This window comes from Giraffa tippelskirchi, chromosome 3 (assembly GCF_054371585.1).
Source record: "Giraffa tippelskirchi isolate mGirTip1 chromosome 3, T2T-mGirTip1v1.2.pri, whole genome shotgun sequence".
NCBI lineage: Eukaryota > Metazoa > Chordata > Mammalia > Artiodactyla > Giraffidae > Giraffa > Giraffa tippelskirchi.
Genome location: NC_137277.1, coordinates 189,397,859 through 189,468,411, shown reverse-complemented (window position 1 = coordinate 189,468,411; position 70,553 = coordinate 189,397,859). Strand labels below are relative to the sequence as shown.

Below are 70,553 nucleotides of genomic sequence, written 5' to 3'. Positions count from 1 at the left end.
ATATCAGCCTATTGAACATAAGTCTATGCTGCCTTCCTCTAGAAGATCCTCTCTAAGCTGGGCTCAGAAGCTCTCCAGTCCCATCCCCACCCCTGAGAACTATCTTCTCCTCTTGACAGGCAATGCCCATTCACAGTTCTGTGCTTTTTACATGCTTGCCCCTTTCCACCTGACAAACTCCTATTTGTTCTCTGGAGCCTGAGTCAAATGTTCACTTCTGACGAATACTGTATATCACTTAAATATGGAATCTAAAATATACAACAGACTAGTGAATATAACAAAGAGGCAGACATAGATACAGAGGACAAACTAGTGGTTACCAGTGGGAGGAGGGGAGGTGGGAGGTCAGTAAGGAGTACAGATGATTAGGTATAAAATAGACCATAAGGATCTATTATGCAACACAGGGGATATAGTCCATATTTTATAATAACTATAAATGGAGGATAAGCTTTAAAAATTGAGAATCACTATATTCTGCACTTGTAACATATATATATAATATTCTACATTGATTATACTTCAATTAAAAATATGTCCGCTTCCTCCATGAAGCCTCCTTAGATTCCCCGATGGTAGATGCCTACTCTACTTGAGCCCTCCAGGGGACATCTGCTCATTTTACCTGATCAGCTCCAATGTCTTAGTTGTCCTTTTGGGAATCATCCCCTCCTTGCTTTCAGTCCAGTGGGCTGATCTTAACCCTACCTCACCCCTCATTCCAGGGCTGAGCACGTGATTAGGCCTAGCCAATCAGAGTATTCCATTCCCTTAGCTGTAGTCATTGGTTCAGGATAGACATAACCCAAGCTGACCAATGCGATTCAAGCCTGGGACTTTTTGTTTAAGCCAGCTCAAACGGGGTTTCTGTCCCTTGCAATCAAGACTTCTGTTTAGAACAAGCAGTCTCTGAGTAGATCGTTTTCTCAACTCTCAGTTACCTTCTGTCTTTCACCCTACACTATGAAATAACCCAGGGCAAGGAGAGGTTCTTTTTCATGAGATGAGCTGGAGTCCAAACCCCTTCAGACAAATGGCAGTTGACATAGTCCTGGGATGAGGCCGTCAATAGATTCTTGTCTGTTCTATGTGAATGTGAACTGCTTGTGGCCCTTCTTCTTCTTTTATTTATGTTTATTTATTTATTTGGTTGTGCTGAGGCTCAGCTGTGACTCATGGGCTGAGTTGATCTGAGGTATGTGGGATCTTAGTTCCCCGAAGAGGGATCAAACTAGCATCCCCTGAATTGCAAGGCGGGTTCTTAACCACTGGACCACTAGGGAACTCCCTGGCCTATCTTTCTGGGAGGGATGGAAAAGAACACATTTGCCAGACTCGTGATCCCCTACTTTGCATCCAAGGCTGTGTTTATCGGCTGCAGCCACAACACCACATCTGGCATAACAGCTGCAATTTGGTGCTACTCCTTGGTGAAGCCTACAGCAGTCCATAGTCATCTCCCAGGCTCTCTCTGGTTTTGTAAAGAACACTGGTGAGTTCACCCATCACTGGTGATTAATCGCTTTCTCCTTTTCCTTGTCGTTCTCCAGAGTGTTGGTAGCTTCCAGCAACAGCGATCCAACTCCAGAGTCTTTAAGACTCCCCAGTACTTGATGGATTGCACCCAGCAATTCATCCTTTTCTCCTCATATCCCATTCCAGTTCACTACCAGTGAGAAAATTTTAAACTGCATCGTAATTGCATGCCAGAGGCTCCTGCTGCTCCACAAGCCACCACTGACAGGGTGTTCATTGCCAAGCAACTGGCAGGTGATCCAGCTCTAAAATCCCATTTTTGTTTGCCTCCTGAGACCCCTTCCAGGATCAATGGACCTAGGCTTGGGTTCTCTGTGAAATGGATTCTGAGTCTGACATTTGTATGTAAGAAGTTTAGAGGTCAGAGGCTCTTGGGAACGAAACCCATGAGTAAGAGGAACAGAACTGGGCACAGGGAGAAGCTACACTCTGATGAAGTTGCTTGGAGGACTCCAACAGAGCCATGGGGAGCTCCGGAGTGCAGCTGGGTCGTCAGACTGGTCCTGCCTTGAGGCGAGGAGCCTACGGATTTATACTCCTTGCTGGATCAGTCATTGGATGCAAGATGCCTTTGGGAAGGGGGCTGGATCTTGGGCCAGGCACCACTCCGTCTGTTAATGTGCCATGGTCCTGAACTGGGGGATTTGAGCCAACACCATTTCATCCTCTGCAGAGAGTCTGCATTTCCATATGGATGTGCCCATGCTCCACGTACCCTTTATTTTTTACCCTTTATTTATTTTTCAATTTGAAGCGTAGGTCATTTACAATGTTGTGTTGAGTTTCAAGTGTACAACAGAGTGATTCAGTTATATATAACTGAATATATATATGTATATATATATTCTTTTTCAGATGATTTTCCATTATAGGTTATTACAAGATATTGAGTACCATTCCCTGTGCTATACAGTAGGTTGTTGTTGTTACCTATTTAAATTTTTTAAAATATTTACTTTTATTTATTTATTTGACTGCTCTCTCTGCTTAGTTGCTCAGTCATGTCTGACTCTTTGTGACCCCATGGACTGTAGCCCACCAGGCTCCTCTGTCCATGGAATTCTCCTGGCAAGAATACTGGAGTGGGTTGCCATTTCCTTCTCCATTATTTGACTGTAAGATCCAGCATTGGATCTTAATTGTGGCAAACGGGATCTTTTAGTTATGGTATGCAAACACTTCTTGTGGCCTGTGGGATCTATTCCCCTGACCAGGGATTGAACCCCTGACCGCTGCATTGGGAGCAAGGAGTCTCAGCTACTGGACCATCGGGGAAGTCCCTACCTATTTGATATATAGTGGTACCTGCATGTTAAGTCACTGCAGTCCTGTCTGACTCTATGCAACCCCATGGACTGTAACCCACCAGGCTCCTCTGTCCATGGGATTCTCCAGGCAAGAATATTGGCGTGAGTTGCCATGCCCTCCACCAGGGGATCTTCCCGACCTGGGGACTGAAGGCTTGTCTCTTGTCTCCTGCACTGACAGGCGGGTTACGAGTGGCGCCACCTGGGAAGCCCATACAGAGTAGTATGTACACGTTAGTCTCAAACTCCTAACTTGTCTCCTCCTCCCACGTACAATTTAAATACTAGTCTCTTGTTATTTTTAGACATTAAACATATCTCCTTTCAGTCTGTCATCTATTAACTGTCTCTCAGTGTCATTTGTTGAGCAAAATTCCTTAAGTATGATATAACCAAACTAACAGATTTTCCTCCTTAAGGATTTGTCCCTATTGCCTAGGTTAAAAAGATATTCTCTTACATTCTGCCTTTTCATTAAATAAACGTTTGCCTTGCATATGTAGGTCTTCCATCCTTCCAGAGCCCACTGTGCGCGTGGAGCAGGGTGTCAGCATCTGGGTTTCTTCCCTTTCCTTCTGTATAGTGACAGCTTGCCCCCCTCGTCTTGAACTCTCCGCTCTCCGGCTTCGGCTCTCACCACGGTCTCAACAGGCAACATCTGCAGGGAATCACTGACCTCTTGCCATTTGCTCTTCTTGGTTGTTAAAAAGTTCCCATCCACCCGGCCGTCTGCGGAGCTCTAGGCAGCTTGGACCACCTCCTCCTCCTGCAGCTCCGTGTGTGCCCTTTCTAACATATGATTTATCTTTGCTTCCTTTGTCTCTTCCTCTTCTTTCATCCCTAGGGTTTCACTGACTTAACTTCCTCTTGCAGCTCGGTATAATTGGTGCAATTTAAGGCTTTATCTTGGTCTTTATGTTCATCCCTTGTAATTCCACGTTCTTTGAGAAATTCATCCATTTTCAAGATTTTAATACCTTCAAGTGGGTGAGTCCCCTACTGGCAAATCCAGCCCTGACCTCTCTCATGAATGCCAGTGACAAATTTCAAACTGAAAATTGGACATTTCTTAGTCTATCTGAATTCAAATTAATCTTAAATGTGAAAATAATTTTATGTGATTTGCCTATATTTTATATGCTTCCAAATCCTCCAACATTCTGTCACAGTATCTTCCATAAACTAGGTCTTCAACATGTATTTACCCACTGCATAAGAGGATCTCTCATGTTTAGCCATATTAAAAGTCAAAATTAAGTATTTTTATCCACGGTTCAAAAGATCAGAGTCACATAAACTTTCAGAGAAAAGCTCAGCCTCAAGTCAGCTTATCTTCGTCCTTTGGGACATGAGTGGCTGTCTCCAGCTTGATCACATCCTCCTATCTTTTTTTTAAATTTTATTTACTTATTTTTTTGGCTGCACTGGGTCTTCTTTGCTGCATGAGGGCCTTCACTCGATGTGGTGAGCAGGGGCTACTCTCCAGCTGGGGTGCAGAGGCTTCTCAGTGCAGTGGCTCCTCTTGTTGCAGAGACGGGCCATCAGTATCTGATGGGGACCCACTGAGTCTGTAGACTGCCTTCAGTTGTCGGTCAGTGGCTCAGTCACGTCCAACATTCCAACTCTTTCTGACGACATGGACTGTAGCACCTCAGGCTTCCCTGTCCTTCATTATCTGCTGGAATTTGCTCAAACTCATGTCCACTGAGTCGGTGATGCTATCCAACCATCTTATCCTCTGTCGTCCCCTTCTCCTCCTGCCTTCAATGTTTCCCAACATCAGGGTCTTTTCTAATGAATCAGTTCTTTGCATCAGGTGGCCAAAGTATTGGAGCTTCAGCCTCATCATCAGTCCTTCCATTGAATATTCAGGATTGGTTTCCTTTAGGATTTACTGGTTTGATCTCCTTTTGGTCCAAGAGACTCTCAAGAGTCTTTTCCAATATCATAGTTCCAAAGCATTGATTCTTCAGCACTCAGTTTTCTTTATGGTCCAACTCTCACATCCATACATGACTCCTGGAAAAACCGTAGTTTTGGCTAGACAGACCTTTTCTGACAAAATAATGTCTCTGCTTTTTAATATGCTGTCTAGGTTGGTCATAGTTTTTCTTCCAAGGGACAAATATCTTTTAATTTCATGACTGCAGTCACTGTCCACAGTGATTTTGGAGCCCAAGAAAATAAAGTCCGTCACTGTTTTCATTTTTTCCCCATCTATTTGCCATGAAGTGATGCGACCAGATGCCATGATCATAGCTTTTTGAGTTCTGAATTTTAAGCCAGCTGTTTCACTTTCCTCTTTCCCCTTCGTCAAGAGGCTATTTAGTTCCTCTCCGCTTTCTCCCATAAGGGTGGTATCATCTGCATGTCTGAGGTTATTGATATTTCTCCTGGCAATCTTGATTCCAGCTTGTGCTTCATCCAGCCCACTGTTTCTCATGATGTATTCTGCATATAAGTTAAATAAGCAGGGTGACAATATACAGCCTTGATGTACTCCTTTCCCAATTTGGAACCAGTCTGTTGTTCCACATCCGGTTCTAACTGTTGCTTCCTGACCTGCATACAGGTTTCACAGAATGCCGGTAGGTGGTATGGTACCTCCATATCTTTCAGAATTTTCCAGTTTGTTGTGATCCACACAGTCAAAAGCTTTAGCATAGTCAATGAAGTAGAAGTAGATGTTTTTCTGGAATTCTCCTGGTTTTTCTATGCTCCAACAGATGCTGGCAATTTGATCTCTGGTTCCTCTGGCTTTTTTATTTCCAGCTTCAACATCTGGAAGTTCTCAGTTCACATACTGTTGAAGCCTAGGTTTGAGAATTTTGAGCATTACTTTGCTAGCGTGTAAAATGATTGCAATTGTGCAGTAGTTTGAACATTCTTTGGCATTGTGTTTCTTTCAGATTGGAATGAAAACTGAGATTTTCCAGTCCTGTGGCCACTGCTGAGTTTTGCGAATTTGCTGGCATATTGAGTGTAGCACTTTCACAGCATCATCTTTTAGGATTTGAAAGAGCTCAGCTGGAATTCCATCACCTCCACTAGCTTTGTTTGTAGTGATGCTTTCTAACGCCCATTTGACTTCACATTCCAGGATGTCTGGCTCTAGGTGAGTGATCACACCATCGTGGTTATCTGGGTCATGAAGATCTATTTTATATAGTTCTTCTGTGCATTCTTGCCATCGCTTCTTAATATATTCTGTTTCTATTAGGTCCATACTGTTTCTGTACTTTATTGAGCCCATCTTTACATGAAATGTTCCCTTGGTATCTCTAATTTTCTTGAAGAGATCTCTAGTCTTTCCCATTCTATTATTTTCCTCTATATCTTTACATTAATCACTGAGGAAGGCTTTCTTATCTCTCCTTGCTATTCTTTCGAACTCTGCATTCAGATGCTTATATCGAAAGATATATGTCTTTGGCTTCTCTTCTTTTCTCAGTTGTTTGTAAGGCCTCCTCAGACAACCATTTTGCCTTTTTGCATTTCTTTTTCTTGGGAATAGTTTTGATCACCGCCTCCTATACAATGTTATGAACCTCCTGTCCATAGTTCTTTACAAATTAAGAATCTGAAGTTTCAAGTGCCACCCTGAGGACATCAAACGAGCACTTTACAGTTAGCAACAGCTCAGAACTCAGACCCTCATGAAGGGAGGTTAGTGTTCACTTTTCAGATGGGGATCGAGGGAAAAAATGTCAGATGGGACTCGTCCACTGTGATGTCTTTCTTTCTTTTTGAGAAAACAATATATGTTTATTTGGCTGCACTGGGTATTAGTCGCGTCACACAGCATCTTTAGTTCGAGTATGCGGGGTATCGTCCCCTGACCAGGAATTGAACCCAGGCCCTCTGCGCTGGGAGCGTGGAGTCTTAGTCACTAGACCACCGGAGAAGTCCCGCCATGATGCTTTTAAGTGACCTGGGCAGTGCATACAAGCTGGCGCAGGGATGAGACTTAACGTCACCACAAGCATCCCCGGTTCACCTCAGGAACCCTCCCAGACCACCTGCTTGTATCTTCTCGCGCTGCTGCTCCTGGTTCACAGACTCTCTTTGTTTTGGCCCCTCGCTATGTTTCCCGTCCCCCACCCATCTCTTTGCTAGATGTCCCTCCAGGCTCGACTCGCTCTCCTGGCCCTTGGCAACCTCACCGATCCAAGCCGTTGCTTTCGCCCTCGGCCTTTCCCTCTCCCGCCCTGCTCCCTTGGGTAAGAAGCACCCCATCTGTGGGGCGCTGGACGGGCCCCACTTTCAGCAGGAGCATGAGGGCCGTGGGGGCCGGCCAGTTTCAGGATGGCAGAATAAAGGCGTTTCTCCCCACCCCCATCTCTAAAAATCACTCAACAAGAAATGAAACGAAAGTGCTGCTTACGAAACCAGAAGACAACAGCAACCCCTAACCACACGAGGTGAAGTAGAAGCAAAGCACCCCAGGTGGTTCTGACCACGGTGGACATCAGGTCACCCTCTGAGAAGCATCAGGCTCGATCTTAATGATAGAGAGTTCGTCACGTGTCTGTTTATTCCCAGAGCTTAGCACAGGGCTGGCCAAATGAAGTCCTCATGAAACACTTGTTGAATGAATTACATCATTATTTATACATATATATATACATAAAATGGGCTTTCCATATGAGACACAGGTTTGAGCCCTGGTCTGGGAAGTTCCCCTGGAGAAGGAAATGGCAACCCACTCCAGTGTTCTAGCCTGGAAAAACTCCATGGATGGAGGAACCTGGTGGGCTATACAGTCCATGGTGTTGCAAAGAATCAGACAGAACTTACTGACTGAGCACATACATATATCATGTAAAAGTTATCAGCATATGAAAGCATATTTTTCTCTAAAAAGAACTGTTAAATGTTTATTACATTGCTGAGTGGAATTGCCATTGTTTCTATTAGCCAGAGGGCTCTTCTAAACCCACACATTAAGGAAAAGAACTTTCAGCAATTCCCTTGTCTTGATGCTCAGCGTTTCATTGCTTCAAATATTTTTCAAAACTCATAAAATCTGCTCTTTCATCAGCTCAGTTTTAGTCTTTCATAATCTTAACATAGGAACTTGGTTCCTATGGAGGTCAGGACTTGATCACTGCAGTCAGCCCTTTGCAATCATTAGGAAGCAGGTAACAGCCCTGACATTTAATATTTAATTGTTTTTGATCAGTATTAATTAGTCACAGATGCACACTAGATTCCTATTTAATTAAATACTCTTGGGAACACATTGTGGGCTCAGGGATTCTAACCACATCAAAAAAGGAAATGTTCAAGTTTAAAAGTTGAGCCCTAGAGACACAGGCATCCATGGAAAGGAAATTCCAGATGTCTCGCAACCTCCCTCTCTTCTCAGAATCAAACCTACTTCCAGCCCCCTGGAATCTAAAAATCTTAGCATTTCTGATGAAAACTCCCAGGCTACAGCCGTCTCCTCTCGCGTCTCTCTTGGATCGTCAGTTTGACCTGCTCTCCTGAATCATCCCTGTCCACACACAAACATGAGTAACTTCTTCCATCCTAAGCAACCCGCCAGCAACTCCACCCCTTCTCAAGCTGTTGCTCCTTTCCTTTGTCTCTCCTTGAAAAGACAACGTACCCTGACTATCTCCAATCCTCCCCTCGTCTCTCTCAAATCCGCTGTCTTCACACTTTGGCTCTGGCTCCTCCGAGGAAATCGTCCCTGTCAGTGTAATCAGAGCAACCCCCTGATGCTAAATCTGGCGGCCAGTTCTTCATCTCCACTTGACCCAGTTAATCACGTTCTTTTTCTTGAAACATGTCCCTCTTTTTGGCTTCCAGAATCCCATTCTTTTCGGCTTTCCTCCCGCTGATGGTTATTTCCTCTCATTCTTCTTTGCTGGTTCATCCTCAACCCCACAGCCTCTGTGGGAATGCGGGGCGGGGGGATAAATTGGTGCCCTGGGATTGAGACATACACACTACCATATACAAAATAGATGACTGACAAGAACCTACTGGACAGCACAGGGCACTCTATTTAATACTCTGGGCTGATCTGTATGGGAGTAGAATCTAAAAAAGAGCAAATATATGTATATGTATAGCTGATTTACTTTGCTGTACAGCAGAAACTAACACAACATTGTAAATCAATAAAAAATTATATGTACTCCAATAAAAATAAATTTTGAAAAATTGTTAAGAGTGCCACAAAGCTTAATCCTTGGCCTTCCTTTCTCTCTGTTCATACTCTTTCCTTGGGTGATCTTAATTTTAAAAACAAAAACTTTTTTTTTTTTTTTTTGCCACACCATGCAGCTTGTGGGATTCTAGTCGCCCAATGTTCTATTTTCAACACAATGGTCAGAGTAGTGTTTGTCAGACACAAATGAGACGGTGTCACGCCTCTCCTCAAACCTTCTGATGTCCTCCAAGCTTACTCAGAGTAAAACCAAAGTCCTTGCCATAGCCTACAAGGCTCCGTGCCATCTGCTTCCACCACCCCTCTGATATCATCTCCTGTCTGCACACACTGTTCCAGCCATGCTGGGCCTCTTGAAGGGTCAAGCAGGCTCCCACCCAGGGCCTTTGCACGTACACCTCTCTGCGCCTGTAAAACTCTCCCCACAATTATCTTCGTGGTTTGATTCCTCAGCCTTTCGGAGCCTTTAATGAAGCTGGAGACTCAACCACCAGGCACTGGTGCCAAATTGAATCTCAGAAACAGTTTTGGATGAAGTAGCAAAGAATAGCTTTATTGCTTTGGGGGGGCCAGAGAGAGACACAGCAGGCTCCTGCCCCCCAGGAACTGTGTGTCCAAACTCAAGGATTTGGTGAGGAGCTTTATAGCCATAGTTCAAGATCAGGGGGTGTGCAGGGCCTCCCCTCCTTTCCTTTGCCCTCAGGTCATCATCTTGGTGAGCTTTTCTGCTTCCTTTAATTTTGCCTCAGATAATTTCTTGACTGCTCCTCCCTTGATTTAGGTCTTTCCTCATACCTTAGTCAGTAGGTAAAGAATCCGCCTGCAATGCAGGAGGCCTGGGTTTGATCCCTGGGCCAGGAAGATCCCCTGGAGAAGGAAATGGCAACCCACTCCAGTATTCTTGCCTAGAGAATTCCATGGACAGAGGAGCCTGGCAGGCTACAGTCCACGGGGTTGCAAGAGTCAGACACGATTTGGCGATGAAACCATCACCACCCTTAATTAGCAACTGTTTGAGTCTGCCCTTTGGAACTCAGGGAAAGTCAAGAAGCCAGAATGAAACCTATTTCCTAAAACAAGAAATGAGGGACACTGAAAGGACCTGTGTGCAGGAGGGCCCAACATCCTGCTCTGTTTCAACCTTCTGTGGGAGAGGAGCAAAAGAGTTGAAGGGGACTGGAACCGTTCTCAAGGGCTTTGAATGAAAAGTCAAGGAGCTAAGTGTTTATTCTACAGGCAAAGGTGTCCAAGTGAGAATCAATGTCAATTCATTCAAGTTTCCATTGAGCAATGTCTTCCAACCAGAACCTCTGAATCAGCATTTGCTCAGGGGGTCTAAATATGTCCACAATGGGAGCAAGAGAAACCAGCAATTTTTTTTTTTTTTTTAATATTTATTTGTCTGTGTTGGTCTTTGTTGCAGGCTTCGAACTCTTACCTATGGCATGTGGGGTCTAGTTCCCTGACCAGGGATTGAACCCAGGCCCCTGGCATTGGGAGCACAGAATCTTAGCCACTGGACCACCAGAGAAGTCCCAGAAACCAGCATTGTGACAAAGGAGCGAAAAAGCTTAGAAAAACATGTGTCCTTGAGAAGAATCTTCTAGGCCCTTTCAGGAAGTTGATGAGAGAAGGTGGTCTTCCCCAGAGTCTCTGCTTGAGAGCTTATGTGCTCTGTGATATGGTAACTGGGGGTTGGAAATGAGATTTGAAAACCAACCCAGCAGGAAGAGCAGGGAAAAGTTGGCATTCTCCTTTGGTGCTCTTGGGTCAGCCCTACCTGGCTCAGTCTCTCCCGTCTCTTGACAACCAATGTCATGAGGTCAAGGAGGTCAGTGAATGTGGGAGCCACTGCCCTCTGCTGGAGGGACTGGCCTTATCCCTAGTATATCTCCAAATACTGACCTGTATTTGACTCAATGTCAATAGTTCTTAACCTTCTTTGAGAACCAGAAGAAAGCTACAGACTCAAAGGAAAAAAAAAAATGTACTCATATATAAAGATTTGCATAGAGTTTCAGGGATTCATAGAAAGACCTTTTGGTGAAACACATCCATCCACCTCCCAGGTAAAGTTGTGACTTTAGAAGCAGACACAGCGGGAGTGCATGCTCTGAGCTCAGTTGTGTCCGACTCTTTGCGATTCCACGGACTCTAGCCCACCAGTCTCTGTCCATGGGATTCTCCAGGCAAGAACACTGGAGTGGGTTGCCGTTTTCTCCTCCAGGGGATCTTCCCGACCCAGAGATCGAACCCACATCTCTTGTGTCTCCTGCACTGGCAGACAGATTCATTACCACTGTGCCACCTGGGAAGCCCAGAACCTAAGAACCAATTTAGGGCTGAGACACTCTGACTGTGAAACAGGAGAGAAATTTAGAGGCTACCCAGTCTACTTTTTGTCAAAAATGCCCCTTTCTCCCCTTGTTTGGAAATATTTTCTCTACCAAAGAGATTGCATTGATCAAGAAAGCCTTTACGCACTGCACTCCCTAATTTTTTTTTTATTAACCCATAAAACAGACAAGTGATCCAGTTTCACAATAATGGTTGCGTTCATATAATCCAGGTCAAAATCGAAGGTAACTTGACATGGAATTGGTCAGGGGAGCTCTGTTGTGGAAAGATGTTGGAATGATTTTGGTTGGTCCTTGAAATATTAATGTTCGAGCTATGTTGATTACACCTGTGCCAATAGTCACTCAGTTACATGCTTAAATCCAAACGACATAGGTGATGCTATCTGTCTTAAATTCATGATCTCCTACACATTCATGTCAAATGCAGGTTATGGCAGAAAATGCACCTTCAATCACACGTTTTAAAATGTTCCTTCAGGCTCGATCTAAGGTCAATTTAAAAAAATAATGAGCACAAAGCTGTGATTAAATCCACTCTAGTTGTTATTCTTGTGCTTCACACTGGGACCCTCTGGCCTTTAAGGCAGGACCATGTGAGAACATGGAACATCAACTGAGCACCACTGAGTACCTGGTGTGGGTAGTGTTGAGGAGGTAAACATGAAGAAGGCATCATTCTTCCTCTTCCTGCCTTCTTTCACTTAAGAAGTAGTCATTAGATGGCTCTAATGTAGGAGACGGGAGAAGGGAATGGCAACCCACTCCAGTATCCTTGCCTAGTGAATCCCATGGACAGAGGAGCCTGGCGGGCTACAGTCCATGGGGTTGCAGAGTCAGACATGAATTAGCGACAACAACAATGTACCAGACACTGCAAGGGCACTGGGAACATAAATGATCATGAAACAGGTGAAGGTCCTGCTTTCTGGGAACTTGCTGTCTTGTGGAAGAAGCAGGCTTGGGTGATGGAGGGGGAGAAGGGGGGAGCAAATAAGATAATTGCAAAGTGCGACGTGCGCTAGGAAGGAAGCAAGGGACGTGGGCAGAGTTAGGTAGAGAATGGAGGTGGGGCAAGGACCACTCAGAGGTTTAGGATCAGGGTCCTGGCAGAAAACACATGGACCACTCCAGCTGGGAAGTGGAGGAGAGTTTATGAAGTTACTATTTACTAAGCGAGAGGAATGGTTGATACCCTGGGGTTAGCAGCAGCGGGAGCCCCTGCGAGCCTTGGGCCCAATGGTAAGAGCGGCAGAGAGCCGACGGGGAGGGAGGCGCACGTGTTGGGAGCTGCTGTGCCTACACGATCTCCAGTTAGTGGCAGAGGAGCCTGGGATCCAGCTCTCACGATTTCCAATCTAGTGTATTTCCCTGCTACTTTAGATTCCTAGGGCTGCTATAGCAAAGAACCACAGACTGGCTGGCTCAAAACAACAGGAATTTTTTCTCCCTTAGGTCTGAGGGTTAGAACTAATTCAAAGTGTCAGCAGGGTTGGTTTCTTCTTGCAGACTCAGAGGTAGACGCTGTTCCACACCTCCCTCCTAGCTTTCGGTGGTTGCTGGCAATCCTTGGCATTCCTTAGCTTGCAGCCAGAGAACCCTGCTCTCGGCCTCCATCATCACATAGCCATCTTCCTTCTGTATCTAGCTGTCTCTGTATATATCTCTTCCTCTTCTTATAAGGACACTAGTCATTTTAAATTTGGGGTTCCCCTTATTCCATCATGATCTTGTTTCCAGATAAGGACATATTCTGAGGTTCCAGGAAGGACATGAATGTGATGGGGAAGACTGTTCATCCCAGTACATCTGCTTCAAAGGTAGAAAACATTAAATCTGCAAGGTGTCTCTGTCATCTTCTCTTCTCCTTCAGGGACCCTTTCATTTAATTTCAATCCCCCATTCCTGCTACATATTCAGAACATATGATCTGGTAGCTTAGTCACGTAAAAGAGCAAGGATTATCCCCATGAGATGTCACTGCACACCTACCGGACTGGCAAGTATTTTAGAGTATAATCTAAAAAATCAGTTCTTGTGCCATGTAACACAGCAATCACACTCTTTGGCACATATCCTGACAAAACTATAATTCAAAAAGATACATCACACCTATGTTCATAACAGCACTATTCACAACAGCCAAGACAGGGAAGCAACCTAAATGCCCGTCCAGAGAGGAACGGATAAGGAAGATCTAGTATACATGTACAGTGGAATATCATTCAGCCAACGAGAGACAAAATAGTGCCATTTGCAGCAACATGGATGAACCTAGAGATTATCATACTAAGTGAAGTAAGCCAGACAAAGACAAATATGATATGATATTACTCATATGTGGAATCTAAAACATGATACAAATGAATGTATTTACAAAACATAAATAGACTCACAGATATAGAAAACAAACAGATGGTTACCAAAGAAGAAAGTGGGGAGGGATAAATTGGGAATTTGGGATTAACAGAAACACACTACTATAAATAAAACAGATAAACAACACGGACCTACTGTGTAGTATAGGGAAAAATATTCAACATCTTATAATAACATATAATGGAAAATAATCTGAAAATAATTTATATATATATGTATAATTACAGGTTATTGGTATGTATGTGTGTGTGTGTGTGTGTGTGTGTGCGTGTGTGTATATATATTTAACTCCAGGGAAAGATTGAAGGCGGAAGAAGGGGATGACAGAGGATGAGATGGTTGGATGGCATCACTGACGCGACGGACATGAGTTTGAGTAAGCTCTGGAAGTTGGTGATGGACAGGGGAGCCTGGCGTGCTGCAGTCCATGGGGTCACAAAGAGCTGGACGCGACTGAGCAACTGAACTGAAATGAACTGAAGCCTATATATATAGGCTTCCCCAAAGCTCAGCGGTAAAGAATCCACCTGCAATGTGGGAGATGCAGGTTCAATCACTGGGTCAGGAAGATCTCCTGGAGGAGGGCATAGCAACCCACTCCAGTATTCTTGCCTGGGAAATCCCATGGACAGAGGAGCCTAGGAGGCAATGGTCCATGAGGTCGCAAAGAGTTGGACATGACTGAAGCAACTGAGCATGCATGCATATATGTGTATATATTATGTGTGTATTTGTGTGTATATGTACATATATATATATACCTGGATCACTTTGCTGTACACCTGTAAATCAACTATGAAAGTGAAAGTGAAGTCGCTCAGTTGTGTCCAACTCTTTGTGACCCCATGGACTGTAGCCTACCAGGCTCCTCTGTCCATGGGATTTTCCAGGCAAGAATACTGGAGTGGATTGCCATTTCCTTCTCCAGGGGATCTTCCTGACCCAGGGATTGAACCTGGGTCTTCCACATTGTAGACAGACGCTTTACCATCTGAGCCACCAGGGAAGTCCTATACTTCAATTAAAAAAACCAAAAACGAATTATGAATAGATTATAATGGAGTACTATATAGCAACGAATTGAGGCTGTGTATTGTCACCCTGCTTATTTAACTTATATGCAGAGAACATCATGAGAAATGCTGGGCTGGAAGAAGCACAAGCTAGAATCAAGATTGCTGGGAGAAATATCAATAACCTCAGATATGCAGATGACACCACCCTTATGGCAGAAAGTGAAGAAGAACTAAAGAGCCTCTTGATGAAAGTGAAAGAGGACAGTGGAAAAGTTGGCTTAAAGCTCAACATTCAGAAAACTTAGATCATGGCATCTGGTCCCATCACTTCATGGAAAATAGATGGGGAAACAGTGGAAACAGTGACAGACTTTATTTTGGGGGGCTCCAAAATCACTGCTGATGGTGACTGCAGCAATGAAATTAAAAGACGCTTGCTCCTTGGAAGAAAAGTTATGACCAACCTAGATAGTATATTAAAAAGCAGAGACATTACTTTGCCAACAAAGGTCCATCTAATCAAGGCTATGGTTTTTCCAGTAGTCATGTATGGATGTGAGAGTTGGACTATAAAGAAAGCTGAGCGCCAAAGAATTGATGCTTTTGAACTATGGTGTTGGAGAAGACTCTTGAGAGTCCCTTCGACAGCAAGAAGATCCAACCAGTCCATCCTAAAGGAGATCAGTCCTGGGTGTTCATTGAAGGACTGATGTTGAAGCTGGGAAGAGGTGACTCATTTGAAAAGATGCTGATGCTGGGAAAGATTGAGGGCGGGAGGAGAAGGAGACGGCAGAGGATGAGATGGTTGGGTGGCATCACCGACTCAATGGACATGAGTTTCGGTAAACTCTGGGAGCTAGTGATGGACAGGGAGGCCTGGCGTGCTGAGGTTCATGGGGTCGCAAAGAGTTGGACACGACTGAGCAACTGAACTGAACTGAATGAATTGAGAATGGACTAAACATTCAATAACATGGATAAAGTGCAATAATGAGCAAAAGATTACAGACCGTATGATTTTATTTATGTAAAGTTCAAAACTAGGCAAAATTAAATCATATTGTTTAAGGATGCCTAATCAGACTACAACACTTAAAAGCAAGGAGGGACTTCCCTGGTGGTCCAGTGGTTAAGACTTTGTGCTCCTAATGCAGGGGTCATGGGTTCAATCCCTGGTTGGGGAACTAAGATCCCACATGCTCAGCGTGGTCTGGGGAGAAAAAAGAATAAGATAGAAGTCAGAATTGTGGTTACGGTGGCCAAGAAGGAGGGGATATGATTTGGCAAAAGACACACCAGAGAAAGGGCTTCTGAGGTGCTAGTGGAGTTGGTTTTTACAATAATGTATTACAGTGTATTTATGCTTGTTATATTTCACACAGACACGTGTCTTAAAAGAGAAAGTGGGGAGGACAGCACCTGGGCTTTGGAACCAAATGAGGAAGCTACTTAGTAGCTTTTCTGACTTGGAACATATTACAGAAGGGGCAAAACTATACAAGACCCCTCTTGGTGGTGCTGGTGGTTTAGTCGCTAAGTAGTGTCCGACTCTTTGTGACCCCATGGACTGTCGTAGTCCACCAGGCTCCTCTGTCCATGGGATTTTCCAGGCAAGAATAGTGGAGTGGGTTGCTATTTCCTTCTCCAGGAAGACCCCTCTTAGAGAAAGAATATATGAAACAAAAAATGCATATCGCCCTTTAAGAAAGGAAGTAGTTTTTAATTGCAGGGGAACTGAAAAAAAAAATACTGGAATATAAAAGACTTTTATTTATGCAGGTGCTGTGCTATAAAATATTTTAGTTTGTGTTGTTAATGAAACTGGATTTACAACCTAGTAAACCAAACAGAGAGCTTGTGTTTAGTTGATTAAGCAGCCAAGGTTAAAATCTACTCCACTTAAGTGACTTTTTTTCCACGTTTCTTCTATTCAATGAAAAAAGATATTGGCTCGCTTATTGTGAAATTGGTCTAATACAATATTTTCACCAATCTGAAAGGCAAACTTCTATCTTTGTGAAATTTGCACCATACAACTGGGAGAAGTTCTAATGATGGTAATAATAGCTTGTACAAAGAGCTCCAATTAGGAACCAAGCAATTCTTTAGGCAGTTTGTAGTTGCTAAAATATTTTGACATGACACTATCATCCTTTGAAGACTTCCTTAGTGATACAAAAACATTCCAGGGTCACCTGGAATTTTCCTAGCTTGAACCCTGAAGCCTTGGTCATTTTTCCAAGGTGACCTGGGTTCTTCAAATAGAGAATGGTATTTAGAAGCCGAGATCTAGGCTTGCTTATTGCTACTGGTGTATCATTGTTTTTAGGCCCTCTCAGCAGACGGGATTGGGAAACACATAGGATCAGGAAACACACATACTTTTATATCTATCTCTATTTTAAAAACATGTTTATTCTGACGTGTCTGGTCTTAGTTGCAGCCCACGGAATCTGCGTTGCAGTGTGAGGATGCTCCAGGTGTGGCACAAAGGCTTAGCTGCCCCATGCCAAGTTGGCTCTTAGTTCCCCAACCAGGGATCCTTGCACTGGAAGACCGATTCTTAACCACTGGACCACCCTATCTCTGTTAAATACAATGAATTCATACTGATACTCTCAGTTCCAACCCAACAGCAAGAAAATTTTTTCAAGCTTTTTCCATGCTTGTAACTCCCTGCTCCAGCATTGAGAAATCTATTTTTAATCATTTTGAGTATAACTAAATTTATACTGAGTGTATTGCTGAAGTTTTTTTGTAGTTATGTTCCTTAAAAAAAATTTTTTTCCCACTTGATCTTTTTTCTTCAAAAACTATAAAAACTCCAGAGTCTTCATTTATTTTATTCATTTAACCAACATCTATTCATTAAACAAACACTATGGGTCACGTGAGGTTCTAGGGCTGGGGATACAGCAGCGAGCAAAGCATCACATTGGGAGAGGAAGTGTGGAAAGAGAATAACAGATACAAACTAGGAAAAAGCTTGGATCTGAACCCAGACAGCCTGGCTCCAAAATTCATGCTCTACCACCTGCCTCTGATTGCTTTCGTAATTTGCTCCCTGCCGTCTACAAAAGTTTACAACCCTCTTGAATCCAATAAAAATGCGTGTCAGTTTCTAAATCTACACAATGCAGAGGCTTGTGCATCTTCCACGTTACGTCTCTGAGACTCAGTTTCCAAATCTTTGAAAATGAAGATGCTAAAATCACCTGCTGTGAGGATAAATGAAATTACATGAGTTTCCTGGTGCTATCTGTGACACATCATAGGGATGTGGTGAAGTTAATTTTCCTTTTTTCAACACAAATGCTGCACTATAAAGTTCTCTCAGAACAGAGACTTTGTTTTCTCTAACTCAATCAATCATTTATATATTCATTCTTACATCCATTCAAAAAGCAGTTAATGAAAATCAGTATATACAAGGCTCTCTGCTGGTCATCAGGGATATAGAAATGGCACAGTCCCCATTCTAAAGGAGCTCACAGCCACATCCAAGAGTCACACAAACAATTACCACACAATCTGATATGTTGTTCAGATGAGGACTGGATGAAGAGAGGTCATGGAAAAAGGCTTCCTGAAAGAAGGGGCTCTGTCACAGCAAGGACTACTAAAACAGTTCTGCTGTTAAGGATGCCAAGAACAAATGAATAAGTAAATGGGTGAATGAATTCAATTCAGTTCAATAAATATTTCATAGAAGATCCTACTGTCCAAGGCCTTGTGCTCTGAACTGGGAGTGTGCAGATGAGCAAGGGGCTCAGGCCTTTAAGGAGCTTCTAGTTTTACTGGCAGATACAAATATCTATAAACAGGTATTTCAGTACAGTGTAGAGACTCCATGGGTCGGTGAGCTCCTGCCACAGCAGGGAGGTGGAGGGAGGCTCCAGGCTGTATTAGTGGATGAAGGGGGTCTCTAAGTTCTATTAGTGTGGGTTTCCTAAAATGAACTCACTGAAGCTTGAATATAACCAGCAGATGAATAGGGGTCAATTGACAACTTCTAACCAGAGGAATGAAAAGGAAAAGTCTTAGTCGCTTGCTTGTGTCTGACTCTTGGTGATCCCATGGACTGTGGCCCGCCAGACTCCTCTGTCCATGGAATTCTCCAGGCAAGAATATTGGGAGCAGGTAGCCATTTCCTTCTCCAGGGGATCTTCTCGACCCAGAGATGCAACCTGGGTCTCTCTCACTGCAGGCAGATTCTTTACCACCTGAACCACCAAGGAAGCCCCGTAAGAGGAACAACAGGATCAAATCTGTATTTGTTGGCAGCCTAGAGGATGGAAACGGGAAGGGAAAACTAAAGGACACCGGCAAAGAGGCTGAATTATGAATAGGAAGGTTGATCAGGAGATAGAATTGAGCAACGCTTGCAATTACTTAGGGAGAACATGTAAAGAGGATTGACGGCAATCCAATGAACCAACACTCCAAGCAGCTGGAAGAGAGGAAGCAACCGGCAACGACCCTCTGAAGAGTCAGAGGAGGAGACTTAGCAGAGACTGGTGTCCTGGGAGCCAAATAAACAAAGAGAAGGCAGCGACAAGGAGGATTAAGAACGAGAAAGCGGCTGTGTCCAACGCCGTACAGAGGTCACAGGCGTCCCCCTGGCTTGGCGATAAGTGACCTTTGCCGGGGCAATTTCTGTGGTAAGAGGTGAGGGCGGGAGCTACACGGCAACAAATGACGGAACGCGGGAGAAAAACGCCAAGGTGAGGCGGCGAATGAAGAGACCCTAGCGCGGTGCCCTCACTCGCCCCGGGGAATTTCCAAAGCCAGAGTCGGGAGCTGTGTGGTGAAAGGAACCTTCCCAGGCAGGGATCTGGATGCCGCCTAGGAAACCTGTCTGCCTCGCAACCCTTAGGTAGGCGTAGCTCCAAGGTCAGGGTCACCTCAGGCCTCCGCCACCCGTCACCTTGACGACCAACTTAAAAAAAAAAGAACCGGAAAGAACGGAAGTAGTCAGATCATCTCGCGATATCTGGTGCGCCGGCGCCGTCGGCCTTCCGGGCCCGGGACCGGCGGCCGGCTATCGCGAGACTTGCCTGGGGGGCGGTTGAGGAGGGGCTCTGAGCGCGGGGCCCGACGGTCCGGAAAGCTGGAGCGGCTGCTGCTGGCGGTGGAACATGTCGGAGTCAGAGCTCGGCCGGAAGTGGGACCGGTGCTTGGCGGACGCCGTCGTGAAGATAGGTGAGGAGCTCCTCGTCGTGTCCGGCGGGCCCCTCCGGGAGCCGAGTCGTCGGCCCGAGGGCCCGCTGACTCGGAGGGTGGAGGAGAAGCCCCGTGAGGCGTCCACTGGGAGGGGAGAGGTCAGGCCGTCCGGCCTGTTCAGCCACTCAGGCCGGGGCTCGGGGCCTCCGGGGCCCAGGTCACTTGGGCGGGCTGGGGGACACGGGCCGCAGGAGCCTGGGGGGATTGCCCGAGCTGGGAGGGCTGCAGCTGCTGCAGCTCCGAAGAAGTGGGGGTCGCGTCGGCAGGCGGCCGGAGAGTTGCGGGGCTCTGCAAGTGGAAGCGGCGTGTGCAGGGGCAGAGGGGCCAGGGGCTGAGGGTTCTCCTGGGGTCACGCCTCTCTGAGGCCACATTCCTCCCCTGCTGAATCAAAAGTGCCTGCCGAGAAGGTCATCTGCAAGCCTTTTATAGATTCTGCCAGGGCTCACGTGGGTTGCTGCCATTCGCGACTTGGAACCTGATTTATCAGCCTCGGAGTAGTTTGAGGCCTGAAAGCGGGGACGTTAGTGCCGGTCATCTGGACGGAGAATCGACTTGGAAAGTTAAGAGGCCGAGTGGTCCCTTTTGAGCCCGTCGTGTCACCCGTGTAGCCTTTTAACATGTGCTCCGTGAGGACACAGACTGTGAAGTCAGTGCTCGGACGGGAGTTCAGTTCAGTCGCTCAGTCGTGTCCAACTCTTCCGGGCCCCATGGACTGCAGCATGCCAGGCCTCCCTGTCCTTCACCATCTCCCGGAGTTTACTCAAACTCATGTCCATCCAGTCGGTGATGCCATCCAACCATCTCATCCTCTGTCGTCCCCTTCTCCTCCTGCCTTCCAACGCTTCCCAGCATCAGGGTCTTTTCCAATGAGTCGGTTCTTAGCATCAGGTGGCCAAAGTACTGGGGTTTCAGCTTCAGCATCAGTCCTTCCAATGAATATTCAGGACCGATTTCCTTTAGAATGGACTGTTTGGGACTTGGAACCTGATTTATCAGCCTTGTAGTAGTTTCAGGCCCGAAAGCAGAGACATTAGTGCTGGTCATCTGGAAGGAGAATTGACTTGGAAAGTTAAGAGACCAAGCGGTCCCTTTTGAGCCCATCTTGTCACTTGTGTAGCCTTTTAACATGTGCTTCATGACGACACAGACTGTGAAGTCAGTGCTCGGAGGGGAGAGGGAAACTCTTGCTAAGTGCCAGGCTGCTCGATGTGCAGCTTAATTTGATCAGGGTCTGGTGGTGGTTTAGTCGCTTAGTCGTGTCCGACTCTTTGTGACCCCATGGACTGTAGCCCACCAGGCTCCTCTGTCCATGGGATTTCCCAGGGAAGAACACGAGTGGGTTGTCATGCCCTCCTCCAGGGGGTTTTCTTGACCCAGGGATGGAACCCAGGTCTTCTGCATTGCAGGCAGATTCTTTACTGACTGAGCTATGAGGGAAGCCCATTGATCAGGGCCTAATCAATGGCAAAGTTGGGAATTTAACGCAGGTATTTTGGCTTCACATCCCATGCTTTTCTTCAATACTTTTATTACCTGAATTTGATATTTTTGTATGGAAATCTTAAAGAGTATTTAAGAGGATTTAGGATTGTGCTCTTGAATGAAAATATTGGAAAAGAAATAAAACTGTAAGCAGGGATGTTTTCTGGTTTATTCACTGTTGTAGCTTCAGTGCCCTGAAGAGCGCTTAATAAAAAATGTTGAGAATGAGTCAGTAAGTGAATTTATCTCAGCTTTCAGTTCACCACTTACCAGCTGTGTGATTTTGGGCAAGTTATCAAACCTCTCTGTGCCTGCTTCCTCATTTGTATTGAGTAAATTGGCCATAATATTACTGTCTTACAGAGTTGTTTTGAGGATTAAATGAGTGAGTTTATGTAGAGGCTTAACTGTGAAATGGGGATTAAGAGACAGATTTACCTAAAAGGATGCTGAATGTTGAAGGACAGAAAAGTATACAAGATATTTGCGCAATGCCTGGCACTGACTATGTAGTCAGTAACGAGTGATAGTAATAATTGTTGATGTTAATATCATGCCACTGATGATCGGGCTTCTCGGGTGGCTCAGTGGTAAAGAATCTGCCTGCCGACACAGGAGACATGGGTTTGATCACTTGGTTGGGAAGATCCCCTGGAGGAGGAAATGGCAGCCCACTCCAGTATTCTTGCCTAGAGAATCCCATGGACAGAGGAGCCTGGCGGTCTACAGTCCACGGGGTCACAGAGTCCACCTGACTGAGCGACTGAGCGTGTGCATGCGCACACACTGATGGTCACCTGAGGTGGTGAGCAGTGTGTGTCATTCGTGAGTGGGACATTGGGGGCGTGGGGGCATACACAGGTGGAGTAATTAAATGAAGCATGAAGTGACGCTCAGCCGTGTCCGAGTCTTTGCGACCCCATGCACTATACAGTTCGTGGAATTCTCCAGGCCAGAATACTGGAGTGGGTAGCCTTTCCCTTCTCCAGGGAATCTTCCCAACCCAGGGACCGAACTCAGGTCTCCCGAATTGCAGGGGGATTCTTTATCAGCTGAGCCACAAGGGAAGCCCAAATGAAGCATGGTGATATGTAGTTACAGAGGAAAATTAAAATGAGGTATTCCAATTCTTTGTTGTAGAGCTATTATAAATCAAGTAAGTGCTGTGGTAGGTTGGGAGAAATGGGCCTTTAGCAAGGCTTTGGATAATGACTTGGATAGTTAGGGAGAGTGGAAGAACTTGAGCAAAGGCTGGTTAAACTTTTATGGAGGAGGAAACTGAGGCACGGAGAGGTTAAGTGGCTAGAAGTAAGGAGCTGGGGTTAGCACCCAGGTGTTCTGATTTCAGCACCCACTACTCCCTAAAGAAGGCTGGTTTGAGCGGAGTCAGAATTGTGAAATATCTTAGAGAGATTCTACTTTTTCTTGAAGCCTTTTGAGTTGCCTTTGGCTTTTTCACATACATTCTACATATTCACCACCTCTGTCTTAAAAATCTGTTGCTTTCTGCTCCCAGGGCACAGTAAGTCGAGGCTGGTGGGGGATCATGAGCTAGTTAACAAATATGTACTGAGCTGTGGGCCAGCCAGTGGGCAAATAGAGAAGCAGAAGGCATTTCACTGCCCTCAACAGGGAACTGATGTGATGTAAATGGAATTTTGGTATGATTGTTCTGGCAGTGTTTTATACAGAACAAGTCAGAAGTAGAGAAGGCTGCAAATGTGAAGTGAAAAGTCTGAACTGTTAGACCAGAAAGGAGTGGGTATATTTGAGAAACTTCACAAACTTTTCCCCCCATTTATGGAATGGAGATAGTAACGCCCACCTACTAGGCCAGCACAGTGCCAGGTACATACCAGGAACTTAATAAATGCTGTTTTCTTTATCTTCTCTCCAACTGGGTTAACTTTGTCACATTGCGTTTCTTATAATAAAGATGACTCCAAGATTGGAACTTGGTTCAGCGGTGATGTCATTGATGAGAAATTGGAAGTAAAGCTGGAGGGGTGCCTGGGCACCTCATTTCACTCGGTTACATCTGGGACTTAGTAACTGATCGTGTGAGGTGGCAGGAGAGAGACTGTAGGGAGGAGACAAGCTCATAATTTTGGTGGTTTTTCTGCTTCCATGGTTGGATTTGTTTGAGAATGGTAATGGGGTTGAGAAGAGGGTTTTTTTTAAATTATTTTACTTACCCATTTTTGGCTGCGCTGGGTCTTTGTTGCTGCGTGGGCTGCTCTAGTTGCGGCGTGCGCGTTCCCCCTGCGGGCCTCGCTCCGGGGCTGTGTGGGCCTCAGGCGTTCCGGCCCATGGGCCCCGCTTAGCGCAGGCGCAGTGGCTGCGGCGCACGCGCGGAGTTGCTCTGCGGCAGGTGGGGTCTTCCGAACCAGGGATGGAACCCACGTCTCCTGCACTGGCGGGCGGACTCTCTACCACTGAGCCGCCAGGGAAGCCCCGGGAAGAGGGTTGTAATTTTGAGGGAGAAGCTGAGTTCAGATTTTGAGGAGATAGCCCTTAAGTAACGGACTTCGAGGAAGGGTATGTGAGAAATGCGGTGTGGAAGTGTAATTCCGGGAGACTTCCGTCTAAGAGGATTGAGACTGTGGGATGCGCGCTCTTCTGTCGTGAGTGTTCTAGTTCTTATTCCTGTAGGCAGTGAGATTGTAGAACTCTTGAAACCTCTCTGGCTGCCTGCTTTTCTGGTGCTTCAAAATGGAGATGGAAACGCAGGGAATGGCAGCCCGCCATAAGGTAGAGGTTTGGTAGAAGACGTAGGCAGGGAAGAAGGGCCAAGGCAAGCTTTCAGCTGCATGTGGATCGTTTCACATCTTCTGCCTTGAAGGAGGCGGAAGGGAGGTCACGGTGAACGGACAGCTCCCTTGGTGAGCACTGCTCACTGGCACCTTCTACCTAAGCATTCTCAGTCTTTTCCCACTGGTTTGCTGAAAAATGAATGTTTTATTATTATTAAAAAAAAATTTTTTTTTGCCATGAACTGTTGTTGCTTTTATCTGTCTTTTATTGCAGTATAATTGCTTTACACTGTTGTATTCGTTTCTGCCTGACAGCAAAGCGAATCGGCTATACGTGCGCTTGTATCCCCGCCCTCCTGCCCCTCCCGCCCCCAGCCCCACCCACCGGCTCACCACCGAGCCCCCGGCGAGCTCCCTGGGCTTCGCTGCAGGCTCCCACTGGCTGTTCTACACACACGGTGGAGTGAAAAGTGCCTGTTTCAGTTGCTCACGTGTAGCCTAGATATTGTACAGCTGAGTTAAAGAGCTCTTGTAAGCATGTACTTGAAGCACAGGTTTTTTAAAAAAACTGTTCTTCAAGGATTTACTCTGAAGCTTGAGTAATGTTCTCATATAAATTGTCCTATAGGAAGAGCTACATTTATTTATAAATACCCCCTCCCTTTCCTATCATAGGAAAAGCTATATTATTTCTCCCATATTCTGGATTTAAAATACTATTTATTTGTGTGTAATAGGAGTGTGTGGGGTAGAAACTTTCTAATACCGTTTACCCTGGTGTCTTGAGCCTGTTGAATCAAGGAAACAACAGACACCCCCCGTAACAGGCACGGGAGGCCGTTGTTCACTGCACGTGTTCCTGTCTTCTTCCTCATTCCTTTCTTTTCCTTGCTCCCTCTCACATTTTTACCTTTCTCTTCGGCCTCCATTCTTATTCCTGCCACTGCCACCCATATGCATTGTCTAGTTTATCCATATGGTGAGATTAATTTTTTTTTTAATAACCTTGCTAGCATTTAAGAAGTTCCTAGGTATCCTATTTATCCTTCACCACATCACTAATTTTTCTTAATAGCTCATATCACCGTCTGAAATTTGCAGTCTGTTTCTTTACTTGATTGTCCCCCCACCTTAGAATGTAAGCTTCATGAGAGTCAGAGACTGTTTTGTTCGCTGTTGACCCCCAGCCTCTGGCATACGGGAGGCATACAATAATTATTGTTAAATGAATGACATGCATTGCTGAAAATTTTGTAGGCTGTATTCTCTGCCCATACTTGCTACCCAGTATGTTTATTAACTGAATGAATAGCTCTTAAATTTTAAAAGTCCAAGTAAGGTCAATTTCATATGAATTTCTGCCAGTTCACACTTGGATCACGTGGGCTTGTACTCTTGGAACTTCTACCAACTTTTTAGATTTCATATGGGCATGTAAATTAGTGTCAGTAATCTTAATAATAAAGTAGTATTAGAAATATTTGGGACTAGTCAACGCAGAAATGTAAACCAGAGAGCACTTTTTTATTTAAACAAGGAGAGGGTTGGTGTTGGTTTAAGTGGTAGTGCCAAAGCCTTATAGCAGGAAATGAAAAGGGAGTGAAGAACATTACATTTTATGAATAGCGTGTTCCGTTAGTTTTATGTGAATGCATCATTAATAGTTTTGGCTAATTTATGGATTTATTTTTAAGTTTTATCAGATTTATTAAATGCTCTGGTTTTCTTCCGCACTTGGTTCATGGGCTGTGCCATTTGTTTTTCTTGTACATTCTGAGTAGTTAAGTCTTGTGTGCGCCCTCATGAATAAGACGCCCGTTCTTGCTGGTGCGGCTGGCAGGCCTGATATGGCGCTCACATCGGAGTCTCAGTTCTGGGACGAGGCTGACGCCCTCGCCTGTGCTCGGGACTGGACAGGAGGGTCTATTTTCTCTTTCCCAGTGAAAGTGAGATTCTAGGAGATGAGAAAAATCAGGGCTATGAGACTTACGGAGGTCCTTCCTTGCAAGTTGAGAATTTCTAAGCCCTGAAAGTGTAAGTCATGGAAGCGTGGTCATTGCCCTCAGAGTCCTGTTACAGCTCACTCTTGAGTGCAGAAGGCCTGCGCTGGCAGACTGTGACCTCGTGACCAAGTTGATGTCCGTGTGACAGAGGCCAGGGCCCCAGATTTGCTGGGGGAAGCTTTGAGAAAAGTCTCCTTCTGGCCCTTCGTGATGGATTTGGAGGCCAGGCTCCTCTGTCCATGGGATTTCCCAGGCAAGAATACTGGAGTGGGTTGCCATTTCCTTCTCCAGGGGATCTCCCTGACCCAGGGATCGAACCTAGGTTTTCTGCATTACAGGCAGATTCTTTACCATCTGAGGCACCAGGGAACCCCATTTGGAGGCCTGTGGAATCCTTAACCTGACTTGAAAAGCTGTTGCACTGGCTGTGGTTCCTCCTTCCCCTCATTTCACCCCACTGTGAGACCAGAGTAAGGAATATCTACATATGGGCTGAGATCCACATATGGGCTGGGAAATACAAAAGAGAGCAAAGACATGTCATGGTTGGGAAAGGGGTTTCCTAACACCACGACTTTCCTGACAAAGGCTGTCCTTGGAGGTCAGGTGTGTTAAGCATAAGGAAAAATGCGAGCCATGGACATTTATAAGCAGCTCCTAGAATGTATTCCTTTTAATGGACTGTGATAGCCTTCACATACTTTTCCTTTGCTTTTGCCTGATTTTTTGCATTAGAAATAAAAGTACCATTGAGGACCTCTCTGTGCCTTAGCTTCCACAATTATAAAGTGGTAGTTGTTACAGTAAGGATAAAATGAGGTGATCTTTGTAGAGCAGTTGGTACATTACCTGTACTTGATAAATACTCGCTGCAGGCATTGAATGAAGGATAGCAATCATAGGTTAGAATAATGAACACTTTTGCTCTGAGTGTGAACACTGCGGGTGGTATGGAAGTATGACAATTGTTATTTCAGTTTATATACATAATAGTAATTATTACTGTATATGTCCCCAAACAGTTTAATACCAGGCATTGTGGAAAGTCCTGCCCTTCCTGAGGAATGTGAAAAGGAGGTGGTGACGTTGGAGTTTAATCTTAGAGAATATGTAGGTGTTTAGTAGGCGGAATGGGTGGAGGTCTGTATTTCCGGTCTCAGAAACTGTCCAGGAAAAGTCCCAGAGGAGAGAGAGAGACTTTGGCTCCTCCGGGAATGATGATAGTGGCTACCATTGATTGAGCACTTGGTGTGTGCCACAGACCATGATAAGCTTGTAACAGGATGTCATTTAATCTTCATAATGGTGTGAGGTGTTTTCCCCTAGTTTTTTTTTATTGTGACAAAATGCATATAATGAGATTTACCATCTAATGGGACAGGTAAATTAGGAGTTTGAGATTGACATATATACATATTACCATATACAGTATAGACAGCAAGATCCTACTGTATGGCACAGGGAAATATATTCAATATCTTGTAACAACCTATAATGGAAAAGAATCTGAAAACACACACACATATGTATAAAACTGAATCACTTTGCTGTATACGTGAAACTAACACAACATTGTAAATCAACTATCCTTCAATAAAAAACATTTTTAAATTTTAATTTAAAGAAAAAACTTGAAGTTTACCATCTTAGGCATCTTTAAGTGTACCATTAGATGGTATTAAATGTGGTTCAGTCTTGTGCAGTCATTACCGCCATCTGTCTCTGTAATGCTTCATCTTGTGAGACTGAAGCTCTGTACCCAGTTAACAGTAACTCTCCCCTCTCACGCACAGCCCCTGGCAACCACCACTCTGTTTTCTGTCTCTGTGATCTTGACTACTGTTAACTACCTCATGTAACGAGAATCTTACAGTATTTGTCTTTTTGAGATTGGCTTATTTCATGTTAAGGGCTTCCCTGGTGGTAAAGAAAATGGTAAAGAATCTGCCTACAATGTGGGAGACCCAGGTTCAATCCCTGTGTTGGGAAGATCCCCTGGAGAAGGGAATGTCTTCTACCCTCTCCAGTATTCTTGCTGGGAGAATTCCATGGAAAGAGAGGAGCCTGGCAGGCTACAGTCCATGGGGTCACAAAGAGTTGGACACGACTGAGTGACTAACACTTCACCATTTCACGTTAAAGTGCTGCACTCAATATGTCAGCCAATTTGGAAAGCTCAGCAGTGGCCACAGGACTGGAAAAGGTCAGTTTTCATTCCAGTCCCAAAGAAGGGCAATGCCAAAGGGTGTTCAAACTACTGTACAGTCATACTGATTTCACATGCTAGCAAGGTTATGCTCAAAATCCTTCCAAGATAGGATTCAGCAGTACAAGAACTTCCACGTGTACAAGTTGGGTTTTGAAGAGGCAGAGAAACCAAGAGATCAAATTGCCAACATTTGTTGAATCGTGGAGAAAGCAAGGGAGTTCCAGAAAAACATCTACTTCATTGGCTTTGTTACAGCGTTTGACTATGTGGATCACAACAAACTGGAAAATTCTTAAAGAGATGGAAGTACCGAACCACCCTGCTTGTCTCCTGAAAAACCTGTATGCGGGTCAAGAAGCAACAGTTAGAACCAGACATGGAACAGCTGTCTGATTTTAAGTTGGGAAAGGAGTATGACAAGGCTGTGTATTGTCATCCTTCTTATTTAACTTCTATACAGAGTACATCATGTGATATGCCAGGCTGGATGAATCACAAGCTGGAATCAGGATTGCCGGGAGAAATATCAATAACCTCAGATATGCAGATGATACCACTCTAAAGGCAGAAAGTGAAGAGGAACTAAACAGCCTCTTTATGAGGGTGAAAGGAGAGAGTGAAAAAGCTGGCTTAAAGCTCAACATTCAGAAAACTAAGATCATGGAATTCAGTTCCATCACTTCATGGCAAATACACAGGGGAAAAAATAGAAACAGTGGTAGATTTTATTTTCTTGGGCTCCAGAATTACTGCAGATGATGATTAGAACCACGAAATTAAAAGACCCTTGCTCCTTGGAAGGAAAGCAATGACAAACATAGACATAATATAAAAAAGCAGAGACATCACTTTGCCTGCAAAGGTCCATATAGTCAAAGCTATGGTTTTTCCAGTAGCTGTATATGGATATGAGAGTTGGACTATAAAGAAGGCTGAGCACTGAAGAATTGATGCTTTTGAACTGTGGTGTTGGAGAAGACTCTTGAGAGTCCCTTGGACTGCAAGGAGATCCAACCAGTAAATCCTAAAGGAAATCAGTCCTGAATATTTGTTAGAAGGACTGATGCTGAAGCTGAAGCTCCAGTACTTTGGCCACCTGATGCGAAGAGCTGATTCGTTGGGAAAGATCCTAATGCTGGGAAAGATGGAAGGCAAAAGAGAAAGGGGCAGCAGAGAAGGAGGTGGTTGGCTCACATCACCGACTCAATGCATGTGAATCTGAGCAAACCTGAGGTGCTGGCGGACAGAGAAGCCTGGTGTGCTATAGTCCACGAAGCCTCCGAGTGTCGGCCACGACTAGTGACTGAGCAGCAGTGGCAGTTCTACTCTGAACTGTTTGAGCATCTGCCGTACTATTTTCCACAGTGACTGTACCATTTTATATTCTTAGCAACACTGCACATGAGTCCCAGTTTCTTCACATCCTCAGCAATATTTGTTTTTCTTTAAAAAATTTTTTTATGGTAGCCATCATAATCAGTGTAGTGTAGTATCTTATTGTAACTGTGATTTGCATTTCTTTAATAATTAGTGATGTTGAGTGCATCTTTTCATATGGTTATTGGCCACTTGTGTATCTTTGGAGAAATGTCTGTTCGAGTCCTTTGTCCATCGTTGAATTATTTTTGTTGCATTTAGGATTTCTCTATATATTCTTATATTAATCCCTTATCAGATCTATGATTTGCAAATATTTTCTCCTGTGTATGTGGGATGCCTTTTGCCTCTGCTCTTATCTTTTGGTACACAAAATTTGAAAATTTTTATGATGTCCAGTTTGTCAGTTTTTGTTGGCTGCTTTTGGTGTCTGAGCAGCAAAAAAAACCCTCTATTTCTCCTCTACCCTCATACTCACAGTTCTTCTAATGTTGGATGTGTGGGTATTCCACACCAGGCTATTCTCTGACACTAGCTGGGTGTTCCATAACACAATTCAATTTTGACACTAACAAGACAGCACAGACCCTGTCCCCTGAGAGTCTCACTTCAGATGCCAGTCACAAGTCCAGATTGTTACTGGTGCTTCTGACTGGCTGTGAATCAGAGGTTCCCATGCTTCCCTCCTAGTGGTCGATAATTTGTTAGAGTGGCTCACAGAACTTGGGAAAACAGTTTACTTACTGGGCTTCCCTCATAGGTTAGGTGGTAAAGAATCTGCCTGCAATGCAGGAGACCCGAGTTCAATTTCTGGGTTGGGAAGGTCCCCTGGAGAAGGAAATGGCAACCCATTCCAGTATTCTTGCCTGGGAAATCCCATGGGCAGAGGAGCCTGGTGGGCTACAGTCCATGGGGTCACAAGAGTTGGACACGACTTAGCTACTAAACCACCACCAGTAGATTACCAGTTTATTACCAAGCATACTAAAGAATATGAATGAACAGCCAGATGAAGAAATACATTTGGCAGGTCCCAAAGGATTCCAAGCACAGGAGTTTCTGTTTCAGTCGAGTTGGGTGTACCTTCCTCCTAGATGTATTCACCATCCTGGAAGCTTTTAGAACCCCATACTTTTTGGGTTTTTCAGAAGCTTCATCATGAAGCCATGATTAATCATTAACTCAGTCTCCAACCCATCTCCCATTCTTGGAGTCTGGGGGATGGGGCTGAAAATTCCAAGGGTGGCTTGGTCTTTCTGGTGGTCAGCCCTCATCTTGAAGCTATGCAGGAGCCCACCAAGAGTTGCCTCATTGTAGCAAAAGACATGTCTGTCACCCAGGAAATTCTAAGCAATTTAGGAGCTCTCTGCCAGAAACTGGAGGCACAGACCAATATATATTTTTTTTCTGTGATTTCATATCCAAGAAATCATTGCCACATCCAGTGTTGTGACACTTTTGTCCTATGTATTTTTTTGCATGTGGATATCCAGTTTTCTCAGGACCGTTTGTTGAAAAGACAGGCCTTTCCCTGCTGAATGGTTTTGGTACCCTTGTCAAAAATCATTTGACCATTTATGTTGTTGTGGTCTATAGCCCTTCAGGCTTCTCTGTCCATGGAATTTTCCAGGCAGGTATACTGGAGTGGGTTGCCATTTCCTACTCGGGATCTTCCTGACCCAGGGATCAAACCCATGTCTCCTGCATTGGCAGACGGATTCTTTTACCACTGGGTCACCTGGGAAGCCTTGACCATATATGCAGGAGTTTATTTCTAGGCTTTCTATTCCATTGATCTATCTGTCTTTATGCCACTACTACACTGGATTGGTCGGTTGGCTGTTTTGTTTTGTTTTTACTGTGCTGTTTGACTTGTGGGATCTTAGTTCCTCGACTAGAGGTTGAACCCGGCCCGTCAGTGAAAGCTCTAAGTCCTCACCACTGGACTTCTGGGGAATCTCCAGTACTTGCTGTTTTTATAGCTGTAGCTCTGTAGTGGGCTCCTGGGTAGCTCAGCCGGTAAAGAATCCGCCTGCAGTGCAGGAGAGCCCAGGTCAAACCCTGGGTCAGGAATTTCCCCTGGAGAAGGGATAGGCTACCCACTCCAGTATTCTTGGGCTTCCCTGGTGGCTCAGACGGTAAAGAATCTGCCTGCAATGCAGGATACCTGGGTTCGATCCCCCGGTTGGGAAGATCCCCTGGAGGAGGGCATGGCAACCCACTCCAGTATTCTGGCTTGGAGAATCCCCATGGACAGAGGAGGCTGGTGGGCTACAGTCCACGGGGTTGCAAAGAGTTGGACACGACTGAGTGTCTAAGTACAACACAACACAGCTTTGTAGTAAGTTTTGAAATCAGAAAATATGTCTCCTGGTTTGTTCTTTTTCAGGATTATTTTGGCTATTGAGGGTCCCTTGAGATTCCATATGAATTTTAGGATGGGTTTTCTGTTTCTGTAGAATATGTTGAATGTTTGATTTCAGAGAGAACCCTGCAGTAGCAGGAGGAGAATGAACTGGAAAGGGCCAGACTGAGAGCAGGGATGGGTTGGTATACTGTTGCAAAGTCAGGTCAAAAGGGAAGTGATTAGAGGTTAGAGGAGCTCAGCTCTAAGATGAGGGCAGAAGGAGTGGAATGGGGACATGTAATGGTGACAGGACTGCAGTAATGTTTACAGAACTCGATGTGTAGGTTCATGAGCCAGAGTCGTCAGGGGTGATGTCAGACCTACGTAAGTGGAGAAAGGAGTTGCGGTTGACAATTAGGAGAGGCAGGAGGGGAGCGAGCCCAAGTAACATTTTGCAGTTTATTAATTCCCGATATGTCTTAGATTTGCCTCTGGTTGTATGCAACTCAGCCAACAGAGATGGAGGTTACTGCTGTGTCATGCATTCATCTTCACGAAAAGAAAGGTTTTGGCCTTGTTCCTTCCTTGCTAAGAAAGTATTTAGGACAGTAAATGGTTTAGCAGCTGAGCTACCTTAGAATTAATCAGCAGTTTTGTGTGTTCATCTGATAATCAATTAAAAGTGTAGTTAAGTTGATTGTTTAAGACCGTTTTAATGTTGAAAAATATTATACTGAAAGAGGCCACTGGATAGTCATGGAAAAAGAAAGCAAATTATTGTTTTTCTTTAAGTATCAGTTCACCTGATAAACGTGGGTTACCACAAAGTATCGGTGGCTGACCAGAAAGTGCCTTTGGTGGCCTTTGTTTGCCGGCTGATCCCTCTCCGTTTCATGGACTGACATTAATTAGGCTAAACCAGAATACTTCAAAGACCTTTGATTGTTTACAGGTTTGGGATTCAAATTAGTACATGTTAATTGTTAAATTAGTAACCGTATTTTGTTTGTTATATGTATTTCTAAACAATGTTTGGAAGCAGGAATCCTTTTTCCATTTGCGGCAGCGATGTGAACAATGGAACGTTGTGATCTTGCTAGAGGAGAATTTTCTGTTAGTATTGTAGAATAATGTAATTAGGCCCTATAAGGAACTCAAAAACAGATTTGAATTTTTGTTCTGGCTGTGGTTTTATGCTTTCCTAAAATGTGGCCTGAAACAGTTTATTAGTAAATATGCTGAATTGCTTTTTCTGGCAAGTGCATTTCAGTGTTGAATCCAAGTAAAAATACAAATATTTACTTACAAAAGTCGTTTGGTGTGGTAATATTTTTACCATGGCCATTGACCCACTAGTGAAATGTTAGGGCATTACTAGATTGGATCCTGTTTATTTAAAGGCCAAGAGAGGGGGAAAGAGACGACGCTAACATTAATTGAATACCTGTTACGTGCCACCAAACTTGGCACGCTATTATATTATCCTTTTTTACTCTCCTAGCAATTCAGTGAGGAAGTTTATATTATCGCTTGTTCCAGCAAGAAAAATAATGCCCAAAGGTACTCGTAGAAATTGAGAGATCCACTCAAACAATCCATATGATAATGTAAACAACCCAAACAAAGCAAAGAGATTTTTTATTTTTGGCCATGCCAGGTGGCATGTGAGATCAGGGATTGAATCTGTGCCCCCTGCAGAGAACATGCGGAGTCTTAACCACTGGATAGCTGGGGAAGTTCCCAAAGCGATTTTTTAAAGAGAAACAGTTGGAAGACTAACATTACCTGATATCAAGACTTACTGTAAATCTTCAGTAAACAAGACTGTGGTGTTGGAGAAAGGGATACACATATAAATCAGTGAGATCAGCTAGTGTCTAGGAATAGACCCGTAAGTATATGGTCAATTCGTTTTTTATTTGTGTTTGGTTGTGCTGAATCCGTGTTGCTGTAGGCGGGCTTTCTCTGGTTGCTGGGAGTGGGGGCTACTCGAGTTGTGGTGCCTGGGCTTAGCTGCTCCAGGGCGCGTGGAGTCTCCTGGACTGGTGGATTCTTCACCCTGAGCCGCCAGGGAAGCCTGGTCAATTCATTCTTGACAAAGATGCTCAGGCAGATTAATGGGGAAAGTAAAATCTTCTCAACAGATTGTGCCAGAGTAAGTGTGTATCCATATACAGGGAAAAAATGTACCTCATTTTCATACATAAAAATTAACTCAAAGATCACAAAGCTAAAACTAGATAACTCTAAAAGAAAGCATAGGAGAAAAACCTTTGTGACCTTGAATTCAAAAAATTTTCTTTAAAAAATTTTTCTTAGGTCACAGAAAGCAAAATCACAAAAAAATTATATGCTGACTGATCAAAATTTTAAACATGCTCTTTGAAAGACACGATTAAGAAAACAAAAAAGTTACTTGTTTCCAGAATAAATAAAGAATTCTTAAATTTCATCATAGCAGTAAGAAGACAATTCATTTAAGAAAATTGGTAAAATGTTTGAAAAGATTCTTCACAAAAGAAGTTATACTAATGGCAAAAAAAAAAAATTAAAAGAGGTTAACATCAATGCTGTGGGGATGTGCAAATTAAAATCCTAATGAGATACCACTATACACCAATTAAAATAGTTTAAAAGACTGATAACATTAAGGGTTGACTAAGATATGGAGCAACTGGAATTCTTATGTACTGTTGATGGGAAGGTGTAATGGCAAAGTCATTTTGTAAAACTGGTAGTTTCTTATAAAGTTAAACATACCATCCACTCATTCTACTCTGGGGTACTGATTTACTCAGGAGAAATGAAAACATGTCCACAAAAAGTCTCATATATAAATGTTGATAGCAGCTTTATTCATCAAACCCCCAACTGGAAAGAACCCAGATCTCCATCAAAAGGTGAATGGATTAGCAAGTGTGAACCATCCATAGAATGGAATAGTCACTAATAAAAAGGAACATACATACAAAACTATGTATACAGTAACATATATACATTTCAAAATCGTTATGTTGAGTGAAATTACCTAGACACAAAAGAGTGTGTATTGCATGACTCTATTTCTATATAAAATTCTAGAAAATACAAACCAGTCTATAATGACAAAGTAGATACGTGGACAAGGGTAGAGAGAAGGATGGACTGCAGAGAGTCACAGGGAAACGGGGCGATAACAGTATTCTGTTTCCTGATTGTGGTGGTTTCCCGTGTGTGTGTGTGTGTGTGTGTGTACATCTTCCAAACTCATTGAGTTTTACACTTTAAAAAGGTGCAGTTTATTCTTCATAAATTATACACCAAAGAGTTATTTAAAACAAAAAAAAAGAAAAGTGAAGTGAAAGCAAAAAGATGAAAGATACCCAGTGTTGGTACGGATATAAGCAACCAGAACCTTCAGACTCAGCTTGTGGGAGTATGAATCAGTGTGAACACTGGAAAACTAGCAGTATCTCCTAACGCTCACTCTGTATGCGTCTGATGACGGAGCAGCTCCATGCCTAGGTGTGTGCCCAGCAGACGTGTACATATGTTCACCAAGTAACTTATCCTAGAACGTTCCTAGAACACTGTTCATAATAGCACCCACTGGAAAGTACCCAAATGCCCATCAACAGAATGGGTTCATAAATTGTGACAGTATGTAACTGAAGACTGTACAGCAGTGATAATGAACAAACTGTAGCTATTCACAACCAGTGGTGGGCCAAAGTACATGCTATGAGACTCTGTTTATGTAAGTTTAAAAACAGGCATAACTACACCGTGCTTTGAGAAGTCAGAATCTGGTTATCCTCAGATGGAAAGTTCTGACTAGGAGAGCCCAAGGCAGACTTCTGGGGATGTTGGTTATCTTGCGTTTCTTGCGCTGGTGGCTGGTAACATGGGTGTGTTTAGTCTATGAAAATTCATTGAGTGGTACACTTATGTGTGTAGATTTTTGTGTATATGTTATAGTTCATATAACTGTATATGTTATAGTTTAAACAGACACGTACTGTCACAGAAAGGTGTCCTGATAATCATAAAGTGAGAAATGTGAATTTTAGAACATTTTGTGTGATAAATGATCCCACTTATATAAATGGAATGATAAACAGTAAACTTAATCCAGATTGCCTCTTGGGAATAATAATAATGCTTGGTGGGGAGAATCATTAACTTTGTTGTAGTTACGCTAAGTTGCTTCAGTTGTGTCTGACTCTTTGTGACCCGATGGACCATAGCCTGCCAGGCTTCTGTGCTTGGGATTCTGCAGGCAAGAGTACTGGAGTGGGTTGCCATGCCCTCCTCTAGGGGACCATAATGTAAGCAAATAAACAATGAGAACAGTTTCTGTTCAAAAAATTATTTATTGAGCTGAGTTGGTTCCTTAGTTGAATGAATTTGTTGTTCAGTTGCTCAGCCGTGTCTCTGACTCCTTGCGACCCCATGAACTACAGCACGCCAGGCTTCCCAGTACTTCATTGTCTCCCAGAGCTCACTCAAACTCGTGTCCATTGAGTCGGTGATGCCATCCAACCATCTCATCCTCTGTTGTCCCCTTCTCCTCCTACCTTCAGTCTTTCCCAGCATCAGGGTCTTTTCCAGTGAGTTGGCTCTTCACATCAGGTGGCCACAGTATTGGAGTTTCAGCTTCAGCATCAGTCTTTCCAATGAATATTCAGTAATCTTTAAATAAATATGTTAAGTCTAGTTTTGTATTTAATAGAGTAAAGTGAAAATCTCTCTAAGCTTCTCACTACTTTGAAATTACATTCAGTTCAGTTCAGTTCAGTTCAGTTCAGTCACCCAGTCGTGTCCGACTCTTTGTGACCCCATGGACTGCAGCACGCCAGGCCTCCCTGTGCCTCACCACCTCCCAGAGCCTGCTCAGGCTCATTATGTCCACTGCGTTGGTGATGCCATCCCACCGGGCCTGTCAGTGGCGTTTCTCCTTGACTGGCAGGTTTGTGGGCGTTAACTCTTGTGGTGTGATATCCCGTTGTTGCTCTCCTTGGTTGGCCCCACTGGATTAAGGTCAGGAAATCCATAGACTTACAGAACCATCGATTGTCAGAGCCCGTAGGAACTTGAGGAGTTCATTTGGTCTAGCGTTTTTGTTTTTTTTAATTTCTATTTATTTATTTTTGACTGTGCTGGGCCTTTGTTGCTGTGAGGGCTTTTCCCTAGTGCTGGCAACTGGGGGCACTAGTGGTGGTGCCCGGGCTTCTCATCGCGGGGGCTCCTCTTGTTGTGGAGCTGGGGTTCTAGGGCGCCAGGGCCTCCGCAGTTGCGGCTCCCGGACTCGAGGGCGCATGCTCGACAGTGGTGGCGCACGGGCCTAGTTGTCACGTCCACGACGTGTGGGATCTTAGTTCCCCCGACCATTAAGTGTACCCGCACTCCCTCTATTACAAGGCGGATTCTTAACCACTGGACCACTGGGGAAGTCCTGAGAAAGTGAAGTGCTTTCTAGATAGTGTGATAGAAATAAGACATAAAGGATAAATAAAAAGTGTGCTCGTTTTGGCAGCACATACAGTAAAAGCATTGCAGTGATGCAGAGAAGAGTAGCACGGCCCCTGAGTGCGGATGGCACACAGGTGCATGAAGTGTCCCGTGTTTTAAGGGGGGGGGGCACAGACTAGAAGAAGATAGAGGAGAAGCATGGGCTGTGAGGATACCGGCGGTCTTGATGGATGACGGCGGGTAGAGAAGAGGTCGGGCTGAGGTGTGACTGGGAGGGGGCGGGTGGGCAGCGGCTCACGGTGTGGCCCAGGTGCCTGTTTAAAATGAGAGCCACCACCAAGTTGCTTCAACTGTGTATCTTCAGGTAGAATTTTAAACCTCTCTGCTTAATAGTTAGCAGTGTATATGCTGCTAAGTCGCTTCAGTCGTGCCTGACTCTGTGCGACCTCATAGACGGCAGCCCACCAGGCTCCCCCGTCCCTGGGATCCTCCAGGCAAGAACACTGGAGTGGGCTGCCATTTCCTTCTCCAGTGCATGAAAGGGAAAAGTGAAAGTGAAGTCGCTCAGTCGTGTCCGACTCTGTGCGACCCCATAGACGGCAGCCCACCAGGCTCCCCCGTCCCTGGGATTCTCCAGGCCAGAACACTGGAGTGGGCTGCCATTGCCTTCCCCAATGCATGAAAGGGAAAAGTGAAAGTGAAGTTGCTCAGTCGTGTCCGACTCTTCGAGACCCCTTGGACTACAGCCCACCAGGCTCCTCTGTCCATGGGAGTTTCCAGGCAAGAGTACTGGAGTGGGCTGCCATTGCCTCCTCCAGCAGTGTATATGGGAGGAATTGAAATGCATCTCATCACTTTTTACTTCAATTTTCTTTATCCAACCTAAACCTGTATTAGATTGCTTCGGATAATTTGTAATTATTGTAACACTGACATAATTGTTGATGGATTTGAAGCTCTACTTTACTTTGGCAGATGTTTATGAGTTAGAACAAATGTTTCTGATTGTTTCTCAGAACCTGCACATGTTAAGTACTCAAAATTCCTGTTTGATAGATTTTAAATGATTAACTGAAGCAAATGATTTGAGCAGCATAATTCACTTTTTACTAGGAAGGTAGTCCTGAGAAAGCTGCTAGTTTCTTGGCATCATTTCAGGTGACTAAATTGAAGTTAATGAGTTGTAGGAATTTTTGTTTTAACCATTTCGGCATAAGCCTGTATATGAGCTCACAATATCCCTCTCTAATTAGAAGTAAAAATACAGTACATTACCGCTCTAATCTTATGTTGTCTTGACATTAGAATAAATGCTACTAATCATGTGCTTTCCCAGAGGAGATTGACTGTGACCATTGAAAAAGCCCCAACGTTTTTCCCCTTTTTCCAGCTGCAACTTGAAATTCATTTTATTTCAGCTCGTATCTTTTGGAAGACTTTTTTTTTTCACTCAGTATATGAAAACTAAAATTTTGATTTCTTAATGTCTGCAAGTCCAGTGATTTGGAGAGGTTTATTTATGGAGCTTTGTAGAAGACTGATGTCTTTAAGAAAGAACGGTTGTTGGTGTTCAGTCACTCAGTCGTGTCCGACTCTTTGCGACCCCATGGACTGCAGCACGCCAGGCCTCCCTGTCCATCACCAACTCCCTGAGTTTACTCAAACTCATGTCCATTGAGTCGGTGATGCCATCCAACCATCTCATCCCCTGTCATCCCCCTTCTCCTGCCCTCAGTCTTTCCCAGCATCAGGGTCTTTTCCAGTGAGTCAGTTCTTCGCATCAGGTGGCCAAAGGACTGGAGTTTGAGCTTCAGCATCAGTCCTTCCTATGAATATTCAGGACTGATCTCCGTTAGGATGGACTAGTTGGGTCGTTGCAGTCCAAGGGACTCTCAAGAGTCTTCTCCAACACCACAGTTCAAAAGCATCAGTCCCTCAGTGCTCAGCCTTCTCTATAGTCAAGACCCTTACTTTGCCATCAAGGACTATCTTGCTGTATCTCCTACCTCACGTGTGGTAATTTGGCAACCAGGAGCTCCTAGAAGTCTTTTCTCTTGTCACCTCCTCTCCCACTCCCTTCTCTAACCCCCCAGGTGGTTTGGGTACCCTTCTCAGTGCCTCTGGCTAGGTCCAGACTTCAGATTCTCTCTTCTCTGCCATCTACATGAAAAATATAACCTTACATACTTTGGTCTCTCCTCAACACCCGTCTCCCCTTTGTGTATTCCGTGTGAGCAGAAACAGCACCTCCTGTTTCTTCATTGTACCTTGTACTTTGAGTTTCTAATTATCAGATGATTCCAACGCTAGACTGTGAACTTGGTGTGGAAACTTATTTCCTGGGGCCTAGCATAGTGCCTGGCACACAGTGGGTGCTCAGTTTGTGTGATGAAGGAAAAGCCCACACAGAATGTTGGCTCAAATGAATTTTGGAAGGTTGTTCCATTTCCTTTGGTAAGTCATGATGATGAAAATGGTTTTTACGTCTCTGAGGAGGCCACACTGGTGGCAGAGGAACGTGGCAACCGAAGACCAGACCTCTGGCGTCAGATGGCCTGGATTCCAATCCCAGACATGTGACCTGAGGCACGTTACTTCACCTTTCTGTGTCTCGGTTTCCCAGTCAATAAAATGGGGCTAATAGGAGAAGCTTATTAAATGTGAAGGTTAAATGAGATAATTGAATCCCGCCGTCTAAGTGCTTAGCAAATACTCTTCAATGTATTTGATATCGTTTGGTGTTCATGAAAACATTGTAGATGTTGCATTTGTATAAATCAAGTTATATTCCAGCTTTATTAAGGGAATTTTGTATTAAAAGGTTATTTGATGACTTTTAAATAGTACCAGTGTTTTTATAATTATCCAGGTAGAAGTTCTCTGCATTTTCTTTGACAGCTTTCCCCACTGCACCTCCCCAGAACCCCAGATACACATACACACACTTAATCAGTTGTTAAATCCTGTAAATTTTGCCAACAAAGTGTCTCTTCCTTTCCAAGTAATCCTGCACACCTTAGTCCGATGACTCTTCCTAAAGCATAGCGTCAGTCATGTTTTGCCTTTTTAAAAACTCTTCAGGGAAGCCCCAGCCTATTGAATTAAGTGCCGTGCAGACTCCTTGGCCCACCTCCTGGTGCTTCAGAGACTCTGTCCCTTTCCAGCCTTATCTCCTGCTCCCAGGGACGGCCTCCTGCTTCGGCCTGATGGCCCCACCCCCATTTCCCTGCTCCAGCCCTGCTTTTCTGCAGCCACGGGGTGGGGGCTGTGTCCCCCCTGCCTCAGCTCTGGCTGTTGAAAGTCTACCATTTAAGGCAACTGAAATGCCTCCTCTTTCTTGAAGATTGAAAAAAGCTTCTCAGTTAAATGTGTTCCCACCTTCCTGTCCACTGGCAGAACACTGTCCCTCTCTGAGAGACAGGATTTGCTTTTGTTCAGTTTTCTGGACACCTGACTTGTTACTCCTCCTGAGCCCAAGCTCCCCAGGGAAGAGACTGTCTTATTTCTTACTCTTGTTGAACCCAGTATTTTTTTTTTTTTTTTGCCAAATTTATTTATTTATTTATTTTAATTGGAGGCTAATTACTTTACAATATTGTACTGGTTTTTGCCATACATTGACATGAATCGGCCATGAGTGCACATGTGTTCCCCATCCTGAACCCCCCTCCCGCCTCCCTCCCCATCCCGTCCCTCAGGGTCATCCTAGTGCACCAGCCCTGAGCGCCTGTCTCATGCATTGAACCTGGACTGGTGATCTGTTGCACATATGATAATATACGTGTTTCAATGCTATTCTCTCAAATCATCCCACCCTCGCCCTCTCCCACAGAGTCCAAAAGACTGTTTTATACATCTGTGTCTCTCTTGCTGTCTCGTGTATAGGGTCATTGTTACCATCTTTCTAAATTCCATATATATGCATTAATATACTATATTGGTGTTTTTCTTTCTGACTTACTTTGCTCTGTATAATAAGCTCCAGTTTCATCCACCTCATTAGAACTGATTTAAATGCATTCTTTTTAATAGCTGAGTAATATTCCATTGTGTATATGTACCACAGCTTTCTTATCCATTCATCTGCCAATGGACATCTAGGTTGCTTCCATGTCCTAGCTATTGTAAACCGTGCTGTGATGAACATTGGGGTACATGTGTCTCTTTCAATTCTGGTTTCCTCCGTGTGTATGCCCAGCAGTGGGATTGCTGGATTGTATGGCAGTTCTGTTTCCAGTTTTTTGAGGAATCTCCACACTGTTCTCCATAGTGGCTGTACTAGTTTGCATTCCCACCAACAGTGTAAGAGGGTTCCCTTTTCTCCACACCCTCTCCAGCATTTATTGTTTGTAGACTTTTGGATAGCAGCCATTCTAACCGGCGTGAGATGATACCTCACTGTGGTTTTGATTTGCATTTCTCTGATAATGAGTGATGTTAAGCATCTTTTCATGTGTTTGTTAGCCATCTGTATGTCTTCTTTGGAGAAGTGTCTGGTTCTTTGGCCCGTTTTTGGATTGTGACCCAGTATTCTTGCCCTTCAGTGCTCAGTAAGTATTTGTTCTTGAAATGCTTTTTGTGGGAGAAGAATACATTTGTAATTACTGTGTGCAATGCACTGTTCTTCCAAGCTTTTGACACATTTTATGTTGTTTCATCCTTGCTCTTTCTTCCCCAGTTAGAGATAGGCACTGGTAGCATTCCTGTTTTCAGTGCAAAGAAGCTGTTGCCTAGAGAGGGCATATAGTTTGTCCAAGGAAGGGACACAGCACCAGTAAGTAACCAGTATTCTCAACCCCGTTTAACCTGTCTTACCCCCAAGTCTACATAACACGGTAACTGAAATGTAACCACTGTGTATCCACCTCCCACTTTTTGAAAAACAAGCACTACCTACTCCAAGAGAAGAGAAATTTATCCCTAGTGCTTTCTACTTAATAAATCCTAATAAATATAGGTTAAGTAAATGTACAAGGAAAAGAAACTATTGGTTCTTGTTTCTCTGTTGATTTTTCATTTGAATCAAGAAGGAAACCACATAACAGCTCTCATGATGTGTACATAGGGTGTAACGAAGCCTTGGTGTTTATATTCACTTTCACGAGGATGAGACTCCAGTTACAGATGTTGATGAGGAGGGGCAGGGGTGGAGGGCACTTTCTCTCCAGCCAGTGCCCAGAAGGAAGCTCCTCCCAGCTTGACTTGTTGCCTGTTTCTCCTTGATTCTAAGTAATTTGGTGGGGGGGGGGTGTTATCAATCTTGATAAATCGGACATCTTTGGTTTCTGTTGTTTTCTTGAGGGATTGAAGAGTCACAAAGTCATAAATTACCCATGCAAAGCACAGAATCCGGAAAATCCGGAAAAACACTTTGTTGTCCTATGTAACAATAGACTAGTCTCCCTGCAGCTCTTCCGACCGACCTCTCCCTGAGTTTTTTCTCTGCCGATAGAAAAGAGCCATGACCCTGGAGTCCAGCAGCCTGGGTTTGCGTTCTCTTTCTGGGTTGTGTATTCTTGGGTAACTCACTTCACCCCTTTCTTCACATTGTTTCCTCTGCTGTAAGTCAGGATCATCATACACCTCACAGGTGGTTCTGTGGATCAAACGAAATAATACATGGAAACGTTGGTACGTCAGTGCCTGCTGCTGCTGCTAAGTCGCTTCAGTCGTGTCCGACTCTGTGCAACCCCATAGACGGCAGCCCACCAGGCTCCCCTGTCCACAGGATTCTCCAGGCAGGAACACTGGGGTGGGTTGCCATTTCCTTCTCCATCGTCAATGCCTGCCACTCTGTAGATGTTACTACCTCAAAAGTGTTAGTCGCTCAGTTGTGTCCCACTCTTTGCAACCCTGTGGACTGTAGCCCACCAGGCTCCTCTGTCCATGTAGTTCTCCAGGCAAGAATACTGGAGTGGGTTGTCATGCCCTTCTCCAGGGGAACTTCCTTACCCAGGGATTGAACTTGGGTCTCCTGCATTGCAGGCAGATTCTTTACCGTCCGAGCCACCAAGGAACCCCAAAGCACCCCTTTCCCCCAATAAATCCAGTGCGTGGCATCTACAGTCCATGGAGTCACAAAAGAGTCAGACACGACTTAGTGGCTAAACAACAGCAGTGGCATCTTTGCTTGTGTTTTTTGAAACTTAACAATTCTGCATTTTCTTCAATGTCCCTTTAATAATGAGGCACCAGAGCTGCTTGTTTTCCCGCACCCTCTGCCCACGTGCGGATAAACTATATCTCAGTGAAATGTGTGCAGCCGCGTTTCTTTTGTGCGTTCTTGAAAAGCCGTGCAGCTGTTGGAGTTCTGAAGGCTGGGTCATGTGCTATATGCTGTCGTTTAAGAGGACCCTTGTCCTGAGTTGGCTTTTCTGGAAGCAGAGCACACCAGTACTGTAATGGCTTCCACGTTTACCTTCCTTGTCTTTACTCCTTTTGGCCGGCCACTTGACTTGTTCTGATCAGAGTCCTGGTAATTGATGTCCACGCTAGAAATTCCTACAGGTGTTTCAGTCTCTGTGTAGTTTGAGAGGCACAGGAAGGTTAAGGTCTTGTGAAATAGCCACCTTCTTAGCCTGTTTCCTGCACACCCTGCAGCAGTATTGACTTGTGAGAAGCTGATTAACACAGAACACATTTACCATCTCTGGCCGTTGGTCTGGCACACTTTCTGGGTTAACTCACGTGACTTGGCATTTACACATGGACACCTGGGACAATCTGTCTTTGCCTCAGAGGATTAAGTAACACAGTTTGGAGTTGACTTAAAACTATTTTTTTTCCCCTCATAAATTGGGCCCTGAGCATCTTTCATAAATCAGGAATGTTTCTTGGAAATGTAATTCTCACTAAACTCAGTCCCAAGGGTACTTTTCTATAAAAGCACATTCTTGTTTGTTCTGTCATAACAAATGCATTTGATGATTGTAATAGTGTTATAGAAACATGATTGAACAGGAACGAACACCCATTATAAATAGGTCAGTTTGATATTAATCCATGTGCAAAGCATAAATATAGCTTTATTAAACACAAGACAGCTCTAGGAAAATGTATTTTAAAGCAACATGTTCTAGTTCAGCAATGAGTCTGAAGGAATCCCCTATTTTGTTTAAAAAAAAATGTGTTTCTATAAACAGTTGGCTAATGCCTGTGAAAAAAAAGTCAGCTATGCAAAGAGTGGGTGAAAAAGATTCCAGTTTTCAGCTGTGGTTCACCCACGGTGCGATCCTCCTGCGGAGTTGTGTTTTAATAGAGGATTAACTCTTATGTTACACTTTGACGTCTTTTGAGTTTTTTTAGAGAGGTAGCGGAACTTCCTACCATTTATTGAAGTCTGTGTCAGACTGCAGATACCTGACACTTTCCTAACACAGCGGTGCTTGTAGACAAGCACACTGAGGGCAGGCGAGGCCAAAGCATTGACCTGAGGTCAGAGGGCTGCCTGGCGAGGGCGGCCCAGGGCCCTGAGCTGGACCTCTCTCCCAGCAGCATCAGTGCTCTCGCGTCACACGCAGTGGGAAGGTCAACCTCTCCTAATTTGGAAGCTGTATCTTTTTTTTCTGTCATTTAAGAATAAAGTTGCTTGGCATATGGCTCCTAGACTCTTAAAAATTTACTTGTAATTACTGTAGTTTCTCATATTCGTAAACTGCCCGTTGAATATGGTATTTAAGTGTTTGCTATTACATCTTGATATGTTATTATACAAAGTAAAATGGAGTTTTGCTTTGCAGTTTTAATTTTTAGATATAGATCAAAGATTTAGCATTGGTAACTACACATTGGACTTAGGAATTTAGAGCAGGTCTGTGGTCTTCTTTCCCCTATGATCAGTTTTTCATGGACATGTTTTTTAAGTGACTTTCTGAGGATTTTTTTTAATGCTTCCCCCAACAATTGAGTTATTCCTCAGTTGAATGTGTGTTGACAATTACTTCTACAGAGTTGATTCCATAGGAACCTTTATTTCTCCAACTTGTTGTGCTTAGGGACTAACATCCAAAGTACATTTCTGGGACTTCCCTGGTGGTCCAGTGGTTTAGATTCCATGCTTCCACTGCAGGGGGCCTGGGTTCAATTCCTGGTCAGGGAAGTAAGGTCCTGCATGCCTTGTAGGATAGCCAACAAGAAAAAAAAAAACATTTGTACCTCAGGACTGCACTCAGATTATGTAGCCTGCTGCTTAATTCTTGCTGGTTATGTTTGCTTTCTCAGTACTTCAGTAAAGTCAAGCTTCGTGATATGTGGCATGGTAAGAGCAAAGATTTTTCTTAAAAAGTTGCATTGACTAACTAGAAATTGTCCATATGTCACAGTAATGGCCGTCAACATAGATTCTACCCCCCCCCCACATACACACACAAATGTGGCTTGGGGTGTACACTGGTATACTGCTGTCAGTTGTTATTCTTTTAAATTTGTTATAAAATCCACTTGGGCATACGATGAGGCAGTATTTTCTATGTAGTTCGTGGAGTGAGTTCTCTGTTGTTTGTTACTGAAATAGTATCAGAGGAACTGTTAAGGAATCGCTTCTTTCTAAGCGTGTGTGTCTATCTGCCGGCCCGTTTTATGATGTCCTTTTGGGCACTAAACGTGTATTAAAGTACCGGGTTAGACTGATTCGGAGTGATTTCGTTTTGAAAGAATTTGTGCCAGTTCTTTTTCTCTCCGAAAGAAATGGTTTCAGAGCGCGGGCTTCTTGCCTAACGTCGATCCCATAAGGCTTCTCTGTTGTGGGGTGTTTTTCTTGCCTTGTTCCCCGCCTTCCCCTTAGTGGACTTTGCCGTTAGGAAGATGTGTACCTACAATCAGGCATTTCTTTACTTTAGAGTTATTTGTCATTCCAGACAGCATGGGCCAAAAGAACAGGCTTGAAAGGGGAGGCAGAGTTATATAAATTTTATTCATAGTTAAATATTTGCTTCCAGGGAAGGTGAAAAATGCTTTGTACTTTTTCCTCTGGCTTTTTTCTTCTAAGAGAACTTGAAATGCAACAACAAAAAAGAAGTGGCCAAAGGCTGAGAGAGCGCTCCTCTGTTTCCACGCCGGTTTGTTTTTATTGTAAGACAAACCTTTCATGTTTTATTGTTACGAAGTTTAAACCTGGCCTAGAGGTGCCAATCTTTAGTGGAAACAGCTGCGGAGTTGGTGTCCCCTGATCAGGTGGGACTTTCTTTGAAGCAACATGTTGCCTTTTGAAAGAAAATTGAGCGTGTGAGAACTTGAACCTGTAAAACTCATCAGCAGTTCCAGCATTGTTTATCTCTTAAATAACCGAGATAGCTAACTTAAAGTAAAATGTTGGCATTTAAACATCATCATCTTCTGTGGTATTTTTTCTGAAGGGAGCAGACTTGGTATTTTGTGTCTTAAAAATATAGAAATGGAGAAAAAAAAATCACTCATAAGAATTGAACATGTAGCAGCTCAACTTAAGAGCATAGAGTATACTTCTGCTGCAGGCTAGTCTGAACTGTGATTTTGATCCCAGTTTATACTTGCAGGTAAATGCCTTTAATAGGGCTTCCCTGGTGGCTCAGATGTTAAAGAATCTGCCCGAAATGCGGGAGACCTGGGTTCAATCCCTGGGTTGGGAAGATCCCCTGGAGAAGGGCATGGCAACCGCCCCCCAGTACTCTTGCCTGGAGAATTCCATGGACAGAGGAGCCTGGGGTCGCAAAGAGTCGGACACAACTGAGTAGCTAGCATGCGCGCGCGCGCACACACACACACACACGCCTTTAATAGTAGCAAAATTGAGGTGGCCGGGCGTATACCTGATGTGAAGCCTTCTCCTCTTTGGCCGAGTGGTAACTGGTGGCGGCGGCTTTAGCATCGCTCTTGACCTACTGTTGGGAAAAGTTGAGCATCAGAGAGCTTTCTTTCCTTGGGGGAAAATAGAGACAGGCATGGAATCAGAGGGACAAGGAAAGTGCTGAAATATTTTCCTTTCGGGCTTTTGATTTGTTTGCCAAAAAATTGCCTTCCAGATGGAGAAGACCGAACGCTCTGATTGTGAGCCATTGTGTTTGTACTGGCCTACCTCCCCATCCCACTGCCCGGTTTGAAATCTGTGGGCCAGTCCAAATTCTTTACCTCATTTTCTAGGACCAATTTACTGTCTTACTCATCTTCCAGCTGCAAGGGGGTGAGGCAAGTGACTTTGAAATGGAACCCCATGCCATTTTATAAAACCAAGCAACAGCAGATTCTTGCTGGGGAGTATCAGTCGCGATAGCTGCGTTTCTCTAAAGTTCTTGCAGCACCCCTACCAGGCAGACTTGTGTCTGTGACGTGCGCCATAGGAACAGCCTGGGGATGGATCTGAACAAGCCCAGCTGGCCTTGTGTGGGCTTGTTGCTGCCCTGGTTGCCTAGCGTCCTGGGCTGTCGCATGGGAGGCACACTTGGGTTTTGGCTGTGTCCTGCTTCGCCGGCAGTAGGAGTCCCGATACTCCAGTTTCCCTTGGGAGGTATCAGCTGCTCGGGTTGAAACTGGAGGGGCGTCTAGTGGCCTTGGAGTCTGGCAGACTCGGGCCCAGGTCACTGCTCTCCCACTGACTAAACATGTCCTTGGGCAAGTTATTTCCTCATCTGGAGCCTGGGGGGTAGTACCATGTCAGGGTGTTGTTTGGTTTAAAAGACAACTTTTGGTGGAGTAGGGAGGGAATGTTGGGTACTCATGGGAGATACCGATGTTGGTTCCTTTTCCTTGTCTTTTGTCAGCCTGGAATATGTTAACCATTGTGGTCTGTAAACTGACTGGTTCTCCATCACTTCATTAAATTGCATGGAAATTGGGATGACATGAGAGATCTTCAGATGTTGCGTTTTAAAGCTGGGCAACAGTACCTAGTGCAGGGCCTATCAGACAGTACAAAGTAATGATTTTTAACTAAAATTCATATTTTTATAGGATACAGTCATAGGAAGGAAACACATCATGGCCACATACAGAGGGTAAGAGAGAACTGTCAGAAATCATTCTGGGTAACAGCATAAACACTTTCATCAGGCCAGCATCAACTGGATTGTTGCACAGGTGAAGCAAAAAAGCTGTGGGTTAGCTTACTTGCCTCAGATGAAGCTGTGTTTGGAGCAGAAAGGTCAGATTTGCTAACTGAGGGGTACTTTGAGTGTTCACACCGCATAGCCTGCGTTCATGGTTAGACAGGGAAGAGGCTCTCGGAATTTCAACAGCACGTATTTGAAAACCATTAGGGCAAGTGAGAATTGGGACCTTTACGTGGTCCTTAATGGTGGAGAAGTTGGTCAGGGCTCTGTTGGACCATGGGGCAGACACTTAATAAAGAACGTCAGGATGCTCTGAAAAGTCTGAAAACAATTACCTGTCAAGTCTGAGGAAAAAACAGGTCTTGGCTCTCTTCCTTGGCATGTGTAACTTTACTTTGTTGATAATGGAAAAATAAGTTGATCTCAAAGTTTGGGACATGTGTCTCTACAGTATGTGAGATGATTTTTTTCCTTAAGTGACACCACAGGTAAATGTTTTTATTTTAATCGTTCTGCACTCATTCATTCTGCCGTATTAAAAAAGTATAGCTAGCACTCGAATCTGTGATTATAGATACTATTGAAGTTGAAGTTGAATTTATATAGTTAAGTACATTCATTAATGGTTTTATTCTTTTTTAAAGAAAATAAATTATGACCATATCAATAGAATGACCAAGGTTGAGAAAGATTGGTCAAAATGAGGATTTAGCTTTTTTTTTTGCCCCAAGCTTAAGGTTCCTGTGAAGTTTGATTTAAAATTAGATATTTAAAGTTTTTTTTTTTTTCCTACCAGATCATTAAAACAGGGTTGCATTTGTTCTTTCGCCTTGAAAGATAGTGGTTAAAAGTGCCCCGGGAGTCAGCGAGGAGAGGGGATTGATCTTCACGTTTGAGGACGTGCTTTCCCTCTGTCTGGACACTCTGACTTGTGACAGCCTTTGGCAGCTGTTCTGGATCGCTCCTTTCCATCTTCCTCAAAACGTCGCCATCACTCAAAATGCTGAAACAGCCAGGGGACTTCCCGCTGATGCGTTAAGCTGACGTGCTGGCTGTGGAGTGCCTGCGGAAGGTGGCGCGGGAGCCCCAGGTGCTGGAGGCTGTCTGCAGGCCGTGCAAGAGCATCTGTTCAGAATTGTCTCCTGTCTTGTCCCCTCACCCCTGAGACTCGTCTAGACAGAATGGTGGAGCAAGTTCTTAGCCCCTGGTGGGGCAGAGGGGACCACAGGCATAGACAGAGCCTCTGACAAGAAGGAAAGTTAGAAATGAGAAACTCGTCTCTCTACCAAGTTAAAAAATCTGTCTTGTAGATGTTCACATTTATGAAATGTTCATTTTATTTTTGTCAAGTTACTATTAAGGTGTTTAACATGTTTTTCCTCCCTCTTTTGTAGGTACTGGCTTTGGATTAGGACTTGTTTTCTCACTTACCTTCTTTAAAAGTAAGTGTGCCTTACTGCCTGTACGCCTAGCGTCCTAGTGTACCCGTTAGTGTACCCGTACGCACGGCGGGGACACTGTTGGAAGGCGCAGCTCCGTGGCTGCCGGCCCATCCGTGTATGGCTTTAGGTAGGCCGCTGTGAGATGAGCTGGACAAAGATTGTAGGCTCAAAAAAGGTCGGAACAGGGTGGGCATCTCCAGAATTCCCCCTGGGCGCCGAGTCAGGGTGCCTGATATCTTAAATATGATAATCATTTTTTTAAAAAAAGTCTGTACTTTATGCCTGTGAGTTGTTTGGCCAAATCTACACTCTCAAATAATTCTAATTAGTTACAGTTTTTTCTAAAGCAACTTGAAAACGAAAGTCCTGCTGGTAATAAAAAGAAGTAGACCAGAAATAAATATGCTGTTTGGCCAAAAATTCTCCTGAGCAAAGGGCAGGCAGCGTCCCTTTCATTTTGTGGAAGAACTTCTGAAGCTTGGATATTGAGTAGAAGCCGTAGGGGTCACTGTGACCTCTTTCCATGAGGAACTGGTGGGGAGCACACACCTGGAGAGGCACAGTGAGCCCGGTGCTGCTGTGAGGTCGTCACCTATGGCGTTAGCTTAAGTAAACCTCATGACTTAGCAGAATCAAAATATGTAAATATTGGTGAAGTTCTTACATACTTGAAAGATTCAAAGACCTTACTGGTATTATTTATGGTAAGTTTTAAGAATGAGTTAAAATGAGGAGATGGTTAGAACTGGCATAGAAAAGTTAACAGGTTCCACCGTGTCTGCTGTTTTCATAGTGTACCACTTACTAATGCTTCAAGTCTAGTGGCATGGGTACTTAATTGATCCCCCTCTCCCTTTTTTGGACTGGTAATGAAACATTGACAGAAATGTATGGCGTATAAATCATCAGCATGATGCATGTTGAATGTTTACTGCTGCTGCTGAGTCGCTTCATTCATGTCCGACTCTGTGTGACCCCATAGACGGCAGCCCACCAGGCTCTGCCGTCCCTGGGATTCTCCGGGCAAGAACACTGGAGTGGGTTGCCACTTCCTTCTCCAATGCATGAAAGTGAAAAGGGAAAGTGAACCCTAAGCAAATGTATTGAAGCCAGAGGAAAACTTTATTTTCTCCTCACGGTTCCCTCTTGGGGCTTTCCTTTTCTGCTCACCAGGAAGAATGTGGCCATTAGCCTTTGGCTCTGGAATGGGATTGGGAATGGCCTACTCCAACTGTCAGCATGATTTCCAGGCTCCGTACCTTCTACATGGAAAATATGTCAAAGTATGTACAGAATTGATACTTCTCTTTCTTCCTCCTGACTCCCCAAAGAATTCTTTAGAGCACAGATAACTGACAAATAAACTTAGGTCTTTGTGGCACCACTGAGCTCGTAAGTGCTCAGGAGCCTGCCTCGACTTGAACCATCACAGTAAGGCAGATTCATACTACATATCTCCTTTCTGTAGGCAGCACTTCTGTTCAGGATCTCAGAGTGCCCGGTCAGCATCTCACACACATTCAGGCTAAACCTAAAGGCTTCTGAACTTAGCCATGCTTCTGCTTTCTACTGAAGAGGGCACGTTCTTGACTGTGAGTCCTGCCTGATCCTGCTGCAGTCTTGTCTACAGATGGGTTTTTAATGATGCAGACAAGATGCAGAAGTTTGACACGCCTCACGTGAAGGGACGCATCGCATTTCCTAGTTTCTGTGCACGGCAGCCTCCGGACAGAGATGCTATTTATGTTTGTATCCTCGGGGCTTGGAACAAAGTAGGTGCTCAAACAAATGTGAAATAAATGAATGAAGTAAGTTGTATATCTTATTAGACACGCTCATGGCCTCGGGGCCTCAGGCTTACTAAGGCATCACCGTAACACACCACCACCTTCATGAAGAACTTCCCATTCTCGGGATGTGCAGAGTCATCTGCCTTCTTGGTTAACCTCGAGTAGAATCACTGTGGTCTGGGCCGCAGCAGGACCAGGGTAGAGAGCCCAGAAACCAGGACACCCCCCGTCTGTGCTCTCCGGGTGCTCTGGAGTTCTTGCCTTCTTTTCTCACTTGTGGGATTGTGTTCTATCTCTAAAATGAGGGTGGTAATTTCTGCCTCCGGGGTTGTTGTGCAGATTAAATGTGAAAATGTCTTCAAGCTCTGAGGTGCTATATAAATAGAAATATTGGTTATTACAGTGGAGGCCAGCCAAGAAAGGGTGACTGACTCGTCCATTGTTCCACTGTAATAACAAGTAGGGCAGAAAAAGGGGTACAAAGGAGTGTCCCGGCTCGGTAGCCCCTATCTGAGCAGGTGTGTAGACTGCCAGCTGCCCACTGACCAGCCTGTGCAGGCCTGGGGAGAGGACTGGGAACAGGGGAGGCGGGAGAGCCTCATGCAGGCAGGCCCTCGGTCGTCATGACCCGCCCCTGCACCAAGGCCAGGGTAGGTGCCTGTGGCCCACGCGGGCGGAGGGCAGCTGCGTGGCGGCAGCGCTGACGGCGGGCAGTTTCCACTGCTCCTGGCTCCTCCCCCTTCTCGGCCCCACAGCTGAGTCTGGAGGAGAACAGAAAGGAACTGGGAGAGGAGCTTTAGGTCTTTTAATTGTTTGAAATGTTTTCATTGTTCCAAACGGAGTTGTCATGGATAAATGGCTCAGGGGTGATTATATGTGTATATATTTAAAGGCTGGGAGTTACTGTGGAAAATACTGTTAGAGATTTTACAGCCGCGTGCGTGCTGCTCCAGCACGGCCTTGTAACTTTATCTGAACTTGAGTCTGTGCCTCGATGTTGTCACCCTCCAGTCTCTGAAGAGAGGAGCAGAACCCCGGCCTGGGGGTTTTTCAGCGTAGCCGTAATATGGGGTGATGATTGCTGAGCGCCTGCTGCGCCCCGTGGGCCCTCCTGGGGGCTTTATCTTTGTCTTCCTTCTCTAGGCCTCTCTCCCAGGAGATCTGTGAGAGAGGTTTTATGACCCTGACTCAGCAGATGAGGAAACTGAACTTTACCGAGGTTAGGAACTTTCCAAAGTTCCCGGCTTAGTAGGCTGTTTGATTGCAGGGCCACGCTCTCTCCACCCACCTGGGACCCGTCCCTTTGGTGGGTTGTAGGAGTTGAGTTATCCAGGGACCGACTGTCCAGTCCTCTCGTGTTCCTTTCCTGCTCCCCCCTCCGAGATGGAGGAGCCACTCTGAAGAGCCTGGGTGGGGTGGAGATGGTCCTCTTGTGAGTGAGACAGGTTTCAAGCAAACGGCGGTAGGGCCCTCGGCGTCTGCCCCGCAGCAACAGGTTAGAGAGGCTCGTCCGAAGGCCGTGCGCACCTTCTCACGGAGTGTCCTTCCTTTCCAGGAGCAGGAGCAGTGACTCACACCTGAGAACATCCCAGTGGGAGGGCAGGAGAAACCACGTTTATTCCTCAGGAATACTGAAGTGCCCTGGAGTGAGCCGGCACTCTCCGTAACGGCGTTACCAGTAATGCTTTCAACCCCAGCACACTGTGTACGTGTTTGAAACCAAGTCTGTTTCTTGTTTTGTATTTTCTCTCTGGAAATTGCAAGGAGGTGGTCTTAAAAGAAATAAATTAAACTAAAATCGGCAGCCCAGCGCGTTGCCTGCGTTTCTTTGCCTTTGGTCTGTGAGCAGGAGGAGTCTGTCTGAACTGCCAGCAGCGGTGACCGCCTGGTCCCAGCCTCTCTCAGAGCCTTCCTGGAAGCACAGCCGTTGTGCGTTCCTCCCCGCTTGCCCCGTGATGTGTAGTTTTCAGAACTGCTTCCACCTCATAAATCGGAGCTTGGAGAGTGCGGTGCGTTGTCCGAGGAAGACGACGAACGTCCAGAGGAGCCCGCTTGCTCTGGCGGTTAGTTCTTTAAAGCCAATGTGTCGTCCTCACCGTTGGACCTGGCCGGCCTGCTCAGCCGTGTCTGCTGTGCTGAGATCGGGCAGCCGGCTGTCTTGGCAGGTAGGGAACCTCTCTGTGTTGGTGGCTCACCCCATCGATGTCACGGTTCCTCTTAACTTCAAGGAGCTCGGCACCCACCGGCCAGGCCTCAGCACTGGGGGCTTTGGCCTGGGAACTGGAGAGAGGTCGTGGCTTGCACGGCTGGCCGGAAGGCCATGTTTGGGGTTGATTTCATCTTCATGTAGTGCTGGACGTCCGAGGACAGAAGGGCCACTGCTGCTGCCCCTTTGTGAGTGTGTCCCTCTGGTTTCACCTGAATCAGGGAGGCTAGACACAAAGGGGATATTGAGGCAGATTCTTCTGAGAACGTGCAGAGCCTCAGAAGTCAGTCTTTCGTATCTTATTTCTCTCTCTCTATTAATGAAATTAAGATGGGCAGGACTTGATTCCACTCGTCCCTTTGAATGTTGACTGACCATCCACAGTGAGCTCAGTACCGTCACAGGCCGTGGAGATAAATGGATGAAAGACAAGACCCAGGCCCTTTCGAGGAGCTGAGAGTCCGATGCAAAGACAGACAGACGAGCTCTTTTGACCTTGGATTAAGGGGATGTAGACAAAGGGCAGCCAGAGCGAAGGATATCCTTAGGATGGCCTGGCAGAGGAGGAGGGAGTGTGAGCAGAGCCTTGAAGCTGATCGGACCTTCCAAACAGGAAGAGCGGGAAGGTAGCTTTTGCGAAGGATCCGGATCATGGCAGTGTGTTTTTTTCGTTGGGGACCCCCCAGGAATTCAGTTTCGCCAGAGTGTGCAGGGGCCGCAGAGGTGTGGGGGGCGGGGTGAGCATCAGGGTAGAGTTGGGGTCTCTACCAATGGGGAACATCGATTAGACAGTTCTTGCTAGTACCTCTGAGCAGATTCAAGGTAGAACTACCTTCTCCCTTCTTCCTTCCTCATCCTTCACCCCAGCTCCCTTCCCAGAAAATGTGCCACGCTCTGGACTACAACAGGCATCAGAGGGCCCCACAAACTGTCCAGGCTCCTCTGCTCTCAGGGGATTTTCATTTCTTTGGATCAGTTGACGCCCGCAGCTGGGCCGGACCCTAGGACTGTGAGATCATGGTCATCACCTACCACAGCCATCCTGCTGTTTCTCACTTCACCCCCTTCATTCCATGATCGAGCACCCTCACGCTCAGTCGCTCCAGTCGTGTCTGACTCTTTGCAATCCCCTGGACTGCAGCCCACCAGGCTCCTCTGTCCCTGGGATTTCCCTGGCAAGAATACTGGAGTGGGGTGCCCTCCTCCAGGTGATCCTCCCGACCCAGGGATCAAACTTGAGTCTCCTGCATTGCAGGCGGATTGTTTCATCTCTTAGACTTGTCATCTCCATACTTGCTTTAAAAGTTACTATTTCCCCCGTCCCCCCAGTCTTCCCATCTTTATTCAGGCAGAGAGAATAACAGGTCCCCTTTCCACAGAAGACAAAAACAGAAAACACAGCACGCCCACTAATTCTCCAGATATGCCAGCAGAAAATGGAGTGGAAATGGACGGTGGAGGCCGGTGTCTTTCTCTGTCTCATTAGTTGTTAGGTTTTAGGCACTTATTTGCAGGGATCCCTTTGCCCAGCATCTTGGAAACACCACTCGTGTGTTTTGAGAAACACCACTGAGCTCTGGGGGAGTAGTTCTGGGCAAAGGCCAGCCAAGGGACGCACTGGCTGTTTGCTTTCCCCGCAGAGGATTCTGCATTCCCGCCTTGTAGCTCTGAGCAGAGACGGGCCCCAAGCACAATGCTCCATCTTGTCCATCTCCCTGCCCCCGTCTCAAATCAGCCTTCAGAAAGTCCCAGCGCGCTGGCAAAGGCTCACATTCTGTTCTACTTAAAGTTTCATTAGAAATTCGCATCCTCTGGGGTCCTGTTCCCTTGTGGGAACTTCCCTTGTGAAGCTTTGTTTCCTGCCTGCCCTCCTGGAACCAAATACCAGGGAACCCGTGGGTTTGGGGAGAGAGCAGTGGGGACCCCGCTGGGCCCAGGACACCAGGATGAAGCTGCGGCGCCCCAGAAGCGGCTTGCCCTGCCAACACACATAAATACACACGGTCTGAACTTGACACTGTGTAATTTGGCCCAGAACAATATGTATTTTGAACTCATTTGCGTGAATGACTTTGGCGTTTGGGGACCCACTGGGGGAACCTTTATCAGGCTGCATTGGCCTTATGCAGAAGTCTGTCTTTGTTCTGAGAAGTGGCCTCAGAACACCCTATTGAGCTGTCTCCTGAATTGTCATCCCCTCACCCGTTTCAAAAGATCTGCGGATACAGTCTTGAAATCCTGCCTGCAGGAGATGCAGAAATTGAGAAAGATGGCAATATCTGTGTACTTTTGCTTTTCCTTTTCCCAAACCTCACTGTTTACTCTTTTTTTTTTTAATGTAACCAAGCCATAATTACATTTTACTTGTCGTGGTTCAATCTGATTGTATTGTTGAAGGACTATTTTTGAACCTGTCCAGATAAACTCTGCAAAGTCTTTCCACAAGGATGGACTTCACGGGGCTGGGACAGCCTTCATCCCGAGTGGTGCTGAGACAAACCATCCCCTGTTGCATGCTTTCTAATTACATAAATGCCAAGGGGTGGAAGGGAGAAAGTGAGAATTCTCAGCACCAAAAGGAATGTTAAATTTAGAATCACCAGCTCATCTGGAAGCCATCATGACTCTTAAGAGTGCTGCAAGCACCATTTCCCCTTGGACACCACCAGGGGTGATGTCAAGCTTAACAGACCTGGGCAGGAGCAGGGCAGGCATTCCCGGGTTCTCTGAGCAGCCTCCTGTGGGGCGAATGTGAGACCCAGGGTGACTGCTAAAGCGGTGAGGTGCCACAAAGGGGGGATGGGGGGAGGAAGAGCCGGGGCGTACACGAGAAGATGGTAGGGTTCCCGGTGCCACGAGCTGGGTCCGAGTTCCTGCTCCAGCACTTGGTCGGGTGTGACTGGGGCGCTGGGGTTCCTTAGTCTCTTCAAACTTCAGTTTCCTATTCAATAAAGAGGAAAAGACCATCTCTACCTTATAGACACTGACAGTCAAATGTCTGTGCTGACACGAGTATCCAAAAGGGGATGCTTCTATTTGAATCAGTACAGAGTGCGTGGTGTTACTGGTAGGTAGTCAGGGGGCTGTTCTAGAATGAAAAGGGCATACTCCTTGGGCTCAGGGAGTTGGTTCTTAGAATCTAAGTTAGTGAGATCTGAGGGAGAGAATGGGTATCTCCAATGAGTTCCTGGTGATCAAAGGCTGGAAATTGTTGGAAAACACAGTGCATCTTCCTGAACCAGGATCAGTGTTGTCATCGCTCTCCTCCACCGAGACACACTCGAACGAGAAAAGCCTCCTGAAACTCCACCCAAGCTTCTCAAAGACCAGAGTCACTGAGCACATGGCCTCAGTGCCAGACCGAGAGGCCAAGGAGGGAAGAGGGCGCTGAAGCAGTTCAGTGGGAACCCGAGAGCTCCAGGAGCTTCCGGTGTGCTAGGAAACAGATAGGACCGAACGTCCGCATTCCGGGTAATGGCTTCAGTTGTGTGATCCTCGCTGAGGGCTCTCAGAGCCAGTAGACCTAAGTGGAGGAAGACGATGTCAAGAATTCTGGAGGAATTCAGGAGTGGGCAGAAGCTGAGTCTTTAATAGGGAAGAAACTGGGACTAGAAAAGGGAGCTCATTATCAACCGTCAGTCATCTTTACTCCTGGTCTAGCCAGTTTGAGCTGGCAGAACTTAATTTGATCACTTCAAATGAATATATAATAGTAGTTTGTATTTATTGGGCACCTGCTCTGTGCTAGTTATTATTCAAAGGCTTTATGTACACTGTGATGCTTGCTGTTTACAACAATCCTGTGAGAGAAATACTATTATACTAATTTTATAGATGAAGAAACAGATTTTGAAAGGATAAGTTCACTTGTTGAAGGATAAACAGGTGAGAGATGATGCAGGCAGGAATTTTACCTGATTCCAGAACCCAGACACTTAACTGTTCTGTGCTGGTTGAAAGCTGTTTAAACTGGGAAGGATCATACATAAATAAACATGATTTGACACAAGCCTGATGGAGTTAGTTGAAAGTAATCAGAGTCAGTGTCATTGAGTTTAAATTGATAAGAACAAGTTGATCCAATTTGAAATTAGCAATATTTGTTAAAAATAATTCCTATGTTTATTAGAAATACAATTGTCAATAAAGGTGGTAGTCTTGAAAGAATAAAAACAATATAATCGTTAATCAGAGCTTCAGGTCAGTATTATTGATGAGTTTTGCTAAATCCTTGCAAAGTATAATAAAGCATCGTGACTTTATTGACTGATATATCTTAACAGCTAGAAGCTCTTTTGAGTTCGTCTTTCTTTGTTTTGGGCTGTGCTAGGTCTCCGTTGCTGCGCATGGGCTTTCTGTAGTTGCGCTGTGTGGGCGTCTTGTTGCAGAGCGCAGGCTCTAGGCATGCAGGCTCAGGAGTTGCAGCTTGTGGGCTCTAGGGCCCAGCCTCAGTAGTTGAGGCCTCTGGACTTAGTTGCCCCAAGGCATGTGGAATCTTCCCGGACTAGGGATCAAACCCATATCCCCTGCACTGGCAGGCAAATTCTTAACCACTGGACCATCAAGGAAGTCCTCAATTCCAGTTTTTTTAAAAAGATGTCATTTGTAGACAGTAAAATGCACCCCCATCACTAGGTAGAAGATGGAAACCCTTTTTATAATGTATAGTGGTAATATTCATTACCTTTATGGTTTACTTTTAAGGGGTTAATTTTTTTTTTTATAACTTTTGATTTCGATCCTATTTTATACTTAGAGAAAAATTGCAAAAATAATACAAGGAATTGATTTGTATCCTTTACCCATGTTTACCAGTTGCTCACATTGTTTCTCATTTATCATTCTTGATGTGTATAGGTAGATATTTTTTGAGCCATTTGCGAGGAAGTTGGAGATATGCCCATTTACCCCTAAATACTTCAATGTATGTTTTCTAAGAATAAGGATATGCTCATATAACCATGGTACAGTTATCAAAATCGGGTGATTAACATCAATACAACAGTATCCAATCCATAATACATGTTCAAATTTTGTCAGTTGTCAAAACAATATGTTGTCTGTTTCCCCCATTCTGGGATCCAGTCTGGCATCATGCCTTGTACCTAGTTGTCCGGTCTCTTTCTTTAATCCAGAACAGTTCATCAGCTTTTGTTCTTGATGTTGACATTTTTGAGGAGTGCAAGCCCGCTCTCTTGTGCGGTGTTTCTCAGTTTGGGTTTGTCTCGTGCTCCCTTGTGATCGGACTCAGGGTGTGCAGTTGTGGCTCCTTTTCCATGTGTCACACCAGGAGGCACCTGGTGTCCGTCTGTCTAAACATTAGTGGTGTGAACTTTGGGCACTTGGTTCAAGTGGTGTTTGCCTGGTTTCTTCACTGTAAATCTATTATTTTTCCCTTTGTAATTTATAAATAAGTTGTGAGGAGATCCTTTTGAGGCTCTTCCTTATCCAGTGATCAGAGTTTCAGCATCCGTTGGTTCGCTAAATTCACTGTTCCTTGTTATTTGACATTCTCTGAGGAAAGAACTTGCCCTTCTCCGTCATGTATTCGATCGTTAATTTGTATCAGTGTGGACTTGTGGGTTCCCCTTAAATTGATCATTATAATCCATTCCTGTCAATCTTTGTTATTCAAGTTGTCCAGATTTCTCTAATGGGAGCTCTTTCAGTCTGGTGCCTGTATCTTTTGACACCTAGTCCATTCTTTAAGTGTGAGATAGCCCAGACCCCCCAGCCTAGGAGTCCGACACTGCTCCAGGCAGCCCCAGTCCCCTTCAGAGGAGGACAGCGGTGGGAAACCAGTCGGTGAGTGTGCCCCCGCTCCCAGGCCTCCCGCCGCGGAGCTGCGGGGCAGGTGTGTGCCCTCCTGCCTCTTTCGGTCTTTGTCTGCATGGCTTCCAGTGTCTGTCATTCTTTGCTTGTCCATATCTTGTCTGTTTTGCTTGTCTGTTAAGACCTAGAGTACGTTTTTCTTACCATTATATCTGTGGAATAGTTTCACCCTTAGTATTTTTCAGTTAGGAAGTTGCGTTTAATGTTTCCCATACTCTTAAAACCCCTAAATTAACTGGCTTTTTAAGTGGGTGGCCCCGACTGGGCATTTCCATGGGTCAGTGACTTGCAGTTGGAAGAAAGGCTTCCCCAAATTCTGACCATAGAGCCGCCTCTGTTCTCGTCCGAGCTGCCTCCCTGGGTCGCTGTGGAATCGTGAGCAGGTCACTTGATCGCTCTGGGCCTCCTTGTGAGACAGTTGTTACGGTCCGTGCCTGTCACACAGTGCACATGTGAGTCAGGCATGCTGTTACTGAGCAGAAAACTGAAATAGCTAAATAGGATTCTCTTACATTATCAATTGTGTAACAAACTATGATCAAAAGGATCACCCCCCTTTGACCTGGAGGTCGGGCCATTGTGATATCGCCTGACAGACTCTCACAGAAACACAGAGAAGGCCCACCGCCGGTCCAGACTTGACTTCTTCTCCACGGAGGGCTCCCTGGTGGCTCAGCTGGTAAAGAATCCGCCTGCAGTGCAGGAGACGTGGGTTCAGAAGATCCTCTGGACAAGGGAAAGGCTCCCCACTCCAGTATCCTGGCCTGGAGAATTCCATGGGCAGTAGAGTCCATGGGGTTGCAAAGAGTCGGACACGACTGAGCGACTTTCACTTTCACCTTTCTCTCCATACTGGACTTTATGGATAAAACCCAAGTTCTGCTTTTTTTTTTTTAACCAGGAAAAGTCCTCTTATCAAGCAGTAGCGAGGTGATTATACATCTTCCCTTAACCTATATAGATACCTTCTTGAAGACCAGGAGGTAGAGCCACCGAAGGTGAGACATAGAACATGTCCATCAGTGTCCACATCGAATAAGGTTTCTTGACACCTCTCCCTCGGCCCCCGAAAGCAGCCATGCTTCCTTTTGGCCTGGACCTGTGGTCTGTAAAGCCTCAGTTCAGCTGAGGAAGGGGACCCTCGGGGGACTGTTCCCGCCCTGCCAGAATCTCTGCCCAGTCTTCCCGGGGCCTCCCAGCCTTCAGCCTCCCCCTCCTGTCAGTCCCAGCTCAGTTTAATGCATGTTGTTTCCTGGTCGCAGATTTTCAGTGGTCCCCAATCATGAGCGAATATCGGTCCACGTTTCTCAGCCTAGCATTGACGGTCCTTCACCATGCAGAACCCACCTGCCGGTGCAGGAGACAAAAAAGACGCGGTTTGACCCCTGGGTGGGGACGATCCCCTGGAGAAGGGCATGGCAACCCACTCCTGTATTCCTGCCTGGAGAATCCCATGGACAGAGGAGCCTGGCGGGCTACAGTCCACGGGGTCACACAGAGCCAGACACGACAGCAGCGACTTAGCATGCACATGCCTGTCTCCTCTTCTGTGAATGGGAGCAGTGATGCTAATACCCACCTCAAAAGTTATCATGGGAACATAGAAAACTCCTTTTGCACAGTGCTTGGTATATAGTCATTTTGGACTATATTATTATTGTTGCCCCCTTTGAATCTGTTCTCCACCCGGCAGCCAATGAGTGTTAAACCGCATGTCAGTCCTCCACTCCCAGCCTTCCGGTGCCTTTTCATCCCACTGGGATAAAAAGCCAAAGTCAGCAAAATGGACTCTGAGACCCTTTCTGATGCCACCCTCCTGGAGCCAGCCTCACCTGCCAGTCTGCCAGCTCCCTGTTCTTCTGTGCAGTCTTGCTGCCCCCGCTGTGTCTGAGCACACTGGTGGTTCCCGCTCTTCCCCGCGGGGTCCCCACAGCTCACCCCCTCATCTCCTTCCAGGCTTTATTCAGGGTCCTCCTCAGGGAGGTCCCCCCAGACTGCTCTGGTTTTGGTAACCCTCCCTCCCCACCTCCCCCCACACCAGCCCACTTCTCTGCTTTTCCTCTTTGGCCTTTATCACAGCCCCACAGTTTGTATCTTTACCTCTGTATTTTGTTGGTTGTCTGTCTCCTCCCACTAAAATGCAAGCTCCCTGAGGGCAGATATTTTGACTGTTTTGGAGAGATTTTGTTCTGTTTGTTTGCTTGGAGGGTTTTTGTTTTTTTCTTTTTTTTAACTGCCACATCCTTAGTACCCGAATAGAGCCTGGCACATAGTAGGCACTCAACGAATATTCATTGAAAAACTGAATGTTAGTCTGTTACCTCTATTTCAGTCAAGCTAGTTATCTATTCCTGAAACACATTTTCCTAGGAGTGACAAATGCATTCAAACAAGATACATTTATTTCACAAGCCATCGGTATCCCTTCTGGTGACTTCCTAGAGGAGCTATGTTAAGGATTCTGAGGCTGGGACTTCCCTGGTGGTCCAGTGGCTAAGACTCCGCACTTTCCATGCAGGGGGCCCAGGTTCAATCCCTGGTCAGGGAACTGGATCCCACATGCCACAGCTGAAGATCCCGGGTGCCGAAGCTAAGACCTGACATGGCCAAATACATAAATATTTAAAGAAAAGAAAAAGGATCCTGAGGCTGTTTCTGGGCCAGTCCAGAAAGGGTATGTTAGTGGTCTCTGCTGTGGTGCTCTGAGGGTCACATGTTTGTCCACTGCAAATCCATTTTTCCAGGTGCTTTTCTTCTTAGTGTGGACTGCTTTCACAACTGGCCCAAGTCCTGCTCATGCCTCAAAGCCCTTGTTTAAATGCTCATTCCTCCAGCAAGCCTTTCCCAGGCAGACCAGCCCCCTGAGGCTACTGCCTTCTCTGAACCCTGTGGCCTCATGCCTGGACAGCTTCCTTGCCAAAGTACTTTTCCTCTGCCCTCTACTTCCCATCTCCGGGGTTTCCGCCCTTCTTCCTTCTAGGGCAGGCCTTCTGCTTTACTCGGTCTCCAGTTCCTGGTGCTGTGCTAGACACTTAGTACGTGGTCAAATATATATATGTGTAATAACATGTATCAATTCAGTTTAGTCTCACAGTCCTGTCCGACTCTTTGCAACCCCATGCACTGCAGCACGCCAGGCCTCCCTGTCTATCACCAACTTCCAGAGTCTACTCAAACTCATGTCCATTGAGTCAGTGATGCCATCCAACCATCTCATCTCTATCATCCCCTTCTCTTCCTGCCCTCAATCTTTCCCAGCATCAGGGTCTTTTCCAGTGAGTCAGCTTTCGCATCAGGTGGCCAAAGTATCAGAGCTTCAGCATCAGTCCTTCCAATGAACACCCAGGACTGATCTCCTTTAGGATGGACTGGTTGGATCTCCTTTCAGTCCAAGGGACTCTCAAGAGTCTTCTCCAACACCACAGTTCAAAAGCATCAATTCTTCAGCACTCAGCCTTCTTTAGAGTCCAACTCTCACATCCATACGTGACTACTGGAAAAACCATAGGTTTGACTAGACGGACCTTTGTTAGCACAGTAATGTCTCTGCTTTTTAATATGCTGTCTAGGTTGGTCAGAGCTTTTCTCCCAAGGAGCAAGTGCCTTTTATATATTGTTTTAATAAGACTTTTAGGGAAGTAAATAACAAACTCCTTCAAATCAGCTTAAAATTGTAAGATACTGGAGAAGGTCAGAGAGTCCAAGGAAAGGTGAATATTGGGTGAGAACCAAGCCCTTGTCAGCTCCTTCAGCAGCCAACGCGCTCTAGAATTCTGTCCCTAACACGATTCAGCTCACCGGCCCAGCCTGGGTCAGCCGTCTCTCTGGGCCACGCTCTGGCCAGGAGGACAGGCTCGTGGAGAACACACGTGGCTGCTGACGTGCCTTGTGCTGATCGGTGAGTGTGGTCGGAAGCCTGGTCCCTGGTAGAGGGGCCACACAGATACCCACATGATGTTCTTTTGTGCCTTCTTTTTCTCCAATATCCATGTTCCTAAGCAGGAGGATTCTTCAATGAATTTATCTGGATCACAAAAACCTTGAGAGAAAAAAAAACAACAACTGTTCTGTGGGATATTAAATACTCAGAGAAGGACCGACTCTTGAGGGGAGAGAACATTTCTTCTCCTATTCTCTGTGGATGTGTGTGGGCAGCTGGGAGCTGAGAAATGGAAGAATGGAGAAGGAACTTTATAAAAGAATGGACTTGCCTAACACTGCCCAGCACCCCAGCCCGGTTCTCCGCGTGTCACCAACGGCAGGGCGGAGGATCCCAGGCCTGAGGCCCTTTCTGGAGAGCCCGGCTCTGGGGCTGTCAGTTGGAGGTGTGGGGTGCTCCCCGGGGGTCCGGGAAGCCCAGCTGGGAGGAACTGGGGTATGATGGGGGAGGAAGCAAACAAGCAGCAAAGTGAGAGGTTGGGGGTCGCCCCCGTCACCCCAGCGCTGGCATGTAGACCACGCTCCTGGTGGCCTCGGCGTCCTCATCGTTCCAGATGAGGACACAGCTGTGACCACCACTGGGAGTGGAAAAGGGGCCTTCCCTGGAGTCAGACCAACCTGAGTTTACATGTCCATTTTGAAATTCCCAGAACTGAGGTCTCCTCTCCAACCTTCCTCTTTCCTCGTCTCCCCCTTCTTAGCCCCCGGTCCCTCTTCTTGAGTTTCCGCCTTACCTACAAAGGGTATGTGACATCTTCCCACGGCACCCAGCTCCCCTCATTTCTGCGCTCACACCTCCCACGCCCCCAGCAGCCTTCCGGGGGCAGACCCCAGAGGGTGTCCCATCATCACCTCCTCCCACTTTCTGTGAGCCCACGGTGGGGGGGCCCAGAGTCCTCCCGGACCCTCAGGGATGAGGAAGAGAAGGCCAGAGCCAGCCCCGGGGCTGAGCCCGGAGCCAGGTGATCTGATTCCGCTCTCGGATCTGCTACCGGCCTGCCCCGGGAACCTCGGCACATCCTCTGCGTCTGTGGGAAGGGACAATGCAGCTCTAGCAGCTTTCCTTCCTGCGGGCCAGCTGGGGGCCAGGCTCCGGGCTCCACGTCCATGCCCCTTAGCGAACTCTCCCCGTCAGCGTGCACCTGGGCACTATTAAAATTCCTGTTTCGCAGATGAGGAAACTGAGGCTCAGGGCACACATTCCGTGGGTGAGGTGAGAGAAAGCTTGGCGCTCCCGCCTGGGTGTGATCCAGGGACTCTGACTCCCTGCACAAACCTCCCTAAAATAGCTTTCATTTTCTGGGGCGTGTGCTATTTTCCAGGAACCGTGCCGAGTACTTTGCATCCATTTATCTCCTTGAGTCCCGGCTCCTTCTCATCATCATCTACCTCAAACGTCGCCTCTTTGCCATGTCTTCTGAGGCTCATCCCTCGCCCCGGCTTGCTTAGTTCCTCCATAACACTTGGGTTATGAGAAACCCATTCTTCTGCTTATGCGTACCCACTCTGGCTCCCTGTGGCAGAACCGAAGCTTCCTGAGGCCTGGGACCTTGTTGGTCTGGCCCGCGGTCGTGGCCCTGACACCTCTGTGCCTGTCTGGCACGTAGTCAGCACCATGAGTATCTGCTAAATAAATCAGGGAGTCCCAACAACGCTGCATGTGGCAGGGAAGGAGGTCGAGGCCCAGACAGGAAACAACTTGCAGAGTCGCTGGGCGATGGAGCAAGGAGTCAAACCCAAGCAGGAAGCCTCCAGAACCTTCCGCGATGATTCCTCCACGGCCCCTCCCACCCACACACTTGGACATGCTGACACCCTTGGTCTTTATCTTGGAGGAGACGGAGGGACTATGGTTCTCCCGAGCCCCGGTACCCACCTTCTGAGTCAGCGGGCCAGCCTGCGAAGGAGGGCCCTGGCTCGCTCTCCCTCTCTCTCCGGGAGAGTGCAGGGCTTTGGACCCCTGTCGAGGCCAGGCTGACGGGATTAGAGGAAACAGCTGGCCCAAGCCCGTGCCCTGCGGGAGGGAGCTCACATTCCCGGGACTCCGGGAGGGAGCAGCTCCCCGTGGCCCAGTCACATTCCAGGTCGGTCGTTTTCCTGAGCCCAGATGTTTGCTAATGAGCTGGGGAGAGAGGCTTTCAGCCCTCTACCCCAGATCTGGGCCCCGCATTACCTCGGCCCCAAGAGGCTGGCCCAGGGCCAGCAGGCTCTGGCTGCAGGCCTGTGCCCGATGCCAGCCAGGCCTGTTGGGGCAACTGGCATGCGGCTGCCAACCAGGTGCATCTCTGTGTGCTTGGAGACTCTGACGTGACAGGTTCTGCCTTTCCCACTGGGGCCCACCACCCTGGGCCCTGGCGGTGCCCGAGGCCGTCAGGAGGGGGCGGTGGACAGAGGAGCATGGGCTTTGGGGCTGATGGGTCTGGGTTCAAGTCTGGACTTTGTCCATCACTAGTGGTGTGATCTTGGGAGGGTAACTAGGTTTTCTTTCTTTTATGTAACTAAGCTTTTGGTGCCTTGATTTTTCTCATCTGTAAAATGGGAATAATAGTAGGACTGGGGTCAGGATTCCATACAATAAAGCAGGCATGGTGCTTAGCATAATGCCTGGCACATAGTGATAGCTGTTGACAGTATTAGCAAGTCACCTTCTGACCCTGTGTTCACATGGTAGCCTTCTTGTAGTTACCAGTCTTCACCAGACAGATGTGACCTAATCCCAAACCCCATGTCCTTGACTAGATGGTTGGGTGGCTGAACTGTCAGGGGCTCTCTGTATGATCTGACACACTCATTAGGCGACCCAGTTCGCTTCCTGCAGTGGGTTCTTACAAAGTGTGCTTCCTGGGAATCTACCTGCAATGCAGGAGACCCAGGATCGATCCTTGGGTTGGGAAGATCTGGAGAGGGGAATGGCTACCCATTCCAGTATTCTTGCCTGGAGAATCCCATGGACAGGGGAGCCTGGCGGGCTACAGTCCATGGGGTCACAAAGTCAGACATGACTGAGCGACTAACACTTTCACTTAGGAAGTCTAGACGTCCAATCCCTGCCCCACCAGGGGTCCACATTGAGAGTGGCAGTGGTGAGCACAAAGGTCAGTTTCCTGAGTGCCTACTGTGTACCAGGCAGTTAGGCTAGAACTGTGAGACATGTTCCTCCAACAGAAAGGTCACTGGCATTCCCTTTACCGAGTGACTTTAAGCCAGTTACTTAACCTCTCTCTTGGTCTTGGTTCTTTCACTGATGAAATGAGGACAACAGTGTTTATCTCATAGATGTATTGTGTGGGTGGAAAGTGCTTAGAATGGGACCAGGCACTTAGTATAGGAAGGTGCTCAATATGCCTGAGCTGTTAAAAGTGCTATTACAGTGATCCTCATGGGAACACTTACGGGGATAACAGTTACTTAAATCAGCCAAATACTTTGTACCCCTGTTTGCCAAGCCCTGGAGACACTAACACAGGTGATCCCTGCCTTCAAGGAGCCCACGGTCAAGTAGAGGAAAGAGATCTATTCATCTGGTCTAGAGGGAAATTACCAGGAACAGAGGTATGTATCCTGTGCTTCCAGGATCACACCAGAGAAGGGAGGGGTTTATGTTCCTTGGGTCTTGGGAAGGCTTTCCAATCTGGGGCTTGAAGAGTGTCTTTACTAGGAGATGAAAGGAGTGGAAGGGAAGCCCAGGCAGAGGGAACAGCATAAGCAAGAGCTTGGAGGCATGGAGAGGCAGTGCCCGGTTTGGAGAGGCGGACAGGCCAGCCTACACCACGGAGTTAGCAGCAGCCCATTGGAAGCCACCAGAAGGCTCAGCAACCTGTGACATCGAATGAGCTGGGCAACTTCCATCTGGGAGCTTCCAGCCAGGCTAGGGTGAAACGCACGAACACCAACCACGGCAAAAGAATGCCAAGTTCTGCAACTGGGTCTGTGTCCTGAGCTACTACTTTTCGGCAACAAAGCTATTTTTTTCACTTCATTGGCGAACCTAACAATGAGGGCACGACCGAAACGCTCCTGAGTGCCCAAGTGCAGCCTGATTCATTGGGTACCCCTCCTCCCCCAGGAGCTGAGCCTGACCGCCTGCGCTGGGCGCTGTGCTCATCCCAGGAGCCAGAGAAGTGAGTCCAGTTTCTGGCATTCGGAATAGCCCTCCTCGGGACTCTCAGACCCTTCTCTGCACACGTAAGCCAAGTGTCCGGAGCTGAGGCGAGGCCGGCGGAGGTCGGGTGCCACCGCAATCTGAAGAGCTCAGACCGGCCCAGGTCGCGAGCCGGGAGCGGGTCGGGTTGGGCGCGCGGCTCGCGGGGCTGGGGCGCCACGCCCTCGGAGCCAGGCAGCAGCGCCCGGTTCCCAGAAAAAGGAGCGCCCCTCCATCTTTGTCACCCGGAGGCCCGGCGCAGCCCGGTGGCCCCGGGCTCGGGGAAAGTGAGGCGGAGAGCAGTCCTAGCGCGGAGAAATCCGGCGGAGGGTGCTTTAGAGGAACGATCGGGGGGCGCCGGGCTCTCGGCCCCGCCTCTGGGGCGCCCCCGGTAGCTCCGCCGCGCCGTCGGACCGCGTCCGACCCCGGCCCGGGGCTCGAGGGCGGCGGGGGGAGAGGGAGCCGGGGCCCGGGCGGCCGAGGAGCCCCCTCCTGCGCGCCGGGAGGGGCGCGGCCCCGGCGCCCGCCCGCTCTTTCTTTCTCGCGTCCCTCCCTCCGCGGCGCCCGCCCTCGCTCCCTATTTGGAGCGGAGACACCCCTGACGTCGGAGCCGCTCGGCTCGCCGCTCCCCCGCACCGCGCGCCCGCCCGGGGCCGCAGACGGCGCTAGCGCAGCCCAGCCGAGCCTCGCGGGGCCAACGCCAGCCCTGCCGGCCGCTTCCCGGAGCCCCTCGGGGGCGCTGCGCCCGCCCGCCGCGGCCCGCAGACAGCCCCGCAGGAACCGGCGGGCGCGTCGCGCTCCCCTCCGCCGCGCGCGGTAAGTCCCGCCCGGGCCGGCGCGCGGGCGCCCGGCTTCCAGAGGCTTCGGCCGCGGGCGCAGCGCCGCGCGCCCCCGGGCACCGTGCGGAGGGGCCGCCGCCGAGCCCCGGAAGCCTCGGGCGGCTCTGAGACTCCGGAGACGGGGGGACGCGGGCGCGGCGCGGGGTGGCCGCAGAGCGCCCCGGCCGCCCCGGGCCGGTCCCCCCGACTCGCCGGGGTTTTCCATCGCTCGGTCGGAGATCCGCGGCCGAGCGAGGGGGTGCACGGCCGAGAGGAAGCCGGGCGGCGGGTGGAGGGCCGGGTCGGGCCGCGCGGGAGCCGGGGCAGCGCCCGGAGCTCGGCCGCCGGGGCCCGCGCGTCCCCCCCGGCTCTGCCCCGGGGGCCTCACCGCGCCGCGAGCCTCTTCTCTCCGGGACGTTGCTGCCTCCTTTCTGTCTCCGGGCGTCTGTCTTCCCATCTGGCGGTCTCCGTCTCTCGATTTCCGTTCCCCTCGTCCTCTGGGTCTGCCCCTTTCTTTCTGTCTCTCCCCTTCTGCCCGGCTCCCGTTTCCCTGGGTCGGTGCCTGCCTTTCTGTCTGCCCTCCGCCCTCCGCCCGCCCCGCGGTGGGAGTCCCTCCCGGCGTCCGTGCGTCCGCCTGGTGCCCCCACCCTCGAATTCAGACATCCCCCCGACCGCCTCGGAGGCCCGGGCCCCAGCGGGGTCCGGGAACAGTTTCCTAGACCGGGGAAAGGAGCGAAAGCCTCCCCCTGCTTTCCGCCTGTCCCCCGGGGCCGGGGGGGGGGGTCGTCCCCCTGGAACTGAGTCAGGGGCAGGGGAGTCGGCCTTTCCGGGGGCTCAGATTCCTTGAGTTCCACCCCCGCGAGGCGGCCTGGACAACTGGGCCGTGCTGCCGGCCACCTGCCCGCCCCGCTGCCTGGGCGGGGCGGTTCGGATCTTTTACAAGACGCAGCAGAGGGGGCAGCTGGCCGCCTCGGCGTGGCCCGGGGCGCCGGGCGGGGGGAGGCACCCAGGGACAAGGGCACATTTTCAGCGTTTCCGAGGTCCTCGCCCAGCTGGAGGACAGCAGCCTGTAACTGCGGGAACCCCAGGAAAACAGAGGTCAGGGCCGGAGGCCAAAGGCTGGGCTGCTGGCCGGGGGAGGGGGGGAGTGGGGGTGGGGAAGCAATTTGTCAACAGGGAGCCCCTCACCCTTTGTTACTGTGGCAACCACCGGCCTCCTGAAACTCCTCCAGATGCTGGGGCTGCTGCTTGGGTGTGGTTTGCCCCTAGTTGGGGCCAAAGAAAAGGCGAGGCTGGAGCATCGGTGACCCCCACCCCCCTTTACCGCCCCCCCCGCACCCCCTAAACTGGACCTCCTTCTCCTGGGCCTGTGTGCTGGGGGGGGGTGCCCGGGAGGATGTGCATTTTCCCGTGGAGGTATCTTCATCCTTTTAAAGTGAAATTTCCAAGTGAGTTAGCGCCTTCTCCCCACCCCCAGCCCCTGGGGTCGCAGGCGTCTGGGCGGGCGGGGAAGCTGGTACCCGCTGCAGTGGGACTTCTGCCGAGCAGATGTCTAGGCGGGCCCTGCAGCCGCTCATTAGCATCGATTTGTTTTGGAGACAGTTTGTGGCCAGGAGGGTCTGCGGGCAGGAGGGCCGTGGTCTGGGTTGGGGGGGCCTAGCCAGGGAGGTGGAGCTGCCCTGCGGAGGCAGGCAGGCCTCCTGGGCCTGAGCCTGGGCCTGGCCCTTCGTGTGTCCCCCACCC

General features: G+C 46.9%; 2 protein-coding genes, 2 long non-coding RNA genes and 2 other non-coding genes across 9 annotated transcripts in view; 4 read left to right on the top strand and 2 right to left on the bottom strand.

Annotated features, from left to right (window-relative positions):
- The first annotated feature begins 19,859 nt into the window (after positions 1-19,859).
- Positions 19,860-53,678, top strand: MICOS10 (mitochondrial contact site and cristae organizing system subunit 10). The gene is made up of 4 exons (XM_081574897.1): positions 19,860-19,978; positions 50,037-50,084; positions 51,258-51,367; positions 53,430-53,678. Exons 1-4 carry the CDS (start codon positions 19,915-19,917, stop codon positions 53,442-53,444), a joined length of 237 nt encoding a protein of 78 aa, XP_081431023.1. The 5' UTR covers positions 19,860-19,914; the 3' UTR covers positions 53,445-53,678.
- LOC145543933 (U6 spliceosomal RNA) lies at positions 37,670-37,779 on the top strand. The gene has a single exon (XR_014081172.1). It is a non-coding gene; the product is annotated as a U6 spliceosomal RNA (small nuclear RNA).
- On the bottom strand, positions 40,424-47,028 carry LOC145540360 (uncharacterized). Its single transcript, XR_014078334.1, has 2 exons — positions 45,979-47,028; positions 40,424-42,492 (listed from the first exon to the last, which is right to left on the bottom strand). It is a non-coding gene; the product is annotated as an uncharacterized LOC145540360 (long non-coding RNA).
- An 8,614-nt stretch (positions 53,679-62,292) lies between the features above and the next one.
- On the bottom strand, positions 62,293-69,532 carry LOC145540359 (uncharacterized). The gene is made up of 2 exons (XR_014078333.1): positions 69,199-69,532; positions 62,293-63,951 (listed from the first exon to the last, which is right to left on the bottom strand). It is a non-coding gene; the product is annotated as an uncharacterized LOC145540359 (long non-coding RNA).
- Positions 62,388-62,460, top strand: TRNAE-UUC (transfer RNA glutamic acid (anticodon UUC)). Its single transcript has one exon. It is a non-coding gene; the product is annotated as a tRNA-Glu (tRNA).
- NBL1 (NBL1, DAN family BMP antagonist) overlaps positions 68,650-70,553 on the top strand; it is an 11,683-nt gene continuing 9,779 nt past the window's right edge. For 2 of the 4 annotated variants that reach the window (XM_081574894.1, XM_081574895.1), the window contains exon 1: positions 68,650-68,808. Coding sequence is in view for 1 of the 4 variants with exons in the window: in XM_081574893.1 (XP_081431019.1) it covers positions 70,359-70,455 (97 nt within the window). In the remaining 3 variants the exon portion in view is untranslated. Of the gene's footprint in view, positions 68,809-69,684; positions 69,909-70,358; positions 70,456-70,553 lie in introns of those variants that run through there. The other 2 variants (XM_081574896.1, XM_081574893.1) reach the window with 2 other exon arrangements.

Coding starts and splice junctions, on each gene's coding strand:
- MICOS10 (XM_081574897.1), top strand. CDS start 19,915: ATGTCGGAGTCAGAGCTCGGCCGGAAGTGGGACCGGTGCTTGGCGGAC. Junction 19,979..50,036: donor GGACGCCGTCGTGAAGATAG/GTGAGGAGCTCC, acceptor CCTCTTTTGTAG/GTACTGGCTTTGGATTAGGA. Junction 50,085..51,257: donor CTCACTTACCTTCTTTAAAA/GTAAGTGTGCCT, acceptor TCTGCTCACCAG/GAAGAATGTGGCCATTAGCC.